The 72,089-nt window shown below is 38.3% G+C and overlaps 3 protein-coding genes across 4 annotated transcripts; 1 reads left to right on the forward strand and 2 right to left on the reverse strand.

Moving 5' to 3' along the window:
• Positions 1-23,683: 23,683 nt before the first annotated feature.
• LOC107804088 (uncharacterized) lies at positions 23,684-30,271 on the forward strand. 2 transcript variants are annotated; one of them, XM_016627903.2, is made up of 6 exons: positions 23,684-23,897; positions 24,734-24,996; positions 25,094-25,604; positions 27,253-27,454; positions 29,031-29,507; positions 29,665-30,271. In XM_016627903.2, the coding sequence occupies exons 2-6, from the start codon at positions 24,795-24,797 to the stop codon at positions 30,091-30,093; spliced, it is 1,821 nt and encodes a 606-aa protein (XP_016483389.1). In that variant the 5' UTR covers positions 23,684-23,897; positions 24,734-24,794; the 3' UTR covers positions 30,094-30,271. The 2 variants fall into 2 exon arrangements, with proteins under 2 accessions (XP_016483389.1, XP_016483390.1); XM_016627904.2 differs by having other exon boundaries at positions 23,770-23,897; positions 24,763-24,996.
• Positions 30,272-30,394: 123 nt separating this feature from the next.
• On the reverse strand, positions 30,395-44,920 carry LOC107804086 (O-fucosyltransferase 38). The gene is made up of 11 exons (XM_016627901.2): positions 44,558-44,920; positions 40,626-40,704; positions 40,123-40,190; positions 37,246-37,334; positions 36,858-37,035; positions 35,839-35,967; positions 34,712-34,848; positions 32,985-33,198; positions 32,695-32,879; positions 32,120-32,212; positions 30,395-30,919 (listed from the first exon to the last, which is right to left on the reverse strand). Exons 1-11 carry the CDS (start codon positions 44,732-44,734, stop codon positions 30,784-30,786), a joined length of 1,485 nt encoding a protein of 494 aa, XP_016483387.2. The 5' UTR covers positions 44,735-44,920; the 3' UTR covers positions 30,395-30,783.
• Positions 44,921-48,110: 3,190 nt separating this feature from the next.
• Positions 48,111-53,633, reverse strand: LOC107804087 (NADH dehydrogenase [ubiquinone] iron-sulfur protein 5-B). Its single transcript, XM_016627902.2, has 2 exons — positions 53,408-53,633; positions 48,111-48,493 (listed from the first exon to the last, which is right to left on the reverse strand). The coding sequence occupies exons 1-2, from the start codon at positions 53,555-53,557 to the stop codon at positions 48,392-48,394; spliced, it is 252 nt and encodes an 83-aa protein (XP_016483388.1). The 5' UTR covers positions 53,558-53,633; the 3' UTR covers positions 48,111-48,391.
• Positions 53,634-72,089: the final 18,456 nt, after the last annotated feature.

Raw genomic sequence — 72,089 nt, forward strand, 5'->3', positions numbered from 1 at the left:
TTGTTAAAATAAATTGTTCATCCTCTCGAATTAATCTTATAATAAATACACTCTCATTCCGGAGGTACATAAGAAAATGTCCTCCTTTCTTGTGGAACAGGCCGAACACCTCGGCAGTATAGATGTATCTATGGATCGCGCCGCACGTCCCTCGGTAGTGTACATGATACTCTGGATCGGGCCGTACGACCTCGACAGAAATCGTGCCTAATAAAAATAATAATTACACAATACCTTGATATTTTAATTGCAACTTGTGAATTTAATTAATAGATTGGGAATTGTTGCATTTGAAGGAATTTTAATTATCTCTGTTGGTTAAATAAAATTATTGTTAACTCTATGAATCATGTTGATTTAAATTTTTTTTTTTTTTTTTTTATTATTGACCCTTAGTGAGTGTCAAAGTCGACCATCTCGTCTCTACCTCTTCGAGATTAGGCTTGATACTTAATGGGTACACGTTGTTTACGTACTCATGCTACACTTGCTGCACATTTTGTACAAGATCTGATACAGGTGCTATAGTTGGACCTATCGGCGCGCACCCACGATATCCAGAGGCTTAGTTGTTAGCTGCCCTTCTGAGCCATTCTGCAGCAATCAGTGCCTCTTCTTGAATTTTTATTTTATCTATTTTATTTCAGAGAGTATTTGAATTTTTGTATAATTTACTAGATGCTCATATACTTGTGACACCAGGTCTTGGCACACACACTAGTAAAAGTTTTGGATTTAATTATTTTCTTGATTATTTAATTTACTAAATCTTTTCATATTGTCTAAATTCCTGCAAGTAAGAAGAGTTTAATTACTCGGTTAATTTTAAAAGGATTGAATATGTGTTTAAATTCCTAGTTGGCTTGCCTAGCTGTAGTGTTGGGAGCCATCACGACCTATAGGTGAAATTGGGTCGTGACATATATATATATATATATATATATATATATATATATATATATATATATAAAAGCTATATTCGATATTAAATATTGAATATTAAAATTTAGGATGTTAAATCAATTAAATATTATGTACATACATACATACATAGATAGGATATAGTGTCCATATAAAAGTAATTTAAAAAAACACATACACACTCTCTCACACATACTGTGATGACCCAAAAGGTCATCTTATGTTTTAGAATTCGATTCTGTGCTCTTAAACCCTAAAAATCTCATTTTTACCCTTCTCGATTTACGTGCACAGTCCGGACATGTTTACAAAAAGCTTTTATGTTGAAAACTAATAAAAATAAGAATTATTGCCTTAAAAGTTAATTTTAGTTGACTTCGGTCAACATTTTTGGTAAACGGGCCTGAATCTGTGTTTTGACGGTCCCGGTGGGTCCGTATCGAATTAAGGACCTGGGCGTATGCCCGGAATCGAATTCGGAGGTCCCTAGCTTGAGTTGTGAATTTTTGAATGAAAATTAAAAGTCTAAAAATTAATTATTTTTAAGAATTGATTGATGTTTGGCATTGTGAGTACCGGGTCCGTATTTTGGTTCCGGAGCCCGGTACAGGTTCATTATGATATTAAGACTTATCTGTGAAATTTGGTGAGAAATGGAGTTGATTTGACGTGAGTCGGACGTCCAGTTAAGAAGATAGAGATATTAAAGTGTTCTTGAGAATTTTATTTGATTTGGTACTAAATTCGTAGTTCTAGGTGTTATTTTGGCGATTTGATCGCGCGAGCAAGTTCGTATGATATTTTTAGACTTGTGTGCATGTTTGGTTTGGAGCCCCGAGGGCTCGGGTGAGTTTCGGGTAGGCCACGGGATCTTTTGGACTTTGAAAATCTGGTTTTCTGCAGATTCTGGTGTCTGGCATATCCTTCTTCGCGTTCGCGAAGGACCTCTCGCGAACGCGAAGAGTAAACTGGTGAGGCGAGACTTCTTCTTCGCAAACGCGAAGACCTGGTCGCGAATGCGAAGTGATGGGGGATTTACCCTCCGCGAACGCAAACGCGAAGCACTTGGGGACCTAGGGGAGGGTTGGTCGTTCCTTCATTGCGAACGCGAGCAATGTTTCGCGAACGCGAAGGCCAGGGGGGGATTAACCATCACGAACGCGAGCAGGGTCTCGCGATCGTGAAGGCTTGGCAGCCAGTACCGTTCGCGAACGCGACAGTAGCCTCGCGAATGTGATGCACACTGTCGCCCAGTGCATAAAACAGAACCAAACACGGGTTTAAGCCATTTCTTTAACATTTTTCAAGAACCAAACGGGTAGAGGCGATTTTCAAGAGTCATTGTCTTCCCCAAAGTGTTGGTAAGTGATTCTAAACCATTTCCTTTCAATTACCCATTACATTTCTTGAATTATCAACCTAAAATCTAGAGTTTTCATGGTAGAATTAGGGGTTAGGGTAGAAAACTAGGGATTTCGGAAATTTGGGAATTTAGACCTCAATTTGAGGTCGGATTCCAAAACTAATAACATATTCGGGTTCGGGGGTGAATGGGTAAAAGGATTTTGGTCTGAACCTCGGGTTTTGACCATGCGGGCCCGGAGTCGATTTTTCGACTTTTTGGATGAAAAATTTGGGAAATTTAATTTATGCAATATAATTGATTTCTTTGGCAATATTTGATATTATTGAGTCATTTTTGAATAGATACGAGTGGTTTGGAGGTGAATTCCAAAGGAAAAGCTGTGATTGAGAATTAAGTGGCCTTCTAAACAAGGTAAGTGTTGTATCTAACCCTGACTTGAGAGAAATTAGGAACCTTAGATTATTTGCTAAGTGAAATTCATGTAAGCGGCGTATATGTGAGGTGGCGAGTACTCATGCGCCGCCAATTTACCTGTTTTTCCATGTTTCTTCCGTTTTTCTTATATTGTCTCTTTCCTATGCCTAATCGATGCATGTTTATACTAATGTTGTTAAATTGATCGTCATTATCATGTTTACGGATTTTCTGTTGGTAATCAAGTATTTATTTAAAAGTTGAGATTTATATTGTGGAACCAAATGTTGAAGTAAGATCTGTACTTGTTATTCTATCTCCCTGTTGTTATTTATGCATTACATTATGGTAAGGGAGAGTGTTAATGCATAAAGGGTGATGCCGTGCCATATTGTGAGTGTTAATGTACGAAGGGTGATGCTGTGCCATATTATGAGTGTTCATGCACGAAGGGTGATGCCGTGTCATATTGTTAGTATTAATGCACGAAGGGTGATGCTGTGCCATATTACGAGTGTTAATGCACGAAGGGTAATGTCGTGCTATATTGTGAGTGTTAATGCCCGAAGGGTGATGCCGTGCCATATTGTAAGTGTAAAAGCACGAAGGGTGATGTCGTGTCATGATATGAGAGTTAATGCAGGAAGGGTGATGCCGTGCCGTTTCTATTGATTTTTATGGTGAGATTGAGAGTAAAAGCACGAAGGGTGATGCCGTGCACTTTTCCTTTACTATATTCATTATTCCTGTTGATTCATGGTATATTGACTGCTTCGGTTATCATTCTGTTATAGTTCTTTATTTCGTATTCCCCTCAGTATGTTCCCCTCCCGACATTTCCTGTCTAGTTCTAAGTTTTTAGGCTTGAATCCGTGCTTAATTCATGTATTTGTTGTTGTTCGATGTGGTTTGAAGGCTCAACTAAGTTTATATGGTGTTATAGGATTGGTTGGTAGGTTTGGTTGAGGTCCCGGGGGCCTCGGGTGTGTTTCGAATGCTTAACGGAATGAAATTAGACTTAGGAAAATCTGGTGCCTTTGCTGGTTCTGGTGTTTCGCACCTGCGGAAGGGAGGCCGCAGGTGCGGAGGGAGTGCGCAGATGCGGAACTGGTGGGGCTGGTGATGGAGCGCAGGTGCGCAAGTTTGACCGCACCTACGAGCCCGCAGGTGCGAAGCGTGGGCGCAGGTGCGGAGCCTGGCTGCTGTAATGAAATGCACAGATGCGCCGTTTAGACCGTAGGTGCGGTATCCGTAGGTGCGAGAAATGGTCGCAGGTGCGAGGATCACTGGGCAGAAAAGGGGATTTCGAGGGTTTGAAACTTTATAACACAAAATTCGATTTAGAGCTCGGTGGGAGACGATTTCTCAAGGGATTTTGAAGGAGAACTATTGGGTAACTAATTCTAACTCTATTTTGATCATAATACATTAATCTATAGCAATTTTCCTCATTTAATCAAGGGATTTGAGTGAAAGAGTGGGAATTTGGGAAAAAAGTTCCCCAATTGAATTTTTGGGTTTTGATCTAGTTCTAGGTGTCGGAATTGGATAATATTTGGACGAGTGAAATCGTGAGTGAATGGGTGTTCATAATTTGTGATTTTTACCAGATTCCAAGACGTGGGCCCGGGGAGACTTTTTGGGGGGGTTTCCTAATTTCACGTTTTCGCTTTAAATTAATTAGTTAAATTAGTTACTTGTAGTTATATTTACATAATGCAATTAATTTGAATAGATTCGGGCCATTCGGAGTTGGATACTCATGGCAAGAGCGTGGTATCGAGTTGATTTGAGCGGTACGAGGTAAGTGGCTTGCCTAACCTTGTGTTAATGACTTTCTCCATAGGATGTTTGATATTAATTGATGTGTGGGCGCCGTGTATGTGAGGTGACGAGTACGTACACGGGCTATTATTGCAAAAAAAAAATCATGTTTTTCCTTTCTAAATCATAAATTGTTTTCCCTTATTAAATTGCACTAATATGTTTAATTGTTTAGCTTAGATTAGAGGAGCATGCTTACGTGTTTTAACTGCCTATTTGACATTTTGTGCACCATGCTTAGTTAGACCTCTATTTTCCTTATCTGACTTAGTCTAAATTGTATAACTCGATGCCATACCTGCCATTTCATCTTGCATTGCATATTTAAATTGGGACTACGGACGTATTGCGGGAGATCCCCCTGTATTGCATATTTAAATTGGGACTACGGACGTATTCCGGGAGATCCCCCTGCCTTGCATATTTATTTTGGGACTACGGACGTATTCCGGGAGATCCCCCAGCACTGTATATTTACTCTTTGGACTACGAACGTATTCTGGGAGATCCCCATGTACTGCATAATTATTTGGAACTTTGGGACGGTATCCTGGGAGATTCCCCATTGTGTTTACCTTGTTCTGAGCCGAAGGCTCCCTTAACTATTAAATTTTCGAGAATTTCTTTAACTGTGTTACCGTAAGCTTTATGTATATCTTTTACTATTTAATTTATTATATTTACTCCGGTAGGGCCTTGACTTGAGCTCATCACTACTCGATCGAGGTTAGGCTTGGCACTTACTGGGTACCATTGTGGTGTACTCATGCCCTTTCCTGCACATGTTTTCATGTGCAGATCTATGTACGAGCTATCAGCCTCGGGGTTAGTGTGTGTTTCTGATTCTAGGAGACTTCAAGGTACTTCTTCTTGCGTCCGCAGATCCTCGGAGTCCCCTTCTACTCCCTCGCCTAGAGACTTTCTTTATTATCTTCATACTTTGTATAGAGCTACATAGATTATAGCAGCTTGTGACTTAGTGATATTCCAGGTCTTGGGAAATTATTTTCTATATGCCGAGTGGTACTACTTTTGATTATTCACAATATGGTGTTTATCTTTAAAAAGTTGTGTTTTCTTTACATTTTTCGTAATATTAGGCTTACCTAGTCGTAAAGACTAGGTGCCGTCACGATACCTTACGGAGGGTTAATTTGGGTCGTGATGCGGTTTAGCCCGAGAACCTACGAGAGCTGCGTCAGAGGAGCCCCCAGCAGCTCCAGCTGGAGGGCCAGCACCGGAGATCCCTATTGCTACTCCAGTCCTCCAGGAGACTTTAGTTCAGTTCATGAGCATGTTCAGCACTTTGGCTCAGGCTGGACTATTTCCAATAGCTCCCGCTACATCTTAGGCCGGGGGAGGGGCGCAGACTCCCGCAGCCCGCACTCCTGAGCAGATGGTCAAGATTTGATGAACCGGGTGTTCAAGCCCTAGTTGGATTCCTTTGTGGTTGTGTTTATTGAAGATATCTTGATCTACTTCAGACTCTGAGACATAGCCAGTTATATGCCAAGTTCTCAAAATGCGCATTTTGGTTTAGTTCAGTTGCTTTCTTTTGTCACGTTGTATCAGCAGAAGGTATTCAGGTGGATCCTAAGAAGATTGAGGCAGTTCAGAACTGGCCTAGACCCACATCAGCTATAGAGATCTGTAGTTTCCTGGGTTTGGCGGGCTATTACCGTCGATTTGTGGAGGGGTTTTCATCCATAGCAGCCCCGTTGACCAGATTGACCCAGAAGGGTGCCCCATTCAGGTGGTCAGACGAGTGTGAAGCGAGCTTTCAGAAGCTCAAGACAGCTTTGACTACGACACTGGTATTGGTGTTACCCACAGGTTCAGGATCTTATACAGTATTTTGTAATGCATCTCGTATTGGTCTAGGTGCGGTGTTGAAGCGGGGTGGCAAGGTTATTGCATATGCCTCGCAGCAGTTGAAGGTGCACGAGAAGAATTACCATGTTCATGATCTAGAGCTGGCAGCCATTGTTCACGCGCTAAAGATTAAGAGGCACTATCTTTACGGCGTGCCATGTGAGGTATTCACTGATCATCGGAGCTTGCAGTATTTGTTCAAGCAGAAGGAACTCAATTTGAAGTAGAGGAGGTGGCTGGAGCTATTGAAAGACTATGATACCACCATATTATATCATCCCGGGAAGGCCAATGTGGTGGCCGATGCTTTGAGTAGAAAGTCAGCCAGTATGGGCAGCCTTGCTTATATTCCAGTTGGTGAGAGACCACTAGCATTGGATGTTCAGGCCTTGGCCAACCAGTTCGTGAGTTTAGATGTTTCTGAGCCCAGCCATGTTCTAGCTTGTACAGTTGCTTGGTCTTCTTTGTTTGAGCGCATCAGAGATTGGCAGGATGACGATCCTCATTTACTTGTCCTTAGAGACACAGTGCGGCACGGTGGTGCCAAGTAGGTTACTTTTGGAGATGACGGAGTTTTGAGGATGCAGAGTCGTATTTGTGTGCCTAATATGTATGGATTTCGTGAGTTGATTCTTGAGGAGTCTCATAGTTCCCGGTATTCTATTCATCCAGGCGCCGCCAAGATGTATCAGGACTTGAGGCATCATTATTGGTGGAGGCAAATGAAGAAATACATAGTTGCATATGTAGCTCGGTGCCTAAATTTCCAGCAGGTAAAGTGTGAGCATCAGAGACCTGGTGGTTTACTTCAGAGGTTAGAGATTCCTGAGTGGAAGTGGGAGCGTATCACTATGGATTTTGTTGTTGGACTCCTACAGACTTAGAGGAAGTTCGATGCAGTTTGGGTAATTGTGGACAGGCTGACTAAGTCAGCGCATTTCATTCCTGTGGCAGTTAACTATTCCTCGGAGCGGTTGGCAGAGATTTACATCCGGGAGATCATCCGTCTTCACGGTGTGCCCGTGTCTATTATATCTGACCGAGGTACGCAGTTCACCTCGCACTTCTGGAGGGCAGTACAGCATGAGTTGGGTATGCGGGTAGAGTTGAGCACAGCATTCCATCCCCAGACGGACGGGCAGTCTGAGCGCACTATTCAGATCTTGGAGGATATGCTATGTGCTTGTGTTATAGACTTTGGAGGTTCTTGGGATCAGTTCTTGCCCCTTGCAGAGTTCACCTACAACAACAGTTACCAGTCGAGCATTCAGATGGCTCCCTATGAGGCATTATATGGTAGGCGTTGCCAGTCGACAGTTGGGTGGTTCGAGCCGGGAGAGGCTCGGTTGTTGGGCATAGGCTTAGTACAGGATGCCTTAGATAAGGTTAAGGTTATTCAAGATCGACTTCGAACAGCTCAATCCAGGCAAAAGAGTTATGCCGATCGCAAAGTTCGTGATGTTGTATTCATGGTCGGAGAGAGAGTGTTGCTCTAAGTATCACCCATGAAGGGTGTAATGAGGTTCGGAAAGAAGGGCAAGTTGAGCCCTAGGTATATCGGACCTTTTGAGATTATAGAGAGGGTAGGAGAGGTGGCTTACAGGCTTACGTTGCCACCTAGTTTAGCAGCTGTTCATCCGGTATTCCATGTGTCCATGCTTCGAAGGTATCACGGTGATCCATCCCATGTGTTAGATTTCAGCTCTGTCCAGTTGGACAAGGATTTGACTTACGAGGAGGAGCAGGTGGCTATTCTAGCCCGGCAAGTTCGCCGTTAAGATCAAAGAGTTACCCTTCAGTTCGAGTGCAGTGGAGAGGTCAGCCTATTAAGGCAGCTACTTGGGAGTCCGAGTCTGATATGCGGGATAGATATCCCCACTTTTTCACCATCCCAGGTACTTTTCTATGTTCGTTCGAGGACGAACGGTTGTATTAGAGGTGGAGAATCTGATGACCCAAAAGGTTATCTTATGTTTTAGAACTCAATTCTACGCTCTTAAGCCCTAAAAATTTCATTTTGACCCTCCTCGATTTACGTGCGCAGTCCGAGCATGTTTTCGAAAAGCTTTTCTGTTGAAAACTAATGAAAATAAGAATTTTTGCCTTAAAAGTTAATTTTAGTTAACTTCGGTCAATATTTTTGGTAAATGGGCCCGGATCCATATTTTGACAGTCATGATGGGTCCGTATCGAATTATGGGACCTGGGCGTGTGCCCGGAATCGAATTCGGAGGTCCCTAGCTTGAGTTATGAATTTTTGATGAAAATTAAAAGTCTAAAAATTAATTATTTTTAAGAATTGATTGATGTTTGGTATTGTGAGTACCGGGTCTGTATTTTGGTTTCGGAGCCCAGTACAGGTTCATTATGATATTAAGACTTGTCTATGAAATTTTGTGAGAAACGGAGTTGATTTGACATGATTCGGACGTCCAGTTGAGAAGATAGAGATTTTAAAGTGTTCTTGAGAATTTCATTTGATTTGGTGCTAAATTCTTAGTTCTAGGTGTTATTTTGGCGATTTGATCGCGCGAGCAAGTTTGTATGATGTTTTTAGACTTGTGTGCATGCTTGGTTTGGAGCCTCGAGGGCTCGAGTGAGTTTCGGGTAGGCCACGGTATGTTTTGGACTTTGAAAATCTGGTTTTCTGCAGATTCTGGTGTCTGGCATATCCTTCTTCGCATTCGCGAAGGTCCTCTCGCGAACACGAAGCACTTGGGGGCCTGGGGAGGGTTGGTCGTTCCTTCATTGCGAACGCGAGCAATGTTTCACGAACGCGAAGGCCAGAGGGGGAGTAACCATCGCGAACGCGAAGGCTTGGCAGCCAGTACCCTTCGCGAACGAGACAGTGGCCACGCGAACGCGATGCACATTGTCGCCCAATGCATAAAACAGAATCAAACATGGGTTTAAGCCATTTCTTCAACATTTTTCAAGAACCAAACGGGTAGAGGCGATTTTCAAGAGTCATTGTCTTCCCCAAAGTGTTGGTAAGTGATTCTAAACCATTTCCTTTCAATTACCCATTACATTTCTTGAATTATCAACCTAAAATCTAGAGTTTTCATGGTATAATTAGGGGTTAGGATAGAAAACTAGGGATTTCAAAAATTTGGGAATTTAGACCTCAATTTGAGGTCGGATTCCAAAACTAATAACATATTCGGGCTCGGGGTGAATGGGTAAAAGGATTTTGGTCTTAACCTCGGGTTTAGACCAAGCGGGCCCGGAGTCGATTTTTCGACTTTTTGGATGAAAAATTTGGGAAATTTAATTTATGCAATATAATTGATTTCTTTAGCAATATTTGATATTATTGAGTCATTTTTGAATAGATACGAGTGGTTTGGAGGTGAATTCCAAAGGAAAAGCTGTGATTGAGAATTAAGTGGCCTTCGAAACAAGGTAAGTGTTGTATCTAACCCTGACTTGAGGGAAATTAGGAACCTTAGATTATTTGCTAAGTGAAATTCATGTGAGCGGCGTATATGTGAGGTGGCGAGTACTCATGCACCGCCAATTTACCTGTTTTTCCATGTTTCTTCCGTTTTTCTTATATTGTCTCTTTCCTATGCCTAATTGCTGCATGTTTATACTAGTGTTGTTAAATTGATCGTCATTATCATGTTTACGGATTTTCTATTGGTAATCAAATATTTATTTAAAAGTTGAGATTTATATTGTGGAACCAAATGTTGAAGTAAGATCTGTACTTGTTATTCTATCTCCCTATTGTTATTTATGCATTGCATTATGGTAAGGGAGAGTGTTAATGCACGAAGGGTGATGCCGTGCCATATTGTGAGTGTTAATGCACGAAGGGTGATGCCGTGCCATATTGTGAGTGTTAATGTATGCATTGCATTATGGTAAGGGAGAGTGTTAATGGATGAAGGGTGATGCCGTGCCATATTATGAGTGTTAATGCACGAAGGGTGATGTCGTGCTATATTGTGAGTGTTAATGCACGAAGGGAGATGCCGTGCCATATTGTGAGTGTTAATGCACGAAGGGTGATGTCGTGTCATGATATGAGAATTAATGCAGGAAGGTTGACGCCATGCTGTTTATAGTGATTTTTATGGTGAGATTGAGAGTAAAAGCACGAAGGGTGATGCTGTGCACTTTTCCTTTACTGTATTCACTATTCCTATTGATTCATGGTATATTGACTGCTCCGATTATCATTCTGTTATAGTTCTTTATCTCGTATTCCCCTCAGTATGTTCCCCTCCCGACATTTCCTGTCTAGTTCTAAGTTCTTAGGCTTGAATCCGTGCTTAATTCATGTATTTGGTGATGTTCGATGTGGTTTGAAGGCTCGACTAAGTTTATATGGTGTTATAGGATTGGTTGGTAGGTTTGGTTGAGGTCCCGGGGGCCTCGGGTGTGTTTCGGATGCTTAACGGAATGAAATTAGACTTAGGAAAATCTGGTGCCTTTGCTGGTTCTGGTGTTTCGCACCTGCGGAAGAGAGGCCACAGGTGTGGAGGGAGTGCGCAGATGCGGAACTGGTGGGGCTGGTGATGTAGTGCAGGTGCGCAAGTTTGACCGCACCTGCGAGCCCGGAGGTGCGAAGCGTGGGCGCAGGTGCGGAGCCTGGCTGCTTTAATGAAATGCGCAGACGTCGTTTGGACCGCAGGTGCGGTATCCGTAGGTGCGAGAAACGGTCGCAGGTGCGAGGATCACTAGGCAGAAAAGGGGATTTCGAGGGTTTGAAATGTTATAACATAAAATTCGATTTAGAGCTCGGTGGGAGACGATTTCTCAAGGGATTTTGAAGGAGAACTATTGGGTAACTAATTCTAACTCTATTTTGATCATAATACATTAATCTATAGCAATTTTCCTCATTGAATCAAGGGATTTGAGTGAAAGAGTGGGAATTTGGGGGGAAAATTCCCCAATTGAATTTTTGGGTTTTGATCTAGTTCTATGTGTCGGAATTGGATAATATTTGGACGAGTGAACTCGTGAGTGAATGGGTGTTCATAATTTGTGATTTTTACCAGATTCCGAGATGTGGGCCCGGGAAGACTTTTTGGGGGGGTTTCCTAATTTCACGTTTTAGCTTCAAATTAATTAGTTAAATTAGTTACTTGTAGTTATATTTACATTATGCAATTAATTTGAATAGATTCGGGCCATTGGGAGTTGGATACTCATGGCAAGAGCGTGGTATCGAGTTGATTTGAGCGGTTCGAGGTAAGTGACTTGCCTAACCTTGTGTTGATGACTTTCCCCATAAGATGTTTGATATTAATTGATGTGTGGGCGCCGTGTACATGAGGTGACGAGTACGTACACGGGCTATTATTGCAAAACAAATCCTGTTTTTCCTTTCTAAATCATAAATTGTTTTCCCTTATTAAATTGCACTAATACGTTTAATTGTTTAGCTTAGATTAGAAGAGCATGCTTACGTGTTTTAACTGCCTATTTGACATTCCATGCGCCATGCTTAGTTAGACCTCTATTTTCCTTATCTGAGTTAGTCTAAATTGTATAACTTGATGCCATACCTATCATATTATCTTGCGTTGCATATTTAAATTGGGACTACAGACGTATTCCGGGAGATCCCCCTGTCTTGCATATTTAAATTGGGACTACGGACGTATTTCGGGAGATCCCCCTGCCTTGCATATTTATTTTGGGACTACGGACGTATTTCGGGAGATCCCCCAACACTGCATATTTACTCTTGGGACTACGGACGTATTCTGGTAGATCCCCATGTACTGCATAATTATTCGGAACTTCGGGACGGTATCCCGGGAGATTCCCCATTGTGTTTACCTTGTTCTGAGCCGAAGGCTCCCTTAATAATTAAATTTTCGAGAATTTCTTTAACTGTGTTACCGTAAACTTTACGTATATCTTTTACTGTTTAATTTATTATATTTACTCCGGTAGAGCCTTGACTTGAGCTCATCACTACTCGACCGAGGTTAGGCTTGGCACTTACTGGGTACCATTGTGGTGTACTCATGCCCTTTCCTGCACATGTTTTCATGTGCAGATCCATGTACGAGCTATCAGCCTCGGGGTTAGTGTGTGTTTCTGATTCTAGGAGACTTCAAGGTACTTCTGCTTGCGTCCGCAGATCCTCGGAGTCCCTTTCTACTCCCTCGCCTAGAGACTTTCTTTATTATCTTCAGACTTTTGTATAGAGCTACATAGATTATAGCAGCTTGTGACTTAGTGATATTCCGGGTCTTGGGAAATTATTTTCTATATGCCGAGTGGTACTACTTTTGGTTATTCACAATATGCTGTTTATCTTTAAAAATGTTGTGTTTTCTTTACATTTTTTGTAATATTAGGCTTACCTAGTCGTAAAGACTAGGTGCCGTCACGACACCTTACGGAGGGTTAATTTGGGTCGTGACAAGTTGGTATTAGAGCACTAGGTTCATATGAGTCGCGAGACACAAGCCAGTTTATTAGAGTCTCGCGGATCGGTGCATCCCTATTGCTACTCCAGCCCTCCAGGAGACTTTAGCTCAGTTCATGAGCATGTTCAGTACTTTAGCTTAGGCTGGACTATTTCCGATAGCTCCCGCTACATCTCAGGCCGGGGGAGGGGCGCAGACTCCCGCAGCCTGCACTCCTGAGTAGAGGGTCAAGGTTGATCAGGCCCAGAGTATATTCCTATGCCCCCAGTGGCTCCGGTTCAGCATGAGACCAAGGTAGTTGCTTTTGAGGTAGAGCAGCTCAGACTTGAGAGGTACAAGAAGTACCACCCACCTACTTTCAGCGGACTTGCTTCAGATGATGCTCTGGGTTTTCTTGAGGAGTGTCATCGTATTCTCCGCACTATGGGCATTTTGGAGACGAGTGGGGTTTCTTTCACCGCTTTCCAGCTGAGGGGAGCGGCATATCAGTAGTGGCATGCCTATGAGCTGAGTAGTCCGGACGAGGCAGCCTCACTCACTTGGACTCAGTTTTCAGAGATGTTCTTGCGTGAGTATGTTCCTCAGAGCCTCAGGGATGCTTGGCGTATAGAGTTTGAGTAGCTGTGCTAGGGTTCTATGACTATGTTGGAGTATGCAGTCTGTTTCGGTGAGTTAGCTCACATGCACCGTCTTTGGTCGCCACAGTCAGAGAGAGGGTTCGTCGCTTCATCGAGGGACTCCACTCCAGTATTCGGACCAGTATGGCCAGAGAGTTGGAGATGGATATCACTTATCAACATGTAGTGAGTATTGTCAGGAGGGTAGAGGGCATGTTTGCTCGGTACAGAGAGGAAAGGGAGGCCAAGAGGTCTCGAGAGAATGGTCATTATTCAGGAGCTCATGCACCAACAGCACGCTATGGTAGGGGTTTTGTGAGTCACCATGTTCATTCAGCTCTTCCTGCAGCTAGCGGTGTTCCATCTCCTCCTAGACCTCAAGAGCCCTGTTATTCACCGCCAGTACCGAGTATGCCTCCTGCTCGAGGTGTTATTACTGGCCAGTCCAGCATGCCAGGTCCAAGTCAGTCTCAGTCACCGCTTCCTCCGAGAGGTTGTTTTGAGTGTGGTGACACTCGTCACATGATTAGAGATTGCCCCAGAGCCAGAAGGGGTGCACCTTCACAGACTTATCAGCCTCCACGTGCTCCACCGGGTCCTCTGGCTATTTTTTCAGCCCCACCTTCCACCCCACCTCCTTAGCCAGCTCGAGGTGGATGTCGGGGAGGTCGAGGTCGCCCTAGAGGGGGAGCCCAGGCCAGGTACTATGCCCTTCCAGCCCATTCAGAGGCTGTTGCTTAAGATTCAGTCATCACACGTATCGTCCCTGTCTGTCATAGGGATGCATTAGTATTATTTGACCCAGGCTCTATGTATTCATATGTGTCTTCTTATTTTGCTCCACATTTGGGGATATCTCGGGATTCTTTGAGTTCTCCTGTTTATGTATCTACTCCCGTGGGAGATTCTCTCGTTGTGGACCACATATATCAGTCGTGTTTGATTGCTCTTAGTGGTTTTGAGACCATAGCCGATTTGTTATTACTCAGTGTGGTAGATTTTGATGTTATCTTGGGCATGGACTGGTTGTCGCCCCATTATGGTATTCTTGATTATCACGCTAAGACCGTGACTATGGCTATGCCAGTCTTGCCAAGATTAGAGTGGAGAGGTACCTTAGAGTATACTCCCCGCAGGGTCATTTCATTTCTTAAGGCTATTTGGCCTATGTGAGAGATGTCAGTATTGATACCCCTACAGTTGAGTCAGTTCCAGTAGTGAGGGACTTCCCTGATGTGTTTCCAACTGATCTTCCGGGTATGCCGCCCGATAGAGATATTGATTTCGGCATTGATTTGTTACCGGGCACTCAGCCCATATCTATTCCTCCTTACCATATGGCTCCTCCTGAGTTGAAGGACCAGTTGCAGGAGTTGCTAGATAAGGGTTTCATCAGGCCCAGTGTATCACCTTGGGGTGCTCCGGTCTTATTTGTGAAGAAGAAGGATGGTTCTATGCATATGTGTATTGATTAACGGCAGTTGAACAAGGTTACAGTGAAGAACATGTATCCTTTGCCTTGCATCGATGATTTATTTGATCAGTTATAGGGTGCCAGGGTGTTTTCCAAGATTGACTTGCGTTCTGGCTATCATCAGTTGAAGATTCAGGAGCCGGATATCCCAAAGACTGCTTTCACGACCAGATATGGTCACTATAAGTTTTTTGTCATGTCGTTTGGGCTGACCAATGCCCCAACAGCCTTTATGTATTTGATGTACAGTGTGTTCCGGCCTTATCTTGATTCCTTCGTCATTGTGTTTATTGATGACATCCTGGTATATTCCCGGTCTCAAAAAGATCATGAGCAGCACCTGAGGACCGTGCTTCAGACTTTGAGGGAGAAGAGGTTGTATGCAAAATTTTCTAACTGTGAATTCTGGCTTGATTCAGTGGCATTCTTGGGCCACATAGTGTCTTGTGATGGGATCAAGGTAGATCCGAAGAAGGTGGAGGCAGTGCAGAGTTGGCCTAGACCATCATCAGCTACGGAGATCCGCAGTTTCCTTGGTTTGGCGGGGTATTACCGTCGCTTTGTGGAGGGATTTTCATCCATTGCAGCACCTATGACCAGGCTGACCCAGAATGGTGCTCCGTTCAGGTGGACCGAGGAGTGTTAGGAGAGCTTTCAGAAGCTCAAGACAGCTTTGACTACAGCCCCGGTATTAGTATTGCCTACAGGTTCGGGGTCCTACACTGTCTATTGTGATGCCTCGAGGATTGGCCTTGGAGTGGTATTGATGCAGGACGGTAGGATGATTGCCTACGCATCTAGACAGTTGAAGGTGCATGAGAAGAATTATCCAGTCCATGATCTCGAGTTAGCAGCTATTGTTCATGCCCTGAAGATCTGGCGTCATTATTTGTATGGTGTTCCTTGTGAGATCTACACTGAACACCGGAGTTTGCAGCACTTGTTCAGGCAGATGGACCTTAATTTGCGTCAGCGGAGGTGGTTGGAGCTACTTAAAGACTATTATATCACTATATTGTACAGCCCGGGGAAGGCCAATGTAGTGGCCGACGCCTTGAGTCGCCGGGCAGAGAGTTTGGGGAGTTTGGCATATCTTCCGGCAGCTGAGAGGCCCTTAGCCTTGGATGTCCAGGCCTTAGCCAGCCAGTTCGTGAGATTGGATATTTCAGAGCCTAGCCGCATATTAGCTTGTGTGGTTGCTCGGTCATCTATTTATGGCCGTATCAGGGAGTGCCAGTATGATGATCCTCATCTTCTAGTTCTTCAGGACAGGGTTCGGTGAGGTGATGCCAGAGATGTGACTATTGGTGATGACGATGTGATGAGGATGCAGGGCCGGATCTGTGTGACCAATGTAGATGGGCTTCGGGAGTTTATTCTCGAGGAGGCCCACAGCTCGCGATACTCCATTCATCCTGGTGCCGCGAAGATGTACCAGGATTTGAGACAGCACTACTAGTGGAGGAGGATGAAGAAGGATATAGTTGGGTTTGTGGCCAAGTGTCTCAACTGTCAGCAGGTGAAATATGAGCACCATAGGCCGGGTGGATTACTTCAGAGGTTAGAGATCCCAGAGTGGAAGTGGGAGCGGATCACCATGGACTTTGTAGTTGGACCTCCACGGACTTTGAGAAAGTTCGATGCTATTTGGGTGATCGTGGATCGGCTGACCAAGTCAGCTCATTTTATTCCAGTGTTGACCACTTATTCTTCTGAGAGGTTGGCTGAGATTTATATCAGAGAGATTGTCTGCCTTCATGGTATTCCAGTATCCATCATTTCAGACAAAGGTACACAGTTCACATCACGGTTTTGGAGATCCGTACAGCAGGAGTTGGGTACTAGGGTGGAGCTGAGCACAGCCTTTCACCCTCAGATGGACGGGCAGTCCGAGCGCACGATTCAGATTCTTGAGGATATGCTATGTTCCTGTGTGATAGAGTTCGGAGGGTCATGGGACCAATACTTGCCACTTGCAGAGTTTGATTACAACAACAGTTACCAGTCCAGCATTAAGATGGCACCGTATGAGGCTTTGTATGGTAGGCGGTGCCAGTCCCCAATGGGATGGTTTGAGCCGGGCGAGGCCCGATTGTTGGGTACAGATTTGATCCAAGATTCCCTGGATAATGTGAAGGTGATTCAGGAGAGACTTCGCACAGCCCAATCCAGGCAAAAGAGTTATGCGGACCGGAAAGTTCGTGATTTGGCATTTATGGTTAGTGAGCGGGTCTTGCTTTGGGTATCGCCTATGAAGGGCGTCATGAGATTCGGGAAGAAGGGCAAGCTGAGCCCGAGGTTCATTCGTCCTTTTGAGTTATTGCGGCGAGTTGGGGAGGTTGCTTATGAGCTTGCCTTGCCTCCCAGCCTAGCAGGAGTTCACCCGGTATTTCACGTGTCTATGCTCCAGAAGTATCACGGTGATCCGACTCATGTATTGGATTTCAGCTCAGTCCAGTTGGACAAGGATCTATCTTATGTTGAGGAGCCAGTAGTCATTTTGGACAGGCAGGTCAGAAAGCTCAGGTCAAAGAATATTGCTTCAGTAAAGGTCCAGTGGAGGGGTTAGCCGGTCGAGGAGGCGACTTGGAAGACCGAGCAGGATATGCGCAGCCAGTACCCTTATCTTTTCATAGTTCCAGGTATGTCTTTATACTCATTCGAGGACGAACGATTGTTTTAAGAGGGAGAGGATGTAACGACCAGGCCAGTCGTTTTGAGAATTAGAGCCCCGATCCCCTAATATCTTCTTTCCCCACATTTTTTTCTGCTTTTGGGATTTTTCGGAGTGATTGGTTATGGAATTCGGGGAGTTTTGGGACACTTAGTCCCTAGTTGTGAGTTTAAGCCTTAGAAATTGGACCGTAATCAAAATCGTGTGAACACGGATCCGGAATAGAATTTCGTCGACTCTGTTAGCTCCGTTGAGTGATTTTGAGCTTAGGAACGCGTCCGGAATATGGTTTGAAGGTATGTAGTAGATATAGGCTTGAATTGGCGAAAGTTAGATTTTCGACGATTTCGGCCGATAGTGGAAATTTTGATATCGAACTCTGAATGAATTTCCGAAAGTGGTTGTAGGTTCGTAGTATCATTTGTGACCTGTGTGTAAAATTTGAGGTCATTCGGACTAGATTTGACGTGGTTCGGCGTCGTTTGTAGAATTTGAAAAATTCTAAGTTCTTAGGCTTGAATCCGTGCTTAATTCATGTATTTGGTATTGTTCGATGTGGTTTGAAGGCTCGACTAAGTTTGTATGGTGTTATAGGATTGGTTGGTAGGTTTGGTTGAGGTCCCAGGGACCTCGGGTGTGTTTCGGATGCTTAACGGAATGAAATTAGACTTAGAAAAATTTGGTGCCTTTGCTGGTTATGGTGTTTCGCACCTGCGAAAGGGAGGCCGCAGGTGCGGAGGGAGTACGCAGATGCGGAACTAGTAGGGCTGGTGATGGAGCGCAGGTCCACAAGTTTGACCGCACCTGCGAGCCCGTAGGTGCGAAGCGTGGGCGCAGGTGCGAAGCCTGGCTGCTTTAATGAAATGCGCAGATGCGCCGTTTGGACCGCAGGTGCGAGAAACGGCCGCAGGTGCGAAGATCGCTGGGCAGAAAAGGGGATTTTGAGGGTTTGAAATTTCATAACACAAAATTCGATTTAGAGCTCGGTGGGAGACGATTTCTTGAGGGATTTTGAAGGAGAACTATTGGGTAACTAATTCTAACTCTATTTTGATCATAATACATTAATCTATAGCAATTTTCCTCATTTAATCAAGGGATTTGAGTGAAAGAGTGGGAATTCGGGAGAAAAGTTCCCCAATTGAATTTTTGGGTTTTGATCGAGTTCTAGGTATCGGAATTGGATAATTTTTGGACGAGTGAACTCGTGAGCGAATGGGTGTTCATAATTTGTGATTTTTACCAGATTCCGAGACGTGGGACCGGGGAGACTTTTTGGGGGGTTTTCCTAATTTCATGTTTTAGCTTCGAATTAATTAGTTAAATTAGTTACTTGTAGTTATATTTACATTATGCAATTAATTTGAATAGATTCAGGCCATTCGGAGTTGGATACTTGTGAAAAGAGCATGGTATTGAGTTGATTTGAGCGGTTCGAGATAAGTGGCTTGCCTAACCTTGTGTTGGGGACTTTCCCCTTAGGATGTTTGATATTAATTGATGTGTGGGCGCCTTGTATGTGAGGTGACGAGTACGTACACGGGCTATTATTGCAAAAAAAAATCCCGTTTTTCCTTTCTAAATCATAAACTGTTTTCCCTTTTTAAATTGCACTAATACGTTTAATTGTTTAGCTTATATTGGAGGAGCATGCTTACATGTTTTAACTGCCTATTTGAAATTATATGCGCTATGCTTAGTTAGACCTCTATTTTTCTTATCTGTGTTAGTCTAAATTGTATAACTCGATGCCATACCTGTCATATTATCTTGCATTGCATATTTAAATTAGGACTACGGACGTATTCCGGGAGATCCTCCTGTCTTGCATATTTAAATTGAGACTACGGACGTATTTCGGGAGATCCCCCTGCCTTGCATATTTATTTTGGAACTACGGACGTATTTCGGGAGATCCCCCAGCACTGCATATTTATTCTTGGGACTACGGACGTATTTCGGGAGATCCCTCTGTACTGCATAATTATTCGAAACTTCGGGACGGTATCCCGGGAGATTCCCCATTGTGTTTACCTTGTTCTGAGCCGAGGGCTCCCTTAACTATTAAATTTTCGAGAATTTCTTTAACTGTGTTACCGTAAACTTTACGTATATCTTTTACTGTTTAATTTATTATATTTACTCCGGTAGGGCCTTGACCTGAGCTCGTCACTACTCGATCGAGGTTAGGCTTGCCACTTATTGGGTACTATTGTGGTGTACTCATGCCCTTTCCTGCACATGTTTTCGTGTGCAGATCCATGTACGAGCTATCAGCCTCGGGGTTAGTGCGTGCTGCTGATTCTAGGAGACTTCAAGGTACTTCTGCTTGCGTCCGCAGATCCTCGGAGTCCCCTTCTACTCCCTCGCCTAGAGACTTTCTTTATTATCTTCAGACTTTTGTATAGAGCTACATAGATTATAGCAGTTTGTGACTTAGTGATATTCCGGGTCTTGAAAAATTATTCTGTATATACCGAGTGGTACTTCTTTTGGTTATTCACAATATGTTGTTTATCTTTAAAATATTGTATTTTCTTTATATTTTTCGTAATATTAGGCTTACCTAGTCGTAAAGACTAGGTACCGTCACGACACCATACAGAGGGTTAATTTGGATCGTGACACACACACACATACACTCTCTCTCTCTCTCTCTCTCTCTCTCTCTCTCTCTCTCTCTCTCTCTCTCTCTCTCTCTCTCTCTCTCTCTCTCTCTCTCTCTCTCTCTCTCTCTCTCTCTCTCTCACACACACACACACACACACACATATATATATATATATATATATATATATATATATATATATATATATATATATATATTAAGTATTAAATATTATTTATTTAAAAGCTATTTATATAAAACCGACCGACTTCGGTTGGTAATTTCATTAAATTTATATTTTAATTATTTTAAAATTGTGTTTCCGACCGAACTCAGTCGGAAATATTTAATTAAAATTTATTTTGGTTGGTAAATTAAATATATATAATTGTTGTTCTATTAAAAACTTATTGCCTTGGGCGGGAAAGCATAATTTCAAATATTCCAACCGAAATCAGTCGGAATTTTTGAAAAGTTTTAATAAAAAATTATTTTTGTAGATAATATACAAGTATGACCAGGTCTTTGTCAAATATTGACCAAGTTCCGACCGAAATCGGTCGGAATTTTTATATATTTGCTGTGGGACCACTATTTCCATTGTCAGAAATATTTTCTTTGACTTTTTCGACCAATTTACTTAATTTTCGGCCGATTTCGGTCGGTATTTTTTCAGACCGATTTCGGTCGGTATTCTGTGGACGGATTTTGACAGTTTTCTAGTAGTGAGGGGTGAGGGATAATTAATCATGAGATTAAATTTGAGATGAATTTATCTCATATTTAGTTAGGATAAAATCAAGGTACACTTAATCCGAGGATTAGTTATTCCGGAATTATAATATTATTTTTATACCTATAGGAGGGTGGAATTACAATTCCAGAATAACTAATTTTTACATAACTTATCCTCCAACCAAACAACCTCCTGTGTTCTTCTTGTCCCTGTAGCCAGGACACTTGTCTTTGAACACCTAAGCGCACTCTGAATCACAAAAATCTTCTAAAAATGCAACCCCATCTCTTTGTTCCTCGCATTTATATCTCGTCTGTAGAATGTATCAACCCCTACATACAGGCTACATGGCTTTAGACTATTCTATAAAGCACCACCTAACAGACAAAGAACATTCTGGAATACTTATCACTCTCCTCCACTAAATAAATATAAGTACAAAAGAACTTCAATTGTTAAAGGAAAATAATGAACATATTGGAATAAACTCAATAACTCATTGAATATACGGAAAAGGGCCAAAAATGCCCCTAACGTATTGAAAATGGTTCAAAAATATCTTCTGTTAATCTTTTGGTCCGCAAATGCTCCTAACGTTTATTTTTCGGCTCAAACTTACCCCTATATCTAACAGAAGGGCCAACAATACCCCTAACGTATTGAAAATGGCTCAGAAATACCCTCCGTTAACCTTTTTGTCCGCAAATGCCTCTAACGTTTGTTTTTGGGCTCAAACTTACCCCTATATCTAACAGAACTAACCTGATCAATTTTTTGACTTTAACTTCGCCATGTGGCCTTTTTTTAATAATTGTATTAAATAAACCCACTTGTATCTTTTAAAATACCCAACGACCCTGACCCGCTCCTATATATTTGGACGGTCGGCTAAAAATAATTACATTCGCTAGTTAAATATATAAAAAATATACATTGATTATATATAAAAATATGTATATTATACATTAATATTTTAATATATATTTTACATGATATTATGTTTAGGAGAAATTATACGGTGTAGTTTTTCCTTCAAATTTTGCAAATCTTAACAAGTTTAACAAATATAAATTTTAATTTGCAAACATAAAAATGATAGTGTTCTATTTATATGATTCTAAAGCAGAAGCAAAGAAACAGATGGAAAGGAAATTATTTAAAACCTTTAATTATATACATATCCAACTGCTTAGCACATTAATGGACTTCACATGATCTTTTCAATGGGAACTAATAGTGTTTTAATATATAACGATAGAGCTAAAATATTAGCAAAAACTATTGTTCCATTGTCAGATTTGCTTAATAAATTCGAGTTATAAATCATAATTAATAGGAAAAACTACACCGTATAATTTTTTCTAAAACTAATATCATGTAAAATATATATTAAAATATTAATGTATAATATATATATTTTTATATATAATCAATGTATATTTTTTATATATTTAACTAGCGAATGTAATTATTTTTAGCCGACCGTCCAAATATATAGGAGCGGGTCAGGGTCGTTGGATATTTTAAAATATACAAGTGAATTTTATTTAATATAAATAATACACGTGGCGGATTAAAAAAATATCACATGGCGAAGTTAAAGTCAAAAAATTGACCAGGTTAGTTCTGCTAGATATAGGGGTAAGTTTGAGCCCAAAAACAAACGTTAGGGGTATTTGCGGATCAAAAGGTTAATGGGGGGTATTTTGAACTATTTTCAATACGTTAGGGGTATTGTTGACCCTTCTGTTAGATATAGGGGTAAGTTTGAGCCTAAAAACAAACGTTAGGGGCATTTGCAGACCGAAAGATTAACGGAGGATATTTTTTAGTCATTTTCAATACGTTAGGGATATTTTTGGCCCTTTTCCGTTAAATATAATAGAAAAATATGATGACCATGCAAATTAGGTTTTTCTCAAAATGCTATACTAGTAAACCAAGCTTTCACTTAAAAGTTAAAAGTGAATGACTATGATTTATGCAAATAAAATTTACCAGGAATATAGTGCAAAGATATTTCATAGTGCCAAAAATATTCCCTCCAAAAAGAGGGGTTGTTCTGACTTTATATTTTTATTGATGATGACCTTTGAGTACGAGGGAGTTGTCCTTCCCATTCAAAAGGTTAAGAGTGGTTTTTTAACCCTTAAAGATTAAGAGAATAAATTAGATTTTACTCACACACACAAAATAAAAAAATAAAAAAGGCACCAGGATTTTAATATGGAAACCCCTTTTGCATTAGGAAAAAAATCATCAGCTGAGGAGTAAAGTAATCCACTAAAATAAATTATACTTAATTGTACTAAGTAACATACTTAAAAGACTACTACACGTTCAAAGAAAATTATACTTAGTAGTACAAAGTAAAATACTTAGAAAATCACTACACATTTAAAAGAAAAAACTTTCTTTTAATTTTCTCTCATCACTGTAATATTGCCCACGCTCTTTATTTTTCCTCTAAAACTTTCCTTTACTGTATATGTAATATTCTCAATCCTGTTTCTAATCATGTAATAAAGAAACCTCCTCTCCTCTATTTATAGCAGTCGTGGCCTCCGAGTTGAGCAAAGAAGCCTCAACCACATATTTCATCCCTTGGCCAACAAAGATCAATTTTGTCCACAGATCTTGATCAGCAAATATCAAAGGCACATGCCATATTTATTTTGCTCTACAATGGATGGACCCCACATATTAATTTTAATTATTAAAAGTAAACAAAGGTGGCCATGTCTAAAATCTCAATATATATCGTTTTCTTCTCTGTATTCATGGCAAGCTGTTGAAGCTGCAAATCTCCTCCTTTTTCTGAATTGAAAATTCAGTTGGTTTCTAAGTCAGTATTAGAAAGGCTGCTCTTAGAATACTTGATATATCAAAAGTAAGATTTTGATCACTCTAATAAGAGTGGTCTCAATTCAAAGATTAAGTGCCGTCTTATCATTGGCGAAGTAATAATACAAAGTACAGCCACCAGATCAAAAGTAAGTACTAGTAAGAATATTCTTTTGTTTTTCAAGAATATAATTCATTGTCTTTTAGTTATAAAGGGAAAGTTGAGCAGAAATGGGGTGAGTGGCCCATGAAAAGGAAAAAGGACGTAATTGTTCCTATTGTTTCGCATTAATCAATGGGTACAATACGAACAAAAGTGGTCTAAACTTAGGAAGCAAGATTTACGTACTTTTATCGTATTCCAAACTTGTTATAGATTTGTACTGTGTCCTATATATAATACTTAGATTGTTTTAAAATAGTAATTAAATAGTATTTTTAAGATGTAGACATATATATAGTTTAACTTTTCGATCACTCTCGTGTTAGATTTAATTCTTGAAATTTTATCGATAAAAGGTGAAATAAGAGTAATAGATAAAAGAACATTGTTGCTTATGAAGATTAATTTTCGCAGTTATGTAAAACTATATATTAAATAACTTTTTTTAATTAAAATTTCACATATTCTAAAATTACACGAAAAGTGTTGTAAGTTATAATATCCTTATTGTTAAGCAACACATGGTCAAAACTCAAATGTTTCGTCCTTGAATCTAGAAAACACCAAGTGGCAAATATAGTGAGACAAAGGTAGTAAGTATTAGTCTACTTTTTGGATAAAAAAGTGATGAGTGCGAAATTTTTTTAACTATGTATATAAGTTAAAATCTTTTACTAAAACTTTATTTCAAAATAGTTAAATTAATATTCACTATGGTATAAAGAATTTTTACATTATAATTTATGAATTATTACTTGTACATAGTTTTGAATGACCTAATAGTGTAAAAATATCTGACGTGATACCATTTAAATATTCTAGTACTAGTTCTTCGTCTGTTGCTTCTCCAGAGGACTTGAGGAGTAGAATTGAGTCATTTCATATGCTAGGGAAGGATGGTGTTTCCAAGAGTGATTCTGCAGAAAAGAAACTTTCATGGCTGCGTTCTCAGATAATTGGTGAAAATATCGATTTTGAGACACCCTTTGGAAAACGTAGGCTTACTTATGCTGATCACACTGCCTCTGGAAGATGCCTTCACTATATTGAAAATTATATCACTAATAACGTCCTTCCTTTCTATGGTAAGTTTCCCTTAGTTCTTCTTTCTATATATACCCCAAAAATTTTACACTATCAGTATCAGTAGTGTAATTTAACTTCTGATTTTACTTTGTGAAGGTAACAGTCATACCAGTGACAGTTACGTTGGATACCAAACCACGAAAATAGTGAATGAAGCAGCAGCCTACGTGAAGAAATGCTTAGGGGGAAGAGAAGAAGATGCTATCATATTCTGTGGTTCTGGTTCTACTGCAGCCATTAAAAGGCTCCAAGAAGTTATGGGAATTGCAGTTCCTTCAATCTTAAGAGAAGAAGTCCTCACAAAATGCTTCCGAAATGAGACAAAAGAGAGATGGGTAGTATTTGTTGGCCCTTATGAGCATCACTCCAACATCCTTTCGTGGAGACAAAGTTTAGCAGAGGTTTTGGAAATTGGTTTGGATGAAAATGGGCTTGTGGATATGGAAGCTTTGAGAGTTCAGCTTGAGTTCTACAAGTCTATGAATAGGCCATTGTTGGGTTCATTCTCAGCCTGTAGTAATGTCACTGGAACTTACTCTGATACGAGAGCCATCGCTCGTCTTCTTCACAAAAATGGAGCTTATGCTTGCTTTGATTTTGCCACAAGGTAAGTAACACCGTCAGTGTAAATGCAATTATAATAAAATCTTTATGATAAAGCATTACTTCGCAACCTGATTAAAGAAAATCGAATACCAATTGAAGTAAAGGGTTTCTTCAAACAGCAAGGGGTAGGGTCAATCATTCAATCAAATGATATTGAACATGTTTCCCATATCTTCAGGAAAAACAAGTAGGTTATTTCTTTGCAAAACTATGCTTAATTTCATATGTAGCAATTCCGCCAAGATCTCTTCGTTAGTTGGGGAAGTATCCCCTCGAATCGGATGCAAGCTCATTTGTTCGTTTGCCTGCTTGACTAGTCAAGCATAGGTTAATTCATAGATCTTTGGGCTATGATTGCCAAGGAATATAGACTTTACAAATAAAGCCCGAGGATTGTGCTGTAATTTTTTTATGTATATGGGTACAATTATCTCTGCTCCCAATGTGCCTATGATGTAGTGCATGACGGGCTGTTAATTAGTGTGAGTCATCTACTACATGACGGGCTGTTAATTAGTGTGAGTCATCTTACAAGAATAGAAGATGGTGTGGATCATGCAAAAGAAGTATGTATAAAAGTATTTGCCTCCGGGAGGAATCCTAGAATCTTTAGATTCATTGTTTCACTCTGATAGTAGAAATGAATACATTTACATATTATAAAATCCTATAAGTGAACTAGATAAAACAGAATCTTGTACCGGATCTTATGGATTATGCTCATGTACAAACATGCTTATCATAGAAAAGTAATTTCGAAATGAAATGAGGACCTCGCATGGAACGGGCATAACCTCAAGTTCAGGAACGGACACAGTTCTGATTCTCTCGCAGGAGAGAAATCGAGAGTCTCAGATGAGTAACCCCTTATGATATGTGTATATGATGTACTTAATGTGTCCGAGCCTGCTCCATAGATGTATTAAAAATCATACATTGGGACGGTTATAAGGCCTAACAAATTGCTTATGCTCCACGAATATATATGATGTACTTAATGTGTCCGAGCCTGCTCCATAGATGTATTAGAAATCATACATTGGGACGGTTATAAGGCCTAACAAATTGCTTATGCTCCACGAATAGAGGACTGTGTTAGTTGTAAGAGATGCGAATCCACCTGCTATCCAGAGGCGTATCCAGTTTGAGGGGTATGGGTTCACGTGAACCCATAGTCTTTTTCCTAAACCATGTATAATAATGTTATATTTCTTCAAAATTACTTAAATATATGTATGTGCACCCATGTTCAAAGACTCTTATGGTATAATTATTATTTGGTGCACCGTTACAAGTGATATTGCGGTTCAAATCCCACTCTGAACGGTCTTGTTTTCAGCATGGAGTATAAATATATGTAAAAATTATTAAAATTTCAAAAATAATATAATTTTGAACCTATAATTTCAAAATTACAATGGGTTCATGATAAGAGACAAAAGTTAAACCTGTCAAATATAAATTCTAGGTGCACCTCTTTACATCAGTGCACCCATCCTCTTGAAATCCTGGATCCACCTCTGCTGCTATCATAGGTTAAACTACATTTCTGGTTTACTGTATGTAATTTAAATCCTATTTGTTGTCCTATTTCTACATATTTCCAGTTTTGGGTATATATTCTTTAACTATTTGTTCTCATCTTGCAGTGCTCCTTATGCAAAAATAGAGATGAGATCAGGAGAAATAGATGGCTATGATGCTGTTTTCCTTAGTCCCCACAAGTTTCTTGGAGGGCCAGGGACACCGGGAATCCTTTTAATGAACAAGGCACTCTATCGGCTGAGAACTTCACCTCCCTCAACTTGTGGTGGTGGAACTGTTGATTTTGTCAACCCCTTTTATGAAAAGGTATGTCTTTTTAAAAGTGGATACGCCTTAAATAGCGCTATAAAAACTATCTTCCAGTTCAAATTTTGATAAAATAATGGATTGTCCATCTACCCTTCTCGAGAAAAATCACAAATACCCACTTTTACGGGTACTATCTGAAAATTAGCCACATTACCTAAACTAGTTGAAATTTAGCCATTTTTTCAACTTAAAAAGCAGCAGAGACTCACTTCGTCATCTTTTTCTCTTTTTTTGAACTTCAGCACCCTGTCAAGGAGTTCAGTTTTTGTATCTTAAAACTTTAGGACATTGTCCTGGAGTTCGAAACTGAAGAACAAGCTAAAAAAGGACATTATCCTAGAATTCAGTTTTCTAACTTAAAACTCAAGGAACCGAAGAAAAGCTTTCCCAGTTCACCAGAGTTGCTTTAGACTAAGATGTTAAGGGTGCGGATAGCATAAAAACGGAAGCTAAATGATGCTACTATAAAGTGAGGTAGCTGCAATGAGCAAAAGAAGCTGGGATGACAAAACCAAGTGGCTGCAGGTGAAATACTCAAATGGGTGCATTCTCATTTCTCCGTGTTGATTAATGGTGGCAAAATGGATAAAAAAAAAATAGGTTGGATAATGAACTTTTTAAATATGGATAAGATCCATATTATCCACTTAAAAAATGAATAATCAATGGGTTTAACTTTTACATTTACAAAGACTCAAATTGAGGGTTCCTCAAGTTTGAGAGACTAGGAATTCTCCCATAAATGATTATATCCAAGAAGCCATGGATATCCATATTATCCGTCGGTTAATCCGTTTTCTATTCGTATTGAATATGGATCGGGTCGGATATTTTATCTGTTTTCAATCCGCCCATATCCGATCCGACCGCTCGTTTGTCACTCGTAGAGTTGATAATTGTTTCATCATAATATACTTCACTAGACAGCAAAAACTAAAAGGAGAAAAAGAAAGGGAACAAACCATGAATCTTTGTGTAAAAATTGAGCAAACAAAATGAATTAAATGAAAGTCTTGTTGGAAAGGACCTGAAGGACTTGTTGTCATTGCTTTTTATCGATGCAATCAAAAAATATTCTGGAAAAATCTTGAGGACACCGTCCTGGAGCTTTAAGTTGCAAAAACTGAACTTCAGGACAATATTCTATAGTTTCACTTGCGCCCAAAAAGTGGCTAACCAGTGCTATTTTTACATACTTCTCCAATTAAATAAAAGATTTTATAGGGTTTGAACCCATGACATGCACCTAACCCACACGAACCCACACTCTTACCCACTAGACCAAAGCCCAGAGGGCTGCTTTTGTTTTCTTTCTCAGTTACAAAAAGGCACTCTGCATGGGGCAACACCATATCATCCCGAATCTTTTAAGAATAAAAACTATGAACATCAAATTAGATTATGTAAACCAGACAACTTTTCTCCGGTTACTATAAAAAATGTTGGACAAGATAAATTATATAACTAAGTGACCCATCTAACTGTTTTTCTTCAGAAAATGTTTTCTGTTTACTTTCTTTTCTTTTCAGCTCAGCTCGAAGGATAGTTACTTGATTTATGATACAATTACCAGGATACAATCTATGTGGAGAACATTGAAGAAAGGGAGGAGGCTGGAACACCACCAATCATCCAGAAAGTGAGAACAGCTCTAGCATTTTGGGTGAAAGAGTTCATAAGTCACAAAGTAATTGAAAGAATGGAGCGCAGCTACATTGAACTTGCACTAGAAAGGCTTCTCCCAAATCCTAACATAAGGGTTTTGGGAAATGTAACAGCCAAGAGACAAGCTGTGGTTTCTTTTCTCGTTTATACCACAACTTACTCTTCATCAAGTGATAAGAGTGGTGAAAACAACAAGCTTTACCTATGGAGAGAGACAGGGAACAAGAAAGGCAAGCCTCTTCATGGCCGTTTTGTCGCTAAACTGCTTAATGACTTATTTGGTATCCAGGCTAGAGGAGGGTGTGCTTGTGCAGGACCCTATGGACATACCTTACTCAAGATTGATGAGCCTCAGTCACTTGCCTTAAAAGCTGCAATCGAGTTGGTGAGTCCACAGTTTACACATATGTATCTTAGGTAGTTCACTAAGTTTTCTAAATTCCATCTCTATATGGAGGGCACATTTGGTTAGTAGATTGTTGGGTACACTATAATTGAATTTCAAGGTTTTAGACATTCAGTATTTATTTGACATTTAACAGGGCTATACTGGAGTGAAGCCGGGATGGACAAGGGTCAGTTTTCCCTACTACATGTCCAAGGAAGAATTTGACTTCATTATAGAAGCAATAGAATTCATAGCCATTTATGGACAGAGGTACCTTCCAATTTATCATTTCAACTGGAAGAGTGGTGCTTGGACTTTCAAAAAAAAGGCTTTCGAGGAGGCACTCATTGGGAAAGATCAAAATTGCCATTTTTGTGGCTTGCCAATGAAGGGATTGAACCTAGATTGCCACAACACAAAAAACCACAACCATGGAGAAGGCATCACAAAAGAAGGCCAAATTTGCAGGTATGTAAAGTACCTTGAGACAGCCAAGCGCATTGCTGGCCACCTTCCCAAGTTCCCGCCTCAACAGTCGATACCTGAAGAAATAAACCCTAATCTTGTACCATTTAGAGTCTGAACATTGTAAATCACATCGCTGAACTTATACTATTGGAAAGAGAATGTTTGTTCTCATTCTCCAATATGATCGTGCAGTTGTCTAATCTTTGGTAGGGTAAATACAAGTGTTATTATATGTAATAAACTAGAAGAATAAGATGAGCTAAACTATATTTTAAAGATTTTCTTTTTTCTTATGATTGTTATGAAATTCATGTTTAATCCATTAGAAACAGAATGTTCATTCTCATTGTTGGAAAAGATAGTGTCAGTCTAACATTTAATTGGACAAATAAACTAAGGAGAATGTGTATTAAACAGTTTGTAGGAAGAGATTATTTTGAATATTTAAGTACCCCAGAAGCAATTTACCAAGACATTAAACAGTTTTTGCTCCTAATTCCAATATACCATTATTTGTTTACAAAGATAAATACTGAAAAACATTTGGTGCAAGAGGGATTGAGTGCCAGAGATGGACAAGAAAAGGCCATATTGCATATGTACCAAGATACTTAATCACTAGTCTAATGTACAAAAATTGAAAGCTTAGTTACCGCCATCCCACCATAGATAAAATGGCCAACAAATAATCAGGAACAGAGAAACTGAAGTTGAATAAGATGGTTGAAAAAATATGATTTCAGGCATTTAGATGACTGAGAACAAGAGAGACCTGCTGGCTGGAAGCAGACAAGAAGTAACCCCTTTATTTTCCCACTTGGGTTCTAGAACTGCATATACACTCCGGATGTGGATTTTGGTAAAACGGCTCTTCCAATCTTGATCTTGCTCGACCTTTGACTCCCGGGGGAGCACCAGCTCTTTTTCTTGGAGCGCCTTGCCTGTAATGTATTAATTATAAGTCCGGAATTTATCAGTTATCAAGCAACATGGTTGTAATTGTTGAAGGCTTTACAATTCCCTCCGAAACAGTTTAAAACCGGTTGTTGTTTACTAGTTACATAAGTTTCCTGGAAACAGGTTGAAAAGACTTTAAATCAAGAAAGTTTTTGAAATGATTAGTTGAAACATTTTTCTTTGGAAATACTTTGACAAGATTCCAGCTTTAAAGTAAGATTTCTGCTGCTTGAATCAAAATGATCTAATATCTAATACCAGAATGTGAAGAGCACGTGGTATGATTAAAATGTGAAAGAATATAGTATCAAAACCAAAATCTTAAAACAATGGGTGAAATAATCCAAAACCGTTACAAATCCCTTGGAAAAACCATCTAAAACTGACATGGGATGGTATTTATCTGTAACATCATCTTGCATGTATAACCCAGATTTACGGGTTTAGACGTGTACTGAAGATAATTTATTTTTTTGGCTTTTCTTGTTTTTTTTCTTTTCCTGTTTTCTCTCGAGTCTCGACTATATTTTAAGGAGCTCACAGAGGTTCAACAGGAAAAAGAGTGGACTTGGGATGAGCGATAAGCTCAAGAATCTAAGAAAGGGGGTCTGAAAGAGAGAGAGAGAGAGAGAGAGAGAGAGAGAACAAGCTCAACGGAGTGAGATGCTGGCATAAAGCTGGAGTTAGTAGCTTGATCGATTGCATTGAGGAAGAAGTCCAAAGCAATAAAATAAAGAGAACAATAAACAACTGGTCAGAGTGCAAAGAAAATGATTATGAGAGAGGAGCTATACGTAAGAACCAACTTACCGAATTTTGGTGCTCATACAATGAAAAAAACCTAAGTTTTCTAGGACCTATACGTGAGAGAACGAGCTTGCCAAATTTTGGTGCTCATATTATGTAAAAGAATCTAAGTTTTGACCATTATGAACACCTTAGAAGCTCTTGTACAATCGATGTGGGAGGTTATATATCTCCAACCTAAAATTATTCTTTAACAAGGAATCTAGTAGCAGCCAATGCCAGAGTAAAGTCCCTTGGTTCAATTCCTGAAGTTATTACTCCCAGGGTCCATTGTTGCATCCAAGTAACAGAAACAGAGAGAAAAAACTTTTGACAGAAACAATTACGTGAACAAGTGCAAGCGATAATGTGAGTATCCATTGCGTATGTATTATCACCTGTTCTTATGCAAATGCTTGACAAGATGTGAAAATGATGGTCCTTCAAGCTGACCAGCTTCCAGCTTATCAAATATTTCAACTAAGCCTTTCCTGCATAATTTAGCAGGTAATTATGTTGCTTTTAATATGTAAATGAAGAGTCCAAGGCCACAAAACTTAATCCAACTTGCGCAATTTCAAAGTTTTAAGGACTTCTATATGACTCTTCCCTATAAGAATGCTAAGCTGTTTCCCCAACAGCACCTCCAACATGCCAGTCAAGATGAACTTTCATGTTACCATAGAACTCCCTGATTTGTAGGTGAACTTTTCAGCTATTTCTATCCCATGTACTCGTAGCCTCTTTGTGAAGCATTAAAATATAAAAGAATGGTTGATTTGTGCCCTAAATGAAGGCACTGGTAACACCTCAATAAAGAAAAATTCCAAGCTTAGCAGTGCTAAAAGAAAAATTGAAAAATCACCCTTCTAAAATTGATAAAATCAAAAAAAAAATTCACTTGCAAACCACACGAACTGAAACTCTATACCAACCAAAAGCAACAGAAAAATTTCATTAATTACTTGAGTACCTGTCAGGAGTGATTGTTTTTCGGTGGCCTAAGAATCTGCGGTGCCCCTCAACTGCTCTTGCCATATTACCTGAGTGTGATGGAATGAAAACATCACTCTCTACAGAGATGAGATAATCGAGTGCTGCAGTTTGTGAGGCATGATTGGCAAACCCTCTCAGTTCTTCTGGCGTTGCCAGCATTTCCTGCCATCAGTAAGACATTTGGTTTGGAAGGTAGAATACACTATTTGAGAAAGAAATTAACTTCGAGCCGCATGACTTCCAGAATGATAAGGTGCAGGTACAAACCTTGAAAATAACATTAGGAAAGCGAGATGTGAGCTCTGAGAGGTGAGTGTTACCACCATAAATTTCTCCGGCAGCAATATAAATCAATGTTGACAGAGGATAACCAAGAGCCTGAAGAAATAATCCAACCTCCTTTGGAGTGAGAGGGCAGAAACCATCAATTCTCTGTTCAGTTGAGTTGATAACCTTAATCTTCCAATGATTTGTATTCTCTCTAGTCATGGATGAGTAACATTAGATATTACATAACACATTGGTTGTCATTCTAAAGATCATTGCTACAAGCCTACAACTGAAGAAAAGGGAAAAGATCTAAGCAGAGTCCGCCCTCTTACAAGAAACCATGACACCAGATGAATTGGAGCAGTTGCTTTGATGTTAAATAAAATACATAGATGACATTTTGACATGCATAGTATAGTATGTGTCTCTCAGAGCCTCTGTGTCTGAGTAAGTTGTACAGAAGAAGAGCTTCTGAAATTTCACAATTCAATCTGAAGGCTCTAAATATCCTGTGTTAGAGAATACACTTGTCCTCGTGGTTGTGTAAGGATTTCCAAAGGAAACATAAAGTCCTAGGCCACTTCACTCATTGCCTTAAGGATTTTGGTTGGATGCCCAGATTCCTTCAAAATAGTACCAGAGCAGGCACGGGTAGTTCAAGATTCACCGCTACCCATTATTGAAAAGAATTTTTACGTGCTTGCGCTATGAAAAAGAATCAGGCCCGCACGTAAGGGGATGTGTTGAAGACATATTTAAGTAAATTAAAAGTGTGCTCTCTCTCAAAGCCTAAGTTTTTAGATGAGATGGTCACACATTTCAACTTGATATTGGCGCCAAGCTAAATCCAGTTATTTTGTGTCTCAATGTTGGACCCCCATATTATGTTGTCTACGCTCCAATTGGCAGACTTAGGCATGTGGGCGTTTAAGTGTCTCATATTGGTGTAAGTATAGGTTGTTTGTCTCCTTATAAGGTTTTCGGAAATCCTACCTCATGAGCTATCTTTTTAGATTGAGTCAGGCCCAAGGTCGATTTCTTTACGTGGTATCATAGCCAAACTTTGGTGAGCCCGTTTGCATAACCGCATTCTCTCTTCTAGTTCTATTGCTCTGGGCTTCTCTCCCTCAACTCAACCTATGGAGTTGCGTTGTGCTTCTCTCTCTTTATTCAGCCCATTGAGCTACAAACTTTGCCCGGCCCACTTCTTAGCCTGCTGAGCCTACTATCCTCTTAGTTGCAGCCCACTCTTTAGTCTGTTGAGCCTAATTTCTCTATATATATATACACACATTAGGTCCACTCTTAAATCTTCTCAAGAAAAAGGACAAAATTCAGTGCACGGTTAAACGCAACGGGGTTACACATGCAAGAAGGTGTTAAAGAATACACTCCCCTCATCTGTTATGTAAGAGTTTCCAAAGGGGTTTATCAAGCCTTAGGCCACTCCATCCATTGCCTTAAGGTTTTGGGTTGGATACTCTTCTTTCACCGCCTGTATGTATAAACTTGTGATCAAGGAACTTGCCGCTCCTAAATAACCTACAAGCCATGATTGAGACGCAATAATCTCATTGGGCTCAGAAAAATAAATAGATTGAAGAAAGGTGGTTTAGCCCTCCTTTATGCAGATAATCATTAATACAATGAGCTTAATTTAAGGCATATATTATAGGAAAATCATGACAAAATATGATAGTGATAATGAGAGAGTTATAGATAACCTCATCACGCGAAGCTCCTCTGCTTCTAGTTCAGTAAGACCGTAAGTACAGCCAGTAAAAGACAGCATGTCCTTCTCATATCTCAAATGGAGTGCAACATATCTATTTGCTCTTGTTCGGAGCCGGTCCACAAGCTTCTGTAGTATCATCATCATGTATTACCAAACCCTAATTAATGAGGAATTCTAGTTGGAGACCTTACAAATGAGATCCAAAACATAAAAGGATGTAGATAAACTTGTATTTAGGGGTGGCAAATGGGTGGATCGGATCGGATATGGACGGGTTGAAAACGGTTAATGCAAAAATGGATGCATTATCCGACCCGACCCATATTTAATACGGATAAAAAAGGGTTAACTGACGGATAATATGGATATCCATATTATCCTTGCCTTCTTGAATATGATCACTTTTGGGAGAATTCTTAGTCTCACAAACTTGAGGAACCCCCAATTTGAGACTTTACAAATGTAAAAGTTAAACCCATTAGTTATCCATTTTCTAAGTGGATAATATGGTTCTTATCCATATATGACCCGTTTTTAAAAAGTTTATTATCCAACCCATTTTTAATGGATAATATGGGTGGATAACTGTTATCTTTTAACCATTTTGCCAGCATAAACAGGCATGAGAATCCTACACCTAATATTACAGCATATTTATTTCATAAGTTGAATGCCATTCTTAATCAAGGAGATCTGGACACCAAAAAGGTTAGTGGAAATACAATAGCCAACAAAAAGATTCAGTGTAGTGTGACTATCCAAAAGGGAATCGCAAAACTACATACTCCCTCTGTTTCAGTTTATATATGACGCAGTTTGACTTGGCACGGAATTTAAGGGGGGGAAAGAAGATTTTTGAAACTTGTGGTGTTGAAGGTTGAAGGGTAAAAGCTTTGTGGGACATAAACTATAAAAGCTTCTCGTAAAGGATGAAATGGGTAAAATTGAAAGTTTAAAGTTAGATTATCGCCAAATATATAAATGTGTCATTTTTTTTAAACGGAGTAATAAGGAAAGTCTATCATATAAATTGAAACAAAGGGAATAAGTGTTTATGGTGTGACCAGAACATCTAGTCCAAAACTGTAAGCAAATTTCTCAAATGATTGTTCTAACCTTTCCAAGTCTCTCAATAGGAGGAGAGAAGCGGAGAGCATTATATAGAGCACGACATCTTAATCTCTGAATATCAAGAGGCAGTTCATTGTTTGCAAGGCGAGAATCAGATTTAGCAACATGAATTACCTGCAATTAAGATGCAATAAGCCAATTTTCAATTTCAGATATATGATTTGCTAGAGAAGACAAAAGAAAATTAGGATCAAGTCCCCCGAACAAAAGGAAATGGAAATAGAGACTCTTTGATTATGGATTATATTGATAATATCAACATAATAAACTGATAAAGTTAATAAAACGACAATTCAAATCCCCTCCAGGATTTGATGATTTTGGGATTAAATGCCATCTCTCTGACATCTCATAGTAGCTGATAATTTTAGAAGGGCTTTAATAACTGACTATTGAGAAGAAAGTTAATTTTTTCTTGCCTAATAAATTCCAATGGTCAATAATAGCCTTCCATGTACAACAAGGAATCGAACTCATAAATATTCGCAAGTTTTTGGTAGTAATGCATCCATATGTTAGCACCACCTTGAGTCAAGCATTGGCAGTGATATAATACACTTGAAGTTTTTTTATTTTCTGCTAATAATGGGTGAAGATGTCCCTTACTTCCCATTGAATTGAATAACATAATCGAAGGTTATTTCTCATATTGTTTAATATACTTTCATATAATAATCAGAGGGTTTATTCTGTAAATGTTGTTTGAAAAGAGACACTATCTTACTTGGTGCAACAAGAAAAACTGAATCGCTACGACCACCATGAACACTACTAACATGTTGAGCATATAGATATATAATACAGTTCAACTAGAGAACACATTATCATAATAACTTCGCCAACGACATCATGTTCCATGGTCGTCCATTTAAATATCAACAATTTCCTTTGACAGCAAGCAAGGGCAACAAGTAGCAACAATTTCTTGTTTTGGGTCCATTGCAAGAGAGAGGTTAAGAAAATCTACTTTTAAGAAGAAGGTGATAGGAATAAGATTTACATGCCTGATGCTCCTTCCACAATTGTGTCATTTCTTCATAGTAACCCATTCCTGACCATGACGTAAAGTGCTTCCTAGCTCGAGGTAATGATTCTATTTCTTTGGGAAGCTCTTTAAGAATCCTGAGGTCCCCTTGTAATGTTTCAATGAAATGGTTCTCATCAAATATATCTGAAAATGTACTGTACATTAGCCCATTAGAACAAACAAGAGTAAGTATGTTTAGATAAAGTGAAAATAAAAAAGAATTGCTAGAGATTAAAGCACTCATCGGCATTCTAGAAGAAACAAGAAAAGGCCACAAACAGTCTCAGGCAATGTATAAAAACATTTCTTAAAGAATGACAAGCAATGTAAAGTAGAGAGAGACACAGTAGAGAACAAAATATGACCTTGAATCTTGCCAGAACGATCGCTTGTCCAATTGAGGAATTACCAAAGTTGCATTCATTACGTGTGCCACTGCCACCATGTCAGCTATCTGTAAGTAAAAAGGAAAAAAAAAAAAAGCAAATTGACAAATTAAGACTGAAGGGAAAAATTCATCAACGTACAAATATGTGGACATATTTGCTTAAAAAATGGGTATGACCACAATGATATTTCAATAATGAGATGTGACTACATCCACAATCAACAACATGAAAGATCCGCGAGTAAGCTCTCTACAAGTCATGGCATAATCATCTTATCAACGAAACAGCAAACTAGTAAAACTTAGCTAGCGTTTGGCCATAGATTCCCAAATTTATTCTGAAAAATCTGATTTGGGTGAAATTTGGTTTGAAGATGAAAATGTGTTTGGACATCTGTTTTGGATGAAGTTTGGTTTGGAAAAACATGAAACATGACTTATACCCACAAGTTCTAAACACTATCACAAATACCCAACAGTACCATTATCAATAACATTCATTATATTATCGCAAACCATAGTCCTGAACATAAATAAATTTGATACAAAATTATCATTTTTATAATGAACTACATGATACACTATCAGATGACCGAGAAGACGAACCAACATCGTTACAAAATAATAAATGGTGAGCTCTTTTATAAAATACAAAAGTTTGGGGCAATTTTTAAAAAATATAATAGTGATATTTTGGACCAAAACCAGCTATTGAGCTGGTTTTGGCATTTGGGATTTGGCCAAAATGTAGGCAAAATCTATGGCCAAACATGTGTTTGCCAAATAAAACCCAAGTTTATTTTGACAAAATCTATGGCCAAGCGGGTCCTTAGAAGCTTACTGAACACTAGCTCTTAGAAATTCAGTTGAGACTATATCTTTCACCAAAGAGTAAATCTTATATCATTTTCCAGTTGTACTTCCAATAAAAATTAAATTCTCTTACCAATCATGCCAGGCTTTGTCTTATCTTCTATTCAGCTATTTTACCCAAAACCAATATAGAATTTATTCAGCTATTTTGCCCACAACTTCGTATGAGACTGCTTTTCTTGTTAACTTCTCTTCTCCCTTTATCTAGGGATGTTACTTCCTAACATATAATTCACTCCAAAACTGTGAATAGACTTTAAGGAACCACATTTCCAAGCTGAAGGTTTCTAAATAGCCATCTTCAATATGTCAACATGTTAAATGATACCCCAGGACTCTGCACAGAATCATATACAAGCTACCACATGTCCACTAGCATTTCCAAGTTGGGCTGATTCAAAACGTTTAGCTTGTTTAACAGTAGCTCGAATAGAACAAAAGCTATTCCGTTGAAATTTGTGGTTTAAAACAAGAATGATTGTACAACGTGTTGCACAGCTGGGTCTACAAGAGTGGGAAGAGAAGTCCAAGGACGTCGAAGCTTGCACCTCTAGCTATTATGTGGGTCTACAAGAGTGGGAAGAGAAGTCCAAGGGCGTCGAAGTTTGCACCTCTAGCCATTATGTGGGTGATATGGAAAGAGAGAAATAGCAGATTTTGAAGGGGGTGAGCTAGACGTTGTAGAGTTGCAAAATAGTGTTTTTTTTCTCTAGTTTATTTTTGGTGTACCTATGAGGTGTCTATTTGTATAGGTGATTTGGTTTCCTTTGTTGAGAACCATATTTTGATGTAGGTTCTCTTTATTCTTGTCAAATATAAGCTTTGGACCTAACTCACACCCCAAAATCCCCTTCATTGTCGATATGGGACTCAACACCCCCTCTCACGCCCAGGACTGGACATCTGGAGCGTGCACAATTGTAGGGGCCCAACATCGTGTAACAGCCCAGCTCACTTGTGATATTGTCCGCTTTGGGCCTAGGCCCGCACGAGTTTAAAACGCGTCATTAGAGTCTAAGGCATGTTTACTGATATACCTAGCATCTCTCTTATATTTTGTCGATGTGGGATTCACCTAGGGTATCACATACACCCCCTTAGGGACTCAGCGTCCTTGCTGAGGTTTGCCCCACCATCGTTCAGGGTTGCACGCGGAGTGGCTCTGATACCAGTTGTTGGGTTAAAACAGCCCAAAGATACTCTTAACATGGTGTGATAGTGTCCGCTTTGGGCCAAGCTCGCACGGTTTTCCCCAAAAGGCCTCACACCATTAAGAGATCCCTACACCTTATATGTAGGCTCCCAATCTTTTCAGGTACCAAAATGGGACTTTGTTCGCACACTCAACCATTGCCACGATCCACGGGTCAATTTCCGAGATTCTTTAATATGCCCCTCACATGCAGCTTTGATTCATTTAGATGAGTCAAGCACGTGAAAATTATTTTTGGTGTTGGTGGCGGTGAGAGTCGAATCTAGGACCTATGTCTGCTCAGATATCATATTGAATTATTGAAGTGTGTAACCATCTCATCTAAAAGCTTAAACTGTTAGAGAGTACATATTTTTAATTACTTAATTATGTCTTCAACAGTTTTGAATACATCTTGTATATGAGGTTCTCCCCTTCTTTTCATAAAATTATTTACCTTATCAGCCATTGTTACTGCTTAGTGTTATTACTTTTCTCTCTATTTTCTGGTTATTATGTTGCTGATGTTATCTTTCTAGATTCCTTTGTTGTTACTGCTACACTGTCTAGTTTTCATTTTATTGTGCCGAGAGTCTATCGGAAACCCTCTCTACTCCTCCGGAGTAGGGGTAAGGTTTGCGTACACACTACCCTCCCCAGACCCCACTTGTGGGTTCACTGGGCTATTGTTGTTGTTGTTGTTATTTACCTTATCAGGAAAAAAAACAGGAATGATTATGTAACATACAGAAAATGGAAAATAGAAATCAAAAAGAAGATTGAACTTACACCCGTCCTCATTTGATTTAATCCACCATTACTTTTTACAGTCAAGTAGCGATTCCATCCTAGAGCAGCTGGACAAGAAGGATAAATTCTGCATAAGACTTTCGAGCGGAAAAAGTTGTGGCACATAAAAATTTCATATTGTGCCTGAGGTGGTACAGGTCAAGGAGATTGAGAGAGAGAAAGCAGAGGAAACAGCACAGGCATGATATTTTTCTTTTATGACCGAGAAATCTGCTGTTTCAGCTTTGAATCAGCACATGCATGAGCTGATAGCACCATAAGAAGAGTAGATAGAAAAGAAATTGTTTCCCAAAATAACTATGAACACCCCCTCCCCCAAAAAAGAAAAATCAGGAAAATCGAGATCTTGAGAAAATCCAGATGAGTATCTTCTTTATAGAACATAGAAAAGCATTAGTGCTCCCAAGAGGAAATGAAGATACTATTTCCAGTTTAAGTTGCAGGTAGCAGAAGAAACACAAGCTATTCTAATAGAGTTTAACCTTTATATCTCACAGTTGGCTTGACACATGGATGTAAACCATGACTGTGTGAAGTTTCCCAGACAGAATTATCTGCATTCTGCAAAAGACAAAAGGAGACATTCTCACTACCAGGAGTCTAACAGTTATCATTACGAGAGCTAGTCACTGATGCAAGCAAGACACCAAAAGACTACACAGATACAACTCTAATATTTTCAAACTGACAAGTTACACCAAGGACAAATGAAAAATATTCCTTAAGATTCTAATTTATCTGTTATACAAGTACATAATTTACATATTCACTCTTTGTATAAATTGGAGGAAATAAGTTGAATAGGGTTGACCCTAAAAGAAATAAAACTCATAAGCATAGGAAAAGGACGAAACAATCCTAGAGCAAAATACATGTGGAAACTAATTAAAAACTCATTCCTTAGAACTACAAACATGTATACTTGAAATATCTAGCTACTATAATGCTGATGAATCCTGAAACGAAATTTCTCAGCAACTATCGCAGTACAAAGAAATATCATAGAAGTGGAAGAGAGATATAAAAACCAATAGCATGACATAAACTTGTTATTTTCCTTTCTTTTCCAAAAGGCTCCTTATCATTCTTCAATTGCTTATTTTGCAGGAAGCACTTAAACAAGTACAATTAAGACAAGCCCCAAATATACAAAAGGTGAAATACATAAATGGCCCCTTTATGGCTATATGTTGTTCACAACGACCAAATAGACACCTCAACTAACCGTATTACCAATTACACACTTCTTCACGACTAAAGTGCGACCTCGTGAACCCCCCACGCTGACATGGCAAAGTGTGTGCTTTATATTCACATTCGAGCGCGTAAAACCCTTAAAATTAAAGTTTTTTCTTTTTCTTTTTCTTTTTCTTTTTTAAAATTAACCTGACTTTATGTGAACCCCACTTACCTTCATTTTCACACTTCTCCTTCTTCAATTTTTTCACCTTCGATTACAAGTTATGAAATCAATTTTTGTCCTTTATGAAATCAGGTTTTGTCATCTAATCATTCTCACAGTGTCTGATTATAAGCTATAAAGAAAAGGAAAATAGATTTGAAAGAGGATTAATTAGGGTGGAAAATGGAGGTGGGAACGGAAGGTGACGGTGGGGGACTTGTTGGCGAGGAACAAAGTTGTTGTCGCCGGATCTGTTGTTGTAGTTGTCTGCTGCTGCTTTGATGCTTTAAATCTCTGACCTTTACGGGCTTGACCGTTGTTGATTTAATTTTGCTATTTCCAATTTGTTGTTATTTCTACTGGATATTTTAATTATTTGTGGAGATACTATTAGGGGTGGGCGTTCGGGCCATTCGGATTGGATATGAGAATTTCGGTTTGGATTTTCGATTTTCGGATTGAAGAAATGACAATCCAAATCCAATCCAAACAAGTTCGGATTGAATCGGATATTTTAAGTTCGGTTTCGGATTAATCGGTTTGGATATTATGGATTTTCGGTTTTGAGCATATAAGTTGAGATGTTTCTACTTTTTACAAAAATGAATATCCAAATGAAGTTCTCATGTTAAATTGCCTGAAAAGTTCCTCATTCTTGCTGCAATCACCCAAATAAAGTATTCAAGTAATGAAATTATTATCAAAAAAATACAACAGAGACATTAATACGGCCGATAAGAAGTAGCAACAGTAAAATCATGTCCAAATAGAAAGTATTCTCATAGTAGCTTAGTAATTAATATTGAATATATGAGATAATATCTAATGGATAGAGTATTGAACTTATTACTATTGGCATATGGATAATGGACTAAATATAAAGTATAAAAATTTTGAATTTTCGGATATCCAAAGTACCAAATTCAATATCCAATCCGAAATCTAAAAATTTTAAAAATTATATCGAAAATCCAATCCGTAATCCAAAAATCCAAAAAATTCGGATTTCGGTTTGGATTTCGGATTTGCCCAAATTTTGCCCACCCGTAGATACTATGATGTATTCATCTTAGCTCGCCTCATTTGTGTATGTAGTTGTTCTGTTAATGAGCATTCATATATCCACCAAGAAAATCTGACAATGACATATGGGCATTGACGAGATCAGAGAGCTTTTGCACGTGTAATCTCTTGTGTACTTGGGTTGTAGGAGCTCTGTCAATTCAAATTTTTGGTCAGTTCGGTGACTCCATTTTTGCCAGCCTGGAACTGCCCGGAAGTTTGGATTAATTTTTTGGTTGTTTTTGTTTTAATTATTACAAATTATACGTGTCGTTCTTTAATTGGTTCATTTGATATGTCATTAGCAAGTGTAACTCACGCATATGTTTTGCTGCACCCGGGTGTTTACTTGATACACTTAATAGCCACTTGAAGTATTTAACTGATCTATCTGATCGTTGAGGACAACTTTTTTTTTTATAAGGTAAATAATTTTATTAACAATTAGGAACTAACCCCGTATACAAGCTGTATACCAAAAAGAGAACCTACAAAATAAAGGGGCCGTTTATGTATTTCGCCTATACAAAATAAAGGATCACACACAAGGCACTTATTTTACCCTTTTAAGGTACCAAAACCTGTTCACACTATTTCATAAAAATTTAAGGAATAAAGCTCATCCTATCATTTGAAAAATGTTAGGAACTAAAGCCCTTTTTTACTATCACTAATGCCGTCTCTTTTTCTTTCTTTTTTCTTAAAACAAATTGAAATTTCACTTCATATAACAAACAGAAATAAAACTTGAAATTTATCCAACATATTGTAGGATAAAAAAGAATTGTGATAGGTCGATGGCCAGCATAAAAATAGTTTAATCATGATGAATTCTCTGAATAGTGAACATAATGGATTAACACTATTCATCCAGCTCATCATAAAAAATTTGGAATTGAGGCGTAACTGATTGATTGAATATTCATTGCCTTTCTTGCCCCTACACTTTCTTGTTGATAATTCAAATTTCTTGTTGTGTTGTGCCAAGGAAAGCAAGCAAATACTGAATCAGAAAGCTCTTACCAAATTGAAATGTGAAGACAAAAGATAAGCATATTTGCCACAAGGCCTCTTTACATACTACCAATTTCAGTTCTATGTTAGGTTATCACCACTAGGCCACTTTCTTTAAGTTCACAATTTGCCGATTTTGCCTTGCTTTTTTTTTTTTTTATATCGTTTACCCATGTTAATCCAAACTAGGAGGTCCAAGAACTATGTCAATCTACAAAAGCATTAAGTAGGATGATAGCAAACTTCCATTTTTTATGACAAATCGCAAGATAACAAACTCAGGAGAAAGCATTTCAAAAGTGTCCCATACAGCAAACCATCTGAGAAACTAAAGAATTCCCACAGAGACATGTACGGATTTCTAAGTCTTAAAGTTTCTGCAGCAATGTATACATGCATATATAACGTAATCCGAACAAAACAAATGAATTATAAAGTTAGCTTGCAACTTAATTAGAACTTGAACTAAGTTAGCTTGCTACATCACTTGCTACTTAGGGTAAGTTGACTGGCAGAAAGTTGGCTAGCAAACTTGATTCAATATTAAATAAGTTGATTTGCAACTTGATTACTACTCAGAGTAAATTGGTTCACAACTACTAGCTTGTTGTTTACAACTTGGACTTTATAAGAAATATTAGAGAATGAAGTGTTAAGATACACTTTGATTAAACATAATTGGCTGAACCACCTAAATCCTTGTGCCTCTATTTCTATTATTATTATTATTATTATCATATTTTGTTCTCCTGTTTCAACCAAATGTAAATTTAGCTCCAAAATTCTGACCACCAATTTCAATCCAAATAAGAAGCTAAAATTCTCGGAAATTTAATAAATTATCCAGATACTTTCTAGACCAAATTACAAAAAATCAGCACATATCACCCAATTCACAAATAAATAAATAAATAAATAAATAAATAAATAACAGACCTCTTCGGATTCGGGCTCCTTCTTCTCCGATACTACGAGACGATTTTGCTCATCTTCTGATATATCTTTAGAGTACAAAACGAAAACGAATATTGAGAAAACAAAGAGGAGGAAAATATAGAGAGTGATTGAGAAATGAGATGTTCTTCTTGTTGTCCTGTGGCCTCTGTTCACCATTTTTTTCTATAAATATAATTCGAAAGAATTCTGCTGCTATATTTCTACGCTGATTAATGGCTACAAATTTTAGGACTCTGTTGCTTAAACTTTAAAGTAGCAAATTGTGGGGAATTTATTGGTTTGGGTTGGAATTCAGATTCAGTGTTAACAGTTTGAAGACGAGATCAGAGGATGTTTAAGTTTGAGAAAATTGCACTTTTGGACCCCCTGCTTTATAGATAATTCTTAGATTGCCCGGATTTCTTACACCTGGTCCATCTCAGCTCCTTTTCTTTTTTTAATCAAGGCAATGTAACATGAAATATATATTGCATGTTTTACAAATTAATATATTGATTTAAATGTATGTGAGAAAAAAATCAAAATAATTATTTAAAAAATGTTCAGCCAGTATAAATATTAGAAACAAAAATAAAGATCATTGACTGTCAAATTGGAGAACGGAATAGAATATATTGTAAGTTGTAACTTGTAACCAGTGTTTTAAAATACAGGAAGCCAGAATATGACGTTTACCCTATCATGAAACAAAATACTATCTTTGAAAAAATAGAATAATAAAGAAATAGATGAGAACTGATAAATTACAAAATAACATTTAAAATTTTATGAATCCAGAAACAGAAAATGTTTCATCTACTGGGATGTAGTCTCATAAAACCTTTTGTTAGTGATTCTCGAGGACCCCAGCCAGAGGTAGTTAGTGATTTAGTTTGTTCCATTGATTGATTAAAATTGATGGTTAATACTATTTTTTTCCTCCAACTTTTTCTTTTCGTTATCATTTTAGGTTGTTAATGAGTATATAGTGACATTTGGCCTCCTAATAACCATATATTAAGTTTCTAATATAAATAGATTTACTGATTAATTGGAACAACATTTGTTAAAGTCACGACTCGTTCATCATGCATTGTCACCCATTCGATTTTCTTCTCTCATTTTGGTTCTCTCGTGCTTTTTTTTTTGTTGTTGAAATTCAAACATGTGACAGTATGATTCGAATTATGACCTCTTAATCATTAAATTATTCTATTGAGAACATGGAGAAATTTGCATAGATAGTCCTTTACGGGAGTTATGAGTTTGTGTCATATTAGAGGTAGTGATTATTTTCGACGCCATAGGAGGAGGAATTAAGGGGAAGCAAAAGTAGGATGATATTGTTGTGATTAAAAGATTGGTGAATAGGAAATGAAAGGATGAAAATGAAGGGAAAGTGAGCTCCCTTTTGCTTTGAAAAGAGAAGTGTCCCTCATTGGTGGTGAAAAAAAAAGAAGTGAATGTGCTTATTGAAAAAGCACTTCCCTTGGTGTTACATGGGTTGGAAAGAAAGTAAGTCTCAGGTCGTCGTTGTTGCTCGTCTTCGGTTAACGATTGATTTATTAATCTTTTTGGACAAAATTTCTTTCAATTATTTAATTAATTAACGAAAAGTCAACCTGGAATAACTCAGGACCCGCGACCCGACCCGATCCGTTTCTTTCACGGGGGGTTTAAATGGGAATCGTTCCCACCTGTTCCAACAGCTATAGCTGTTTCTGAAAGGTTGCAAACTTTTCAGAAACAGTGCCAGAAAATGGCTATAAATATGCCTTGGTCCCAGAATATTTCCTTACGAAAATTTTCTGAACTTCTTCTGCACAATTAAATTCCAGTGTGGTTTACAGCCTTCAAGTGGTTCGCTATTTCTCTGGCGTTTTTGGTACCGATACTCTGGTGAGTTAAATCATTCTATCCTGGGAGAATAATATTCCAACACATCGGGTACTTGAGGGGAATAATTTCCTTAAGGACACACTGTGCATTTAGTGGGCTCGATTTTATTCCGAAATATATTTACTGATTATGGTTTCTGATAATCTCTAGTTTCTGCTATTTTCTGTTTTTCTTCTTTATGTTTTATGTTACAGAAATTTACTGTTTCATAATATTATATTATAGTATTAAAGATTACTAACAAATGTTTGTTCATATAGAATAGGATGATCACATAATCTCTTTCGCCTGGTCAGGTCGCCTGGTCAGGTCACCGGAAGTGAAGTAAACTTGGCTCGTGATCCTAATGTAGCATTGTGCACTTAAAAGTTGAAACCCCTCTATTAAAAGGTACGCTTTCTCTACACGGTGGATCCTTAGCTTTTTGTTGCTACTCGGTCAACTACTCAAATAATTTAGAATTCGTTTTTGTTAGGACGGGTTGAAAGTTAAATGTACCAAGCAATAAGTTGAAAATCAAGTTATAGTTAAACATTACATATGAAAATTTGCTTCAACGTGAAAAGTCAAAAGGACAATATTTCAGCATATTACATATTACATAATACGAATGTGTTTTCTATACGTGGATTTAGATAGTTTTCTCGACCTTTGGATAAGATCAAGTATACGAGTATTTAGTATTTATAGGGACAAGGCACATAGCATCTGGCAATAAAAAGTCTTGGCCAAACCAATGTCAACTTGTAAACCTTAATACTAATCTTCCTTTTTGAAAATTCTTCAATAACTCCAAAATATACAGACATGGCCATCTTACCAACTCCTTTGAAGGACTTCTTAAACCAGTCCTTGAAACTGTATTTCCTTCTGGTAAAATGGTAGCTACTCAGAAATGCCCTTCTAGCCTGCCAATATTCATAATCTCCAATATTATAGTAGACTCCATTGATGGATCTAAAGCTTTCACTCTTTAAAACATCAGAAGGGAAGATTGGACAGACTTTTGTACTATGGATTGCACTGCAACTGTTCATCCAAGCCATAGTGGAGTATTCTGTGTGTGTGTGTGTTAATCTGTTTGTATTTTGTAGTTTATTTATATGGGTAAAGCTTACAACATCATGTGAAAGTTTCTTGAGTAGTTGAACAAAGCTAGCTAGTTGTTGTATACTAGGTTTGGTAGCTTTTGTTGCACCCATCAATTGTCCACCAATAACATGGAGTTTAGACTAATAAATACTAACCACTTACTAAGTTGAACTTAGTGTCAAAGCTCATTTTCTTAAGGTAAAGGTGTACATCATTCTATATATTAGGTTATTTACCTGATGATTTGTTGACCATATATAGGAATTTATGCGCACACGTAAAAATAAAAAGATTAACTAATGCGCATGCAAATTATGATTCCATTATTACGCAAGATAACATGTTATAAATGAAACTATATAGATCAACTTAATAAACAAATTAGTTTAAGTAAGAAGTGTTGTAAGAGACAAAATTAATGGAGAGGCAAAACGTTCGAGTTGAGTGATTTTGGTTCACAGACCATTTAGCAAAATCTTAGCTCTTTCCATTCTTGTTATTTCCTATATATTCATGACCCAGGCTCCAGATTGGTTCATTGTGAAATTGATAAACTACATAATAACTTAAAGAAAACGATCATTCCATTTAATGAGTCCCAAATTTCCAAGAACTGATATCATATTCCAGTGCCAATGGTAGGACGCAAATGTGCCCTTAAACATATGTTGCATATCACCAACAAAACAAAGGCCACATTGAGAAAGAAACTGAACAGAGCCATTTCAATTATCCAGCTCACATCAAATGCAACTGATTTCAACTCTTTATTTCAAAGTTCAAAACGACATACAGTTACTTCCACGCCTTTTGATTGGTAAAACCATGTTTCCACAATCAACGTCAGTGATGACCACCACCACCATCGCCACCTTCTTTTTTCTTTTGTGAAGCAGCTCTTAACTGGCGCTGCTCCTCTTTGTAAATTCGGTTCCTACGTTGATACTGCAGTAAAGGAAACAACCCTGTAACTAAGAAGTATAGTGAAAAGTACCAGAATTTGTTACAAATATACATAATTCATCATTTTCTAAGTGTTTTTGAGCTAGAAAATTCCGGCTTTTGCCACATCAAAAATAAAAATAAGGATTAATACAATTCTTTATTACTTTAAAAAAAGGATTTAAAAAGGAGCCAGTAATTTACAGTTACAAGCAAGAGGAAAGCGAAGAGAGATGAATATATATCCTTTTATTTTAATAAGTGGGAGATAACCATATCACTTCTTCTCGTTATTCCTGTGTGACTAGAGCAGGCTGGGCCGTAACTGAGTTCAGAGAAAACTACACTGTTTAAAACATTGACAGCCGCCAGCAGTAAAGAGTTCTCAGAGTCTCTGTCTGAAAATTAACTAGCGTAGGGTACTGACACACCACTTATGCTGTTTGATCAAGAACCTTACTAGCTCATGCACCTCCCAAGGTTTCAATTTCTCCTGATCTTGATTCGCTACATATAGAAAAGAATCTAAGCTCTGTACTTTGCTTTATTGTTTGATCTACCATAAAATACAGCTTAACATAAAAGTAAAAAGGAATAGAATTACTTCCATTTAGGAAAACTTAGGGATTTCCTGAATCTACAACTGGAAGCAGAAAGATTAAACTTTAAAGGGCTGACTTGGGGCTTATTTTTTTGTTAAATCAGAAGGAAAAATCAATCAAATTAAATAAATTCTAATAGCATGCACGGTTAACACTGAAGAACATTATGAGAGTTGAGAAGAAGCAATGTCCTGGACAACACATTAACTTTTAGCATACACAGGACAGTAGACTAGTTTTTTTTTAATAAGGCACAGGACAGTAGACTAGTATACTAGTAGTCTGGAAATCTAAGTAGAATTAAGAGCTGCAAAGGATCCAAAGAAACTGAAAGAAGGTTGACCTACAACACACGAAGAGTGAAGCTAAACTAACATATTGGAGTTTGACATGCGCCAGTAGATTAGTAGAGGACTAGGGAGCACAGACACGATACCTAATTTAACATATTGGAGTCAGACACTAGAACTCTAGAAGTCACCAACACACCTCGAAAAATGACTGACACATTTGTTTCTTTTTTATATTTTATGCTTTCAACATGCAAGTGCTATTCTTGGACACCAACTGGACACTTTGCCTTCCAAATTCAACCTAATTGAAAGGAACATAGACAGATAGCAATGCATAAAATTTTCCCCAAAAATAATTTTCAAAATGCCACGATATGTAAGTCCATATATGTGGAGGGTTTGCTACTTGCATAATCTGATTCAGAATGCAAGTGCATTAGTACCAGAAACATAAGTCAAAAGAAGAGGACTCTGCAAAACTCATGTCTCCGAATGCCAAAGACAAGAGCAGAGGAGGAAGGTACAAACAGGGAAAAAGATGTCACTTTCAGTTGAGCAGAGTCATGACCGTTGAGATTATTAAATAATTTTATCACATTTCCTTATCCAGAAAATAATTAAATAAGTCCATCACACACTTTTCCCTTTTTTTGTTCTTTTGGGGGATGGGGGTTTCATGTTAGATGCAAAAGTTTTTCCACATACGATTGCTTAAGGCTCAGGGATTAACAAATATTGACCTTGAGCACAGATATTATAATCTATTTGGCACCATTAAAAGAATAAGGTACCTTCCCCATCCAACTAGTGCAATTGAGTCTAAGAAAGCATAGTTTCCTTGATGAAGATAATCTCTTGCAGTAGCTAAACTTGGAAAAGTGCTTCCACCACTTTATTCACCTATCAACATATTAGATACTTAAGCTTGTCTTAATACAATTAGAATTAGTAGATAAGCTGCAGAGTCTGAAATATGTACTCCCAGCATGGAAAATGGAAGGAGGGTTTGCTGCTTTATCGGACATCTATAAACAGTTGAAGCTTCTTTCCTATTAATTCCACCAATTCCTAATCTTTCTCAATCAATTAAGGAGGCTTATACATCTCCGCAGGATCATAAAACACCTAGCCTCAAACGCCCAACTTATGAAAAAAATATGGGGTGTAGCTTGAGGCACTCTCAAGAGACAAAACAACAATGATTCTAAGGAGAATAGACAAAAATGCAGAGAGCGACCAGGATATGAGTTAATGAAAGAGCCATAATGAGAAAAGAGGAGACAGTAGCTGAATAAATCAAGAATAAGCTCTTTCTGGGACTCAAACAATTAGCTTGTGTCATTGTGTATAATCTTTTCTACAGATAAAGGACAGAAGGTGATGCAAACAAATGCTTTACTACAGATGTTCCAGTTTAGTCCTTGTAAATCAGCTACCCCCAATTAGACCATTTCCAACTCATAGAACTAGAAGTGCCTTTGCATTCATGCCTTCTCTAACAAATCAGTCAAGAGAGCCTAAATAAGACTAATCAAAGAGATGCCATGTATAAATAGACAAAAAAGGGAAATCTGCAACTCTTTTACAAAGAATGAGAGACACACCAGTAGTCTAAAGAACTCTTGTCAAAGCCATTAAAGTAGATCAATCAATCATACAACTAAACCTCAATTACAAACTAGATGGACCGACAATACAAATCCTTCATATATGCTCTATCCGTGCCAATTTCATTTCAATACTAGCGAGTAATTCGGCTTTAGGCAAATCGGAGGTTATTTACATCTCGCACTTATCTCTGTCCGAACCTAATGTAGATGTTACACCAATCAACTAACTTTAATCCCACTTAGTTCATATCACTTGTATGGATCCTTTACTTCCATTCTATTCTATTTTTAGCTAAATTTGTATAGGTTTGGTTCTACGAATTTGCAGATCTTTTAAGATAATTTTCCACCATGTGATTTTAGGCCTATCGCATCTCATTTTAACACCCTTGTGGTGTAATTGAACTAATGTATTTGAAGATCTACGGTATGCATGGAAAAACCATCCCAGCAATTTTTTTCTCATTTTATGTCTTTGTGTGCTACTTGAACTATCTTTAGTGTGTCGTTTTCTAATCCAGTTTTGTATGATCGCATATCCATCTTAACATCTACATTTCTATGTTACTTAAATTGTTAATTGTTGAGACTTAGAGTAGCAACATCACTACCATATATGATACAATATTGTCGGTCTCACAACCATTCTATAAAAGCTAATATCTTCCTATAACATAGCAATCATGTAGCACCTCCTCCACTACAACCATCCTATTTTAATTATGTGTTACGTCTTCATCGATCATGTCATTTTCATGTAAGACTGGACTCAAATATCTGAATTTTTTCATTTAGGAACCACAGTCTTGTCCAACCCCACTTTACTTTTGTTCTTATGGGAGCTATACTTATAATTTTGCTAGCATCTATTATGTTTTACTTCTACAAATCTTGCTTTTCATAGTACTTTTCCATTGTTCTTGCTATTAATTAACACTTTCACTTGCTTTGTCATTAACAAAAAGTCATCTGCCAGTAGCATGCATTATGGAACTTCATCTTGTATACTATTAGCTAACTCATTCATAACTAGAGTAAACAAGTAAGATCTCAAGATCGATCTCTAGTGTAAAACACGGTTATGGAGAACTCCTTTGTATCTCCTCCTACAGTTCTCACACTTGGGACTGCTCCCTCATACATATCCTTTATGCATTCATTTATTAGATATCCCAAGCACCCCAATTCAGCTTAAAAGCACATGCCATCTAATGTTGTTGGAGGAAATGACAAAATTCATACTTCGATACGATACAAAGCTGAGAATCTTTTATCGGATATCAAATTCTACAAAATATTTATTCACCAATTCAGCTTATAACATATCAAGTTTCTAAAACCCTATCTTTCCTCATTTTGTCTATGAGTACCACTTAAACTATCTTTCTAATGTGTCGTTTCTAATGTTGACCAACTTTGTAACAGCACATCTATTTACCATATGCGGAAAAAGCGTCTTGCAAAAATGCAAGGTAAGATTGCGTACATAAGACCTAATGTGGTCCAGTGCAGCGGGGGCTTAGTACATTAGGCTGCAATTTTATATCTATCTTACCATATATGATGTAATATTTTTGGTCCCACAATCATTCTATAGAAGTATCCCTTGACCTTGTTAGGTGTCCTTTATCGTATAGCAATCATGCAGCATCTCCTCCACTTTAACCATCCTATTTTCACTATATGTCCTACATCTTCATCTATCATGTCATTCTTATGTAAGATTACACACAAGCATCTGATTGTTTGCACTTAGGAATCACAATCTCGTCTAATCCCACTATACTTTTGTTCTTCTTATGGAGGTTGAACTTTCAGTGTTGCCTGCATATATTCTTAAATTATATATTACTTTTACAAACGTAATTTCCAGACTGCATCTCCATCGTTCTCGCTATTAATTAACTTTGTCGTTTGCTTCATCAATTAATGAAATGTCATATGAAAATAGATGGAACCTCGTCTTGTATACTATTGGCTAACTCACCCACCATGACTAGAGCAAACAAGTAAGATGTCAAGACAGAATTCTGGCGGAAACACACGGTTATGCATGACTCCTGTATCTCATCCTGCAGTTCTCACACTGGTAACCACTCCTTCATACATATCCTATACGGCATTTATTACTGTATTTGATATCTCAAGCACGTTGTCGGAGGAAATGACAAAATCCATACTTTGATGAGATTCAAACTCTATCGGATATTTAGGCACCAATTCAGCTTATAAAATTTCAAAATTCTAAAACCCTAACTATCCTAAAAACAGCACAGGAAGAATTAACCACGGTACAAGGAACCACCGACTAATTCAAATCTTCAGGACTAGGGAGATTTAAGCAAAGGTGAAAGTACCTAAAAGATCGGAATCGAATCAAAAAATTAAAAATGGGAACAAATGGAAATGTACCTCTTTAGAATGATGAAGGCACTCGAAGTAGTCTTCTCTAAGAAGGGAACAATCTTTGGGTTCCCTGCATCGAGACATACACTCACTGAAGTCCATCCAGAAATCATAGCATCGGCCTTTGTTCCCTGTTATTCCCCATCCTGACGCCATTAGAGCAAACGCTTGTTCCTCCGAACTTTGAAGGTTCTGCTATGGTAATTGCGAATTTGCGATCAGAATCGGATGTTCTTAAGGGCTAATGTTGGGAGTAGTTGATGTACGGAGCGGATCTACATTTGGGCCAAGACCCGGCATCTTCTACAAATTGAGGCCCAAACTGTTGCCCATCTCAGGCATTTTCTTTTGAAAATTACAAATTACAATCTAAAGAATCTTTTTCTTACAAGATTTGATGGTTATTACTTACTGTATTGTATCGTATTATTACTTTAAATATAATATTTATTTTGATTATTACTTAAATTTTATTGTATCGTATCTTTAAATTTGCGGTTACGTAACGATTAAAAGTGTTACTTTATGGAACGACCGATTTGGTGTGTTCGCGTTGTTATATTTTTTTTTATCTTGCCCTTCTTTCTTATTAAATAATTCTATTTTATCCTTTACCCTACCTTTTTATATAATAATTCTATCTCGTATCTTACTTTTTAAAAAAAATATATTACAAGCTTATTTTTCATATTGTTGGTGGATGACGTCATGAGAAACGACGGCAACCATAATATATCCAAACACTATATACATCAAAACGTTACAATACAATACAATACTATGCGATACATTATAAAATCCAAATAAAAAAAAAAATTCTTAAACAGTATACGTTAAGTCAAATTATGTTACATAAATAAAAACAAATAGCGTACTTTATTTTGTAACTTCTATTTACATTATTGACACCTCGCTTCACCAGTTTTTGAGCAAATTTTTTTATTAAATGAGATATTGCATAATAATCAATTTCTTTTTCTTTGTTCCTTTTCAACTCATATCATTTTTAGTTTCTCTCTAATTCCTACCAATAATATATTCTCATTTCGATACATAAAAATCATCCAAACAATCTGTGAGTGGAGTTAGGTAAGGGTTAACACTAGGGTTGTTTAAAATCAAAGCGAAACCATTAACTGAATTGTACCGATAGCTTATTGGTTTATTGGTATTGGGTTATTGGGGGTAATGAATGGGAAACGAATTGAGATTTTATAATTAACGGCTTAACGGTTTGGGAGCGGATTACTCAGTTTTCTTATCGGGTAAACCGTTAACCCGTTAAGAAGTTTTATATTTACACTTTTACCCCTATGTATATAAAGTACCATTGTTTATCCGTCTCGTTCTCATTGTTATTTGTATATTACTATTCTTTTTCCAACTTCTTGATTCAATTACATGTGGCTGCCTAGTTTTATATGAATATTGATTTTTTCCACATGTTGTACCTTTATCTATTTGTATATTACAGAATAGAATTACATCTTCTAGCTAAGTTAAGCGTCAGAGCTTTGAGGGCGAAGGCTGAAGCTTTTGCCTTTTGATTGATTATAAACGAATGTCCTTTTGAAAGTTTGACTTATTACTAAACGAATGTGTTTTACTGGTTTTACAAATTTGGTTAATATATGTAATGACAGTATGTATAGTCTTGGTATTGATTGAATGATTGTTCAAAAAAAAAAGTATTTGGTTTGGTCGATAAGCCTCCCGATAATTGTTAATCCGATACCAATCTGCCCGTTGTCTTATTAAATGGCTAGCGGATTACTACATTTATAATCCGATAACCGTTAAACCGAACCGTTTAGTGTAATTATCCGTGCGATCCACCCGATAAGCACCCCTAGTTATCACCGAGACGTACAGTACTTTAGTCCAATAGTATTGTCGGAGTCTCTCATAAAATAAGTTTGAGTTTAATTGTCTCTATCATTTGTCCTCTTTTCTTTTCCTGATCCTTCAATTGAAAAAAAATATTGTTTGAACAATCTAAAAATTTTATTCAAAAAATTGATCTATTAGTGACGCTTGACAGAAATTTCAACAATAATTGCTTGTTGACAAAAAAAAATAATATTGCAATTGAGTTCAGATCCAATTTGGTAGTGGTGAATAAAATAATAGTACAATATTTTTTGACAAATGGTCTTAATTGGTAATAATGTAATATAGTGTAGCACTTTTATAAATTCACCATGTTGTGGATATCCATTCAATGAGTGATTTACACGTGCATGACGCTTTGCGCGTGTACCTGTGTCCATAAGTAAGAGTTTTTAAAAAAAAATACATATAAAACTTATTAAAAATTATGTCTTGATTATAAAATAAAAGTTATAAAAACATATTGTTTCTAAAATGACGAATAGTAGAAAAATATTTTTCCTCTAAGGTCCTCATAGCCTTAACTCCAATTATTTGCTTATTTATTATCTGAAGAAGTATTTTATTTATTCCAAGCGAACGCATGAAATTAAAATTAAAAATTATACCAATCATTCAGCTTTGCAGTGTTATTGTTCAATTTGTATTTAAAAATTCTATTAGTATTAGTTAACTTCAAATGCTAAATAAGCTTTCTCCACAAGTTTGGACTTTGAAGCTCAGTTTTGTAACCATGTCTAATAGTAGTACACTCTATCATTCCATATACATAAAAAAAAAAATAGTATGATAGGTATTTATGAAAATCTATATCAAAACATACAATGATTTTTTTTTTTTGCAAAACAATTCTCTATTTACTTTTCAAGTATGGGTCTGGCAAAAAAGTATTATGAACATATTACATATTCAAACATGTAATAAAAAGCTTAACAATATGAATGAGAAAATAAAATTCAGGAAAAAAACATGCCTTTTAATCCAATTTTAATTGGCATAACGTCTCAATCACATGCTCCACATGAAATTTCATTCACATGTATAAGAATATTGAAGAATCAATCAATAATTTTATAGATTTGTTAAATATATATTGTTTGAACAAGGTAAAAAGTCTAATAACTTTACAAGACATCAAACATATTGATGACGAAAAGGTAGAAAAAGAACAGTAATATTTATGAAACATTAGAAATCTCGAAGAGTTATTTTTCTTTTAAGACTCATGTTGATACGAAAATAAAAAATGGATAAAATATTCCTAACAATTTCTAACTACTCCGAGTAAAAGAAAAGAAATTTAGCTCTTAAAAATTTATGGCCGTAAAAATACGTATTTTTCATTCACTCCTTAACTTAAAAGAAGTTGAAAGTGGTCAAATATTTGACTAATATTTAGAATTTTATGTTTTAATTTATAAATATATACTCATCATGGAATATTGATGCCTATTAAATTTACCATATCAATTTAAAAGTTAGTTTCAACTTTTTTGTTATATTTCCTTTACAAATATATTATATTACATAGTTTAAATAAGTAAGGATTTAATACACAAAATATAGTTGATTTCGAAGTCCCAAATATTAGAAAAATACTTAAACAAGTATTCCTAAATATTAGGGAAATAATTAAATAATTATTTTATCCATTATAAAATTTACTTTTAAAGGATAAAAAAGACGAACGATATTTCGCTAAGGGTTTTCGTGCTTTTAATATAATATAGATAATATTGTATCACAATCGCTTTTTCATCTTATAAAAGGTGCTCTACCTTTTTTTTATGACATACACTTGAAGAAATAATAAGGTTTCATCTCTTTCTCTCATATTTTTCTCATCTTTATTTTATTGTTTTTTTAATTATTCTATAACAAGTATATTATTGTATAAGATTTTAAAAATAAGATGTATGATGGCTTTTGGACTACTTATTTAAGGTTTGTATAGAATATTAAGATTTTACTAGTATCATAGCCAAATAAATATTGACTAATATTTTATCCTTTCTTTTTTCTTTGTGATACCGGAATTGCTTTCCTTGTTTGCTTGTCTAACTAGATGATTAGGAACTAAGAGATTGCTTTGGGCGGGGGGGGGGGGGGGGGGTTGAAATAGTCCCGCACCAATTTTGAGGGCGGAAAAATAGTCCACCTAGAACTAAGATAATTATGAGTTAATTACGTGGGTACCAAATAAACATATATCTATTGGTATATGTTATCAAAGGCATGACCCCATTTTCTATAAATTTCCTCTTTCGTTCGACCCAATTTCGAGATTCTAGAGAGTTTTTCATTAACCATAATATTTTTATTTGTTTTTAATATATTTTAAATTATTAATTATTGTGACTTATAAACTTATAGGAAAACTTCAACCAAATTTTTAATTTTTTGTCAAACAAGATAATACAATTCCTATTGCAAAAATAAAAGCATATACTATAAATTAAACCCAGCTCATGCACGAATTTATACAGTGTCAATAGAAGTTTCCAAGAATCCATAATTGTTATATTATGTAAATATAAAAACTAAAAACCCTGAGTCCTGAGAACAACATCTATAAAAATCCAAAAACGATAATAATTATAGAAGTTTTCGAAAATTAATTACAACATCGAAAAAGTAAAATATAAACACAACCTAAAGAGAGCATTAATTAGAGCATCGAGCATTAACCTCGATGCTCTTGCTCAAATCCCTTGTATTCCTCCACCACCAGCTCAAATAGCTCATCATAACCACCTGAAATTCCCCATCCAGCACTACCTGAAAATTCCCTTTCTACCACCACTAGCAGTTTCGTTAATATGTGTCAAAATATATAAAAGTAAACATACCAGGTAAGTCAATACATAGTATATATATACATATAATATTTTTTTACCTACCTATACTATATTTTTCCCACGAAAGGATGTCATTCCTTCCTATAAGGTGGCTTTGCCACTGTAATGACCCAACCGGTCATTTTAACTTTTAGAAACACGTTCCTTAAAATAAAACTCCCCGAACATGCTTTTATTAATTTATGACTCGCGGGGATGGTTGGTTCGAGATTTGGAAGTGTGTGAGTTGAAATCAGAACACTTGGTTCCTTAAGTTAGCTTTAAATGGACAAGTTTGACTTCGGTCAACATTTTGAGAAAACGACCCCGGAATCAAAATTTGACGGTTCCAATAGGTTCACATGATGATTTTGGACTTGGGTGTATGTTCGGATCGAGTTTTGGGGGACCCGGGAGCGTTTCAGCGCCTAATAGTGAAAGTTGGTTCTTGAAGGTTTTTTGTAACACCCCAAAAAATTTCGAAATACTTAAGTGGTAAGCCCGGTAAATTTTGCAAAGAAAATAATATTTTATGGTGTCGGACTAGGCTTACATGCGGCTCAAACTTTTTGGGTTGAACAATACACCGAAAAGTAAAGAAAATTTTTTGGCGAAAAAGTGCATTTCTGCGGTCCATTATGCGACCGCAAAATCACTCTGCGGACCGCATAATGGCCGCAGAGTGAGGCAGTTAATTGGGCCAATTGGAAGCAATTATGCGGTCGACTATGCGACTGCATAACTGTTATGCGGATCGCATAGTGACAGCATACACGGTTATGCGATCACATACCTTGTTCCAGAGCTCCATTTTTGAGTTTTTAAAACCCGACCCTATTTCGTTAAATACACTCTTTGGGTCATTTTTGAGCTATTATCTAACATTTTAGAGTGAGAGAGGGTGCCCTAGAGTAAGAAGGTGTTCTTCAATATTTGTCCTTCAATTCTTGCCCAAGTTTTGGAAGATTAAGAAGGGAAAACTCACTAGGTCTTCATCCTAGAGGTAAGATTCTATACCCTAACCCTCACTTTCGAATTTTGTGTAGAATTGGATAATTAGCAAGATAATTTCTGAGCAGTAGGGTTGTTTATTTACATGCATGTAATATCAAGGGGTGTAGGAAGATTGTTGAACTAGGCATAGTAAATATTGGGTTGTGGGATGATGGAATTCTCCATAAAAAGGGTCTTGAAACCTTAATGCACACCTAGTATTTGATAAAATGCTCAAATGAGCTAGAACCATAATCATCTTCCTAATTTTAGTTCAATTTGTTATATTTCTAAAATAGATTGAAGTTGCTAAGAATTCCGGAACATTTAGAGTGTAAGGAAGCTCAAGTGAGATATGTTGGCTAAACTCTTCTTTAAGAATTAGAATTCCCAATATCCTTGTAAGTTCCGAGATGTTGATTATAAATGGAGTATTCCGATAAGTTTTGTGGTGAAGATATATGTTCGATTCGTGTTTCAAATGCTTTTATCATATTGCATTATAAATTGAGGATGTGTCCCAAACTATGGATTATGTATCCACATGTTATAATTTCTAGTCGTGGTTTATGTGAAAGTTATTATGCCAAGTTGTGTAGAGATTGTGATTGTGATACACCTCCACCCGCATACATTGGGGTGAGGCGGCATGATCGCTTTGTGTAGGGATTATGGTATAGATATTGTGATTGTAATACACCTCCACCTACATACATTGGGGTGAGGCGGCATGGCCGCTTTGTGTGGGGATTATGGTATAGAGATTGTGATTGTGATACATCTCCACCCGCATATATATATTGGGGTGAGGCGGCATGACCGCTTTGTGTAGGGATTATGATATTGTGGGACTGCACCTCCATCCGCTTACATTGGGATGAGACGGTACGACCGCTTTGTGTATGATTTTGGTATTGTTGTGGCACCACCACCCGCATACATTGGGGTGAGGCGGTATAGCCACTTTGTGTTGGTATTGGTATCGTTGATGCATTTTCACCTGCATATATTGAGGTGGGGCTGCATAACCGCTTTGTGTAGGTTTTTGGTATTGTAGTTATACATCCACCCGCGTACGTTGAGGTGAGGCGGCAAGGCCACTTGATTTGAGTTGTGGTATTGTACTTACACCTCCACCTGCATACATCGGGTGAGGCGGTGGGGTCGCTTTGTGTGAAGATGGTTATAGAAGATCTCATCTTAAATCCTATAAATGTTGTTGATAGCTTTTAATAAGCTTGCTATGGTTGAGACAGTTATCTATATTATTCTATTGCCGCATTGGTTCATCATAGTTATCTTGTATTTCTAAATTCTTAAATTGGTGTTTAGTTTTCATACTAGTACTATTCGACGGTACTAACGTCCATTTTTGCCGGGGGCGCTGCATCTTTAAATGGATGCAGGTGGTTCCACAACAGAAGACATTGATCAGTGATAGTAATACACCTTCTTCCCAGCTGACTTGGTGAGCCCCACTTCATCTCAGGGTCATGTATCTTTTGTTCTTAATGTATTATAGTTGAGATATAGCCGGGGCCTTGTTGCCAGCATTATCATTGTACCCTTCTTTATCTATAGAGGCTCTCTAGACATAGTGCAGGTTGTGTATTGGTACTGGAAAAGACAAACTATGCTATGTTGTGGTTGTATTACTTGCCCCTTTGAGACTTTAAAAATGGTGAAACTTATGATAAGAAATTGGTAATGGCAGACACGACCACTTTATTATTTAATTAAGGAAAACATATATTATCTTTATTCATGAATGAGTTTGGGTAGAAGAAATCTAACAGGCTTGCTCGGTCGGGTTCACTTGGTTGAGCGCCGGTCGCGCGCCACGGTTTTGGGGCGTGACATTTTTGAAGTTTTTTAAATTTGGTTTGGAGTAGGTTTTGGTGATACCGAGATTCGAATGGAATTATAAGACTGGGTATAGTTCCGTAAGGTCATTTAAGACTTGCACGCAAAATTTGGTGTCATTCCGAGTTGATTTGATAGGAATCGGACGAGCAGAAGTCTTTTTAGAAGTTTTTGAATTCATAAGTCAATTCATGCGTTTTGGCGTCCCATTCTTGGTTTTCGATGTTATTTCCGGATTTTGATGGCTCGAGCGAGTTAGTATGAGGTTATTAGACTTGTGTGGATAGTTGGTGTGGAGCCCCGAGGGCTCGGGTGAGTTTCGGACGTTTGGAAGGAATAAAAATACATCAGTTTTCTGGTGTTTCTTGGCAGCAGTTACAGGTCTCGCAAATGCGAGAAATTGTTCGCAAATGCGAACCTCGCATTTGCGAGAAGGGCTTCGCAATTGCGAAGAAGCCCGACCTAGGAAGTGTTCGCATTTGCAACACATTTGATGCATTTGCGATCCCAGCAGAGTTCACATTTGCGACTCTTTGGTCGCATTTGTGACCCTAGCAGCTGAAGGCCAAGCTTCGCATTTACGATAGTTGTGTCGCATTTGCGAACCTGGTGTCGCAAATGCGATATTAGAGGCTTGTGCCCAGCTCATTTAATGCGCGACTTAGGCCATTTATCTCACTTTTCTTTCATCTCTTGGGCGATTCTTGGAGCATTTGGAAGAGGATTTTCACCTAGCACTTTGAGGTAAGTAATTCCTACATAACATGAGTTACATACATAGATTATTGGTAGATTATAACATGTAAATTAGTAAAAACCATGGATTTAGGTAAAAACCTAGGTATTTGACAAAAATGAGATTTAACCACGAAATTTGTTATGAAACTTAGTAAAAATCATATATTTATGTTCCTAAGATTATGGGTAACGTTTCCATCTGAAAACTTTCCAAATTCGGGCACGTGAGCCCGGGATGAATTTTAGGAATTTTACCATTCTGGATAGAGTAATTTATTTAATAGATGAATTTCGAATTATTGAACATATATTAATTATTTTATATAACTTTTGGATAGTTTCGGATTTTTCGGCATCGAATCAAGAATTTTACGCGACGCGATAATCGGAAAGTGGACTTTGAGACGAGGTAAGTCTCTTGTCTAATCTTGTGAGGGAAAAATTACCCCATAGGGATTAAATTGAATAATTGTTGCTAATTGCGGGGGCTACGTACACACGAGGTGATGAGAGTCCGTGCGTAGCTACTATTAATGCTAAAGTCCCGGTAGTTTAGGACTCAAAGCATGAATTACTTGTGTACATTGTATTCTTTGTTTAATTAATATTAATGGATATATATATATGAATATATTGTGAATTGTTAGATAAAGATATTAAAGGATGAAAATCTCATATGCTTGATTTTCTGTTTAAATTAATTAATTGTTATAAATTAATTAATTGTTAAAAGAAATTATTCTCCTCCCGAATTTATCTTATAGTAAATATACTCTCCTTCCGGAGGTACATAAGAAAATGTCCTCCTTTCTTGTGGAGCGGTCCGAACGCCTCGGCGGGATAGATGCATCTATGGATCGTGCCGCACGTCCCTCGACAGTGTACACGACACTCCGGATCGGGCCGTACGTCCTCGGCAGAAATCGTGCTTAATAATAATAATTACACAATACTTTAATAGTTATTTCAGCTTGCGAAGCTAATTGATAAATTGGAAAATCCTTGAAATTTAATGAATTATTATTTCTGCTTGTTAAGGAATTAATTGTTATTCCTGTAAGTGAGATTAATTGATAAATTAGAAATTATTTGAATTTAAGGAATTTAATTAATATATTGAGAATTGTTGCATTTGAAGGAATTTGATTATTTCCGCTGCTTAAATAAATTATTGTAAATTTTGTAAATCATGCTGATTTAAATATCCTAGTTGTATTTCAATTATTATTATTGACCCATAGTGAGTGTCAAAGTTGGCCATCTCGTCTCTACCACTTCGAGATTAGGCTTGATACTTACTGGGTACACGTTGTTTACATACTCATACTACACTTGCTGCACTTTTTGTGCAGGACCTGAGGCAAGTACTAGTGGGGGACCTATCGTCTTACACCCACGTTATCCAGGGGCATAGTGGTGAGCTGCACTTTCTGAGCCGTTCTGCAGCTACTAGTGTCTCTCCTTGTCTTTTTCATTCTGTCTATTTTTTATTTCAGACAATATTTGAGGTTTTGTATAATCTACTAGATGCTCATACACTTGTGACACCAGGTCTTGGCACACACATTGGTAGAATTTGGTGTTTTATTATTTTCTTTGTTTTAAATTTTGTCAATATATGCTTAATTTATTAAGTTGGCTTGCATAGTTGTAGTGTTGGGCGCCATCACGACCTATAGGTGAAATTGGGTCGTGACGACATGGTATCAGAGCACTAGGTTCACGTAGGTCTCACAAGTTATGAGCAAGCCTAATAGAGTCTTGCGGATCGGTACTGAGACATCTATACTTATCTTCGAGAGGCTGTAAGGTGTTAGGGAATTACCTTTCTTCATATTCCATCGTGCAATTGATGTAGTTCTAAATATCCTTCTCTTATTCTCTCTCTCAGATGGTAAGAACGCGCTCGGATGAGGTTCCAGGCCAGGGAAGAGCTACTCCCCCAATTGCTAGAGGCCGAGGGAGGGCTCCAGCCCGTGGTAGAGGGCAAGGACGTCCCAGGACTATTCTAGTTATGCCGCCAATGGGTCCAACAGAGAACCCCATTATTGAGGATCAGGGTGAGGTGCCTGTGGCAGAGCCAGCTCCGGTGGATTTCACATCTGCACCGGGATTTCAGGATGTCATGGGTCGTATGCTGCGGTTCATAGACAATATGACTCAGGCATGTTTATTTCCGGCAGACCCAGCCACATCTCAGGAGGGCGGGAGAGCACAGACCCCTACCGCGCAGGATCATGGACATGCAACTGATGTATATCAAACCCAGGGTGCACTACCTGTGGGTGGAGCCCAGCCAGTGGCAGCAGCTACACCTGAGCCCAGGCCAGCTGTAGCCGCCGATCCTTAGAAATTATTGGACCGATGGACTAGAACTACATCCTCCTGTCTTTGGGGGTGAGCGACATGAGGATCCACATGACTTCATTGATCGTTGCAAGGACAGACTGCACAACATGAGGATATTGGAATCTCATGGGGTTGACTTCGCTACTTTTCAACTAGAGGGCAGAGCCCGTAGATGGTGGCAGTCTTATGTTCTTGGCAGGCCAGCAGATTCTCCTCCCATGACCTGGGACATGTTCACTCGTATCTTCCTGGACAGGTATATTCCACCCTCCCCAGAGGGAAGAGTTGCGGTTTCAGTTTGAGCAGCTCCAGCAGGGGCAGATGTTAGTGACTGATTATGAGGCGAAGTTTTCTGAATTATCTCGCCATGCACTTATGATACTCCCTACTGAGGCGGAGAGAGTGCGGAGGTTTGTAGCCAGTTTACATACTGGAATTCAGGACACTATGGCTCGAGAGGCTGAGATGGGTACTTCTTATGAGCTAGTTGTGGAGATAGCCCAGAGGATTGAGGGTGTGTGTCAGCTGAGCCGAGAGAAGATTATGAGAGATAAACAGTTCAGGTACTCTGGAGAGTTCAGTGGTGCTCCGTCTGGGGGCAGAGGTCAGTTCGTGAGGGGGCAGTCCAGCAGACCCCCATTTCCAGCACCACCACTTCCTCGGGGTACTCCAGTGCGACCTTATCTCAGTGCTATACCAGAGAGTTCTTACCACCCACCAGCTATTCAGGGTCTTCCCAATGGGTATTCAGGTCCCCAGGGCCAGACTCTTAGTCAGCAGCCCATCGCACCGAAGATTGTTACGAGTGCGGGGATCCCAGTCACATGCGGAGGTTTTGCCCCAGGCTTCGGGGTAGACCAGTACAATAGGGTCAGCAGCCTATGCTTACCGGACCAGTTGCTCCACCAGTAGTCCGACCACCAAGAGGTGGAGGACAGGTGGGTAGGGGCCGTCCTAGAGGTGGAGGTCAGTCAGGCGGAGGCCAGCCAGTTGGCGCTCCAGCTCGGTTCTATGCTTTTCCGGCTAGACCAGATGCAGAGGCCTCAGATGCTATGATTACAGGTATTATTTCTGTTTGCGGCAAGGATGCCTCAGTATTATTTGATCCAGGATCCACGTATTCATATGTGTCATCTCTATTTGCTCCATTCCTGGGTGTTTCTCGTGAGTCCTTGAGTACTCCTGTTTATGTGTCCACTCCTATAGGCGATTCTGTTATTGTGAACCGGATCTACCGGTCTTGTATTATTACATTATGTTGTTATGAAACTAGAGCAGATCTCTTATTGCTCGAGATGACCGATTTTAAAATTATTTTGGGTATGGACTGGTTATCTCCATATCATGCTATTCTAGATTGTCATGCCAAAACTGTTACCTTGGCTATTCCATCTTTGCCTAGGCTGGAGTGGAAAGGTTCGTCGGTTAGTTCATTTAATCGGGTTAATTCTTTTATAAAGGCTCAACACATAGTTGAGAAGGGTTGTTTGGCTTATCTAGCCTATGTTCGAGATACTACTATAGAGACTCCGGCTATTGATTCAGTGCTAGTAGTTCGGGAGTTCTCCGATGTATTTCCTTCAGATCTTCCAAGTATGCCACCTGATCGGGATATTGATTTTTATATTGACTTGGCTCTAGATACTCAGCCTATATCTATTCCACCGTATCGCGTGGCTCCTAAAGAATTGAAAGAGTTGAAAGAACAGCTTGAAGAGTTACTAGCCAACGGGTTCGTCAGACCGAGTGTATCGCCTTGGGGTGCACCGGTATTATTTGTGAAGAAGAAGGATGGCACAATGCGAATGTGTATTGATTGTCGCCAATTGAATAAAGTTATTATTAATAACAAGTACCCGTTGCCACGTATTGATGAACTATTTGACCAGTTGCAGGGTGCTAGGGTGTTCTCTAAGATCGACTTGAGGTCGGGGTATCATCAGTTGAAGATTCGAGATTCGGATGTTCCGAAAACTGCTTTCCGTACTAGATATGGTCATTATGAGTTTCTGGTAATGTCTTTCGGTTTAACTAATGCCCCGGTAGCGTTTATGGATCTGATGAACAGGGTATTCAGGCCATATATTGATTCGTTTGTCATTTTCTTCATTGATGACATTTTGATCTACTCGCGCAGCAAGGAGGAACATGAGTAGCATATGAGAGTAGTGCTTCAGACATTGCGGGAACAAAAGCTATATGCTAAGTTCTCTAAATGTGAGTTTACCTAGAGTCTGTAGCATTTTTGGGACATATTGTATCGGGCGAAGGTATTAAAGTTGATCCCAAAAAGATTGAGGCAGTTCAGAATTGGCATCGTCCCACTTCGGCGACTGAGAAAGGAGTTTTCTGGGTTTAGCAGGTTATTATCGTCGATTCATGGAAGGTTTTTCATCTATTGCAACACCTTTGACCAAATTAACCCAGAAGGGTGTTCAGTTCCGATGATTGTGGGTCAAGCTTTCAGAAGCTCAAGACAACATTGGCTACAACACCAGTGTTAGTGTTACCTTCTGGTTCGGGAATGTATACAATGTATTGCGACTCTTCACGCGTTGGCTTGGGTTGTGTATTAATGCAGGAAGGGTGAGTTATTGCATATGCTTCACGTCAGCTGAAGCCACACGAGAAGAATTATCCAGTACATGATTTGGAGTTAGCTGCGATTGTTCACGCTATAAAGATTTGGAGGCATTAGCTTTATGGGGTGTCTAATGAAGTTTACATTGATCATCGCAGTTTGCAGCATTTGTTCAAGCAGAGGGACATAAATCTGAGACAGCGCAAATGGCTTGAGTTACTAAAAGATTATGATATTACTATCCGGTATCATCCGGGCAAAGCAAATGTGGTTGCAGACGCCTTGAGTAGAAAGGCGGAGAGTATGGGTAGTTTGACTTTCATTTCAGTAGAGGAGAGGCCATTAGCTTTAGATATTCAGTCCTTGGCCAACAGACTTGTGCAGCTGGACATTTCAGAGCCCAGCCGAGTTCTTGCATGTGTTGTGGCTCAGTCTTCACTATTTGAACAGATCAAGGCTCGCCAGTATAACGACCCACACTTAATGGTTCTTCGAGAAATGGTACTACGAGGTGGTGCCAAGGAAGTTACTATTGGTGCGGATGGTGTTTTGTGACTCCAAGATCGTCTGTGTGTTCCTAATATGGATGAACTGAGGAAAAAGATCCTGGAGGAGGCACATAGTTCTTGGTACTCTATTCATCCAGGTGCTACGAAGATGTATCGTGACTTGAGGCAGCATTATTGGTGGCGACAAATGAAAAAGGACATAGTTGAGTATGTAGCTATGTGTCTAAATTGCCAGCACGTTAAATATGAGCACCAGAGGCCAGGTGGCCTACTTCAGCAGATGACCATACTAGAGTGGAAATGGGAACGAATTACTATGGACTTTGTAGTTGGGTTGCCACGGACCTTGAGGAAGTTTGATGCAGTTTGGGTTATTGTTGACAGGTTGACCAAGTCGGCACATTTTATTCCTATTCTGACTAAGTATACTTTAGAGAGGTTGGCCCAGATTTATATTCAGGATATAGTTCGGTCGCACGGTGTGCCAATTTCCATCATATCAGATATATGCCCTCAGTTTACTTCAAATTTATGGAGAGCAGTACAGAGTGAATTAGGGACCCGTGTAGATCTCAGTACAACCTTTCATCCGCAGACCGACGGGCAGTCAGAGCGGACAGTTCAGATTTTGGAGGATATGCTCAGGGCATGTGTGATTGACTTTGGAGGTCAGTCGGATCGTTTCCTGCCTTTGGCCAAGTTTGCTTATAATAACAGTTACCAATCCAGCATCGAGATGGCTCCATTTGAAGCTTTATATGGCTGTCGATGACGTTCACCTATCGGATGGTTTGAGTTAGGTGAGGCTAAGTTATATGGTACTGATTTGGTAAGGGATGCCTTGGAAAAGGTAAAGTTGATTCAGGAGCGACTTCGTACAACACAGTCCAGACAAAAGAGTTACGCGGATCAGAAAGCGCGTGATATATCATTTATGGTAGGTGAAAAAGTTCTCTTGAAGGTTTCGCCGATGAAGGGAATTATGAGATTCGGGAAGAAGGGAAAGTTGAGCCCAAGGTTTATAGGCCCATTTGAGATATTGAGACGAGTTGGGGAGGTTGCTTATGAGCTTGCATTGCCTCCTAGTCTATCGGGAGTTCATCCGATTTTCCATGTATCTATGCTCCGGAAGTATCATGCCGACCTATCACATGTGTTGGACTTCAACACAGTTCAGCTAGATAAAAGTTTGGGTTATGAAGAAGAGCCATTTGCCATTGTTGTTAAACAAGTTCGCCAGTTGAGGTCCAAGAGGATTTCTGCAGTATCGGTCCAGTGGAGGGGCCAACCAGTCGAGGAAGCGACTTGGGAGGCCGAGGAGGACATGCGGAGCAAATATCCACACTTATTTAGCACTTCAGGTATTATTCTAAACCTGTTCGAGGACGAACGTTTGTTTAAGAAGTGGAGAATGTAATGACCCAACCGCTCATTTTAACTTTTAGAAACCCGTTCCTTAAAATAAAACTCCCGAACATGCTTTTATTAATTTATGACTCGCGGGGATGGTTGGTTTGGGATTTGGAAGTGCGTGAGTTGAAATGGACAAGTTTGACTTCGGTCACCATTTTGAGAAAACTACCCCGGAATCGGGATTTGACGGTTCCAATAGGTTCGCATGATGATTTTGGACTTGGGCGTATGTTCGGATCGAGTTTTGGGGGACCAAGGAGCGTTTCAGCGCCTAATAGTGAAAGTTGGTTCTTGAAGGTTTTTGAAGTTCTTTAAATTTGGTTTGGAGTAGGTTTTGGTGATACTGAGGTTATGGAATTCTGAGATCGGGAATAGTTTCGTAAGGTCATTTAAGACTTGCACGAAAAATTTGGTGTCATTCCGAGTTGATTTGATATGAATCGGACGAGCAGAAGTCTTTTTAGAAGTTTTTGAATTCATAAGTCAATTCATGCGTTTTGCCGTCCGATTCTTGGTTTTTGATGTTATTTCCGGATTTTGATGGCTCGAGCGAGTTTTTATGAGGTTATTAAACTTGTGTGGATAGTTGGTGTGGAGCCCCGAGGGCTCGGGTGAGTTTCGTACGTTTAGAAGGAATGAAAAACATCATTTTTTTGGTTTTTCTTGGCAGCAGTTGCAGGTCTCGCAAATGCGAACCTCGCATTTGCGAGAAGGGCTTCGCAAATTGCGAAGAAGCCTGACCTAGGCAATGTTCACATTTGCGACACATTTGATGCATTTGCGATCCCAGCAGAGTTCGCATTTGCGACTCTTTGGTCGCATTTGCGACCCTAGCAGCTGAAGGCCAAGCTTTGCATTTGCGAGAGTTGTGTAGCATTTACGAACCTGGTGTCGCAAATGCGACATTAGAGGCCTGTGCCCAGCTCATTTAATGCGCGACTTAGGCCATTTATCTCACTTTGCTTTCATCTCTTGGGCGATTCTTGGAGCTTTTGGAAGAGGGTTTTCACCTAGCACTTTGAGGTAAGTAATTCCTACATAACATGAGTTAGATATATAGATTATTGGTAGATTATAACATGTAAATTAGTGAAAACCATGGATTTAGGTGAAAACTTAGGTGTTTGACAAAAATGAGATTTAACCACGAAATTTGTTATGGAACTTAGTAAAAATCATATATTTATGTTCCTATGATTATGGGTAACGTTTTCATCCAAAAATTTCTGAAATCCGGGCACGTGGGCCCGGGATGAATTTTACCATTTTGGATAAGGTAATTTATTTAATAGATGAATTTCGAATTATTGAACATATATTAATTATTTTATATAATTTTTGGATAGTTTCGGATTTTTTGGCATCGAATCAAGAATTTTACGCGACGCGATAGTCGGAAAGTGGACTTTGAGACGAGGTAAGTCTCTTGTCTAATCTTGTGAGGGGGAAATTACCCCATAGAGATTAAATTGAATAATTGTTGCTAATTGCGAGGGCTACGTACGCACGAGGTGACGAGAGTCCGTGCGTAGCTACTATTAATGCTAAAGTCCGGGTAGTTTAGGACTCAAAGCATGAATTACTTGTGTACATTGTATTCTTTGTTTAATTAATATTAATTGATATATATGAATATATTGTGAATTGTTAGATAAAGATATTAAAGGATGGAAATCTCATATGCTTGATTTTCTGTTTAAATTAATTAATTGTATATATATATATATATATATTGTGAATTGTTAGATAAAGATATTAAAGGATGAAAATCTCATATGCTTGATTTTTTGTTTAAATTAATTAATTGTTAAAAGAAATGGTTCTTCCACCCGAAGTTTTCTTTAATAAATATACTCTCTTCCCAGAGGTACATAAGAAAATGTCCTCCTTTCTTGTGGAGCGGGCCGAACGCCTCGGTAGGATAGATGCATCTATGGATCGTGCCGCACGTCCCTCGGCAGTGTACACGACACTCTGGATCGGGTCGTACGTCCTCGGTAGAAATCGTGCTTAATAATAATAATTACACGATACTTTAATAGTTATTTCAGCTTGCGAAGCTAATTGATAAATTGGAGAATCCTTGAAATTTAATGAATTATTATTTCTGCTTGTTAAGGAATTAATTGTTATTCCTGTAAATGAGATTAATTAATAAATTGGAAATTATTTGAATTTAAGAAATTTAATTAATATATTGAGAATTATTGCATTTGAAGGAATTTGATTATTTTCGCTGTTTAAATAAATTATTGTAAATTTTGTAAATCATGCTGATTTAAATATCCTAGTTGTATTTCAATTATTATTATTGATCCATAGTGAGTGTCAAAGTCGGCCATCTCGTCTCTACCACTTCGAGATTAGGCTTGATACTTACTAGGTATACGTTGTTTACGTACTCGTACTACACTTGTTATACTTTTTGTGCAGGACCTGAGGCAAGTATTAGTGGGGGGCCTATCGTCTTACACCCACGTTATCCAGGGGAATAATGGTGAGCTGTACTTTCTGAGCCGTTCTGCAGCTACTAGTGTCTCTTCTTGTCTTTTCATTCTGTCTATTTTTATTTCAGACAATATTTGAGGTTTTGTATAATCTACTAGATGCTCATACACTTGTTACACCAGGTCTTGACACACACATTGGTAGAATTTGGTGTTTTATTATTTTCTTGGTTTTAAATTTTGTCAATATATGCTTAATTTATTAAGTTGGCTTGCCTAGCTGTAGTGTTGGGCGCCATCACTACCTATAGGTGAAAATGGATCGTGACAGCCACTGACCACCAATAGAGATTTTTGTGTGTTATCCCTTCAAAGCGAGGTAATTTGCCCCCCTTAATGCCATCAATAGTCACAACCGAGACGCTCATAAGAAAAGCTTCTTTTAGTGTCCTATATGCCGTTTTGTTTTTCGCTGGTCTCTTCACCTTGAAGAGCACCAGCTGGATAGTGGCCATTGACGACTGATGAAATCCTAGATCTAGATTGAGCTGCTAAACTATGGAAATGAAGAAGCAGTTAAGCAGATACAGAGGAGAAAGTGATTCTCTTTATTTTCTGTTAAAATTGGATACACTGTACATTGATGTATATATATACTAAGTAAGCTATTAGTTAAGTTTCTATGACTCAGTGTGTCACGACCCGAAATTCCCTCCTTCGGGACCATGATGGCGTCTAACATTTCACTTGCTAGGCAAGCCAAGTTAGAATAATATTAGCCATTTCTAAATAAATTTTAAATTAATTAATAACAAAGAAACAAATGCGGAATTAAAATCTGAAATGTAGTGAATAATCCATAATAATAGCGATATCTAAATATGTCGCGACCCGAAATCTTACCTGTCGTGATGGCGCCTATCTCAATACTAGGCAAGCCGATAACATCAATAACCCCCGATTTTCTTTAAGTTTGAAAAACATAATATTTAAATACAATACAAAATCCCACAAATACTGATACGAACACTCCCCAAAACCTGGTGTCACTGAGTACATGAACATCTA

The sequence above is a fragment of the Nicotiana tabacum genome, chromosome 13, assembly GCF_000715075.1.
Source record: "Nicotiana tabacum cultivar K326 chromosome 13, ASM71507v2, whole genome shotgun sequence".
NCBI lineage: Eukaryota > Viridiplantae > Streptophyta > Magnoliopsida > Solanales > Solanaceae > Nicotiana > Nicotiana tabacum.

Bases quoted from the DNA above. Each gene is read 5' to 3' on its own strand.
- LOC107804087 (XM_016627902.2), bottom strand. From the start codon at position 53,557: ATGGCGTCAGGATGGGGAATAACAGGGAACAAAGGCCGATGCTATGAT. The intron at 48,494-53,407 runs GTACATTTCCAT...CCTTTACTGCAG, and splicing joins GCCTTCATCATTCTAAAGAG to TATCAACGTAGGAACCGAAT.
- LOC107804088 (XM_016627903.2), top strand. From the start codon at position 24,795: ATGCTAGGGAAGGATGGTGTTTCCAAGAGTGATTCTGCAGAAAAGAAA. The intron at 24,997-25,093 runs GTAAGTTTCCCT...TACTTTGTGAAG, and splicing joins TAACGTCCTTCCTTTCTATG to GTAACAGTCATACCAGTGAC. The intron at 25,605-27,252 runs GTAAGTAACACC...CTCATCTTGCAG, and splicing joins TGCTTTGATTTTGCCACAAG to TGCTCCTTATGCAAAAATAG.
- LOC107804086 (XM_016627901.2), bottom strand. From the start codon at position 44,734: ATGGTGAACAGAGGCCACAGGACAACAAGAAGAACATCTCATTTCTCA. The intron at 37,036-37,245 runs GTCATATTTTGT...GCTAATGTACAG, and splicing joins TCGTTCTGGCAAGATTCAAG to TACATTTTCAGATATATTTG. The intron at 35,968-36,857 runs GCATGTAAATCT...TCTTAATTGCAG, and splicing joins AATTGTGGAAGGAGCATCAG to GTAATTCATGTTGCTAAATC.